The following is a 72,089-nucleotide window of genomic DNA, read 5'->3' as shown; positions in this document are numbered from 1 at the left end:
TAGGATCATGCCCAACTGAGAAGGATCTCAACTGCCACAGTAAACAACAGGGAGTCATCAAAGATTTTCAGCAGAGGAGTGACATGACTAGATCTATGCATAAAGAATATTTTGCTAGACATGTGAAAGATGGCTTGTAGAAGAAGAAGAAGAATAGTTGAAAGATTTTTCCAGTCTATTGCAATAACACGGTGGTGTTAGTGGAAATAGAGAGAAGGAAATAGATTTGAAAGATGTTACAGATATAAAGAAAAAGAATAAGGTGGCTATAAGTAAGATGATGAGTAGAAAGTAAGAATTAAAGACAATGCCATCATTTCAAAACTAAGAATTTCAGGCAAATAGTAGAATAAAAGAGGGGAAATGGGTTTGGGAAAAATGACAATCAGTTTCATTTTGGATAAGGTGAGTTTAAGATACAAGTAGAACATCCATGTGAAGAGGTCATATATGCAGATAGAGATATAGGCCTGTAAATTCATATATTGAAGCCATCGAAGTTAATGAACTTGCCAAGGAAGAGAAGATAAAGAAAGTAAATCAAGAAAAGTCAAGAAGTATTTATGAAGCACTTATCTTGTGCCAGCCATGACACCAAATATCACAATTAAAAAGAAAGGCAAAAATACCCCTGCCCTCATGGAATTCACATTCTTTTTCTTTTTCTTTTTTTTATACATTAATTACTTATTGTTAACATTCTTTTCTTTTTAAATTTGGGTTCTAAGTTCTCTCCCTCCCTCTGACTCAATGAGAAAGCAAGCAATATGATATCACTTATATGTATAATATCACATAAAACATTTTCATATTAGCCATATTTCAAAAAAAAAGCAAGAAAAATAAAGTTATCCTTCAGTTTTCACTTAGTTCATCAGTTGTCTCCCTTTCCTTTTTATCATGACTTCTTCAGATTATTTTGGACACTATATTGATCTAGCCTGGTTTTTCACAATTGATCATGCTTACAACACTGCTATTGTTACATGTAGTGATCAAGGATTTCTCATAGTAATAAGGAGACAAACATACAAACAGATATGCACACAGAAGATGTGTTCAGAATAAATTGAAGATAATCTCAGAGGGAAAACACTAGCCTTCAGAAGAGAGGTGGAGATATATACATATATATATATAACCAGAAAGACTTCTCAGAGAAGGTGATATTGGAATTATTTTTAAGGAAATAAGGGTAGTCAGGAGGAAAAATGAAGGCAGGAGACCATTCAAATTGCATCCAGTGAAATGGCACAGACAGGAAAGCAGTAACTTGTAGGACCAATAACAAATCAGAAGGCCAGTATTGCTAGCTTGAGATAAGGAGAGTAAAGAAGACTGAAAAGAGTCAAGAATAGAACTTTAAGGAATACTTGCTTATCATAAGTTTTTCAGGTGGAAAGGGCAATAGAAAAAGAACATGGCATTAAAAAGGGGGGAGTTATTTGCCCTCAAGTCACATAAATAATTATCATAGCTAGAATTTGAACCTGATGCTCTGATGCCAAACCCAGGACACTTTCCATATACACCATGTAGTCTCCTTACATTGAAAGATTGAAAGAAGGATGCAAAGTCAGCACACACTATTAAATGTTTGTTGAATATAATTTAATGCAAAATAATAAAAAGGAGGCAAAGGCAGATCCAGAAAAAATATGATGTCTCGGAAATCAAAGGAAGAGAAAAAAACACACAAAAATGTAGAAACTCAACAATCAGGAGTTACAGAGAATCAGATCTGAGAAAATGAACAATAAAAGAATGGCATTAGATCTGTGCCATCAATCTTTGATTAATTAAGCAATCAATTGCAACCTTTGAGAGAGCAAATTAGAAAAGTCTAAGGAAAAAGTAATAAGAAATTTTTTTTTTACTGTTATCATTAGTTTCCTCCCTCCCTCATGGAGTTTGACAGTAAAGGAAAGAAGAAAATAGGACAATAGAAGGGAGAAAAAATAGCGGTATACTGGTATATGTTTAACAACTGACTTTCCAAAAAAATTTCATCATCACATAGTTTTAAATTTAAGGGATGAATGAGATAAAGAAAGATGAGGAGGGAGAAAAAAAAAAAAAACATTGGCTTTAGAAATGAAAGGTGCTTATTTGACCTAGAACAAGTCACTTAATCCCTATTGGCCTCATTTCCTTATCTGGAAAATGAAGGGAATAGATCACTTGAAGTCTAGACAGATAATGGAATGCCTTTAATGACCTTCATGAAGAAGGATCTATGAAGACTTCCTTTTTAATTTTACTTTATTTTCAATCATTCAAAATTGTCCTTCCTTCCTTTCTATCAAACTCCATCCTATTTGAGAATAAAAGAAAATGCAAAATCTCTCTTACAATCATGTTTAATCTAGCAAAACAAATTTTTGCATTAAATATTCCAAAAACTATGTCTCACTCTTTACTTTGAGTTCTTCACTTCTCTATCAGAGAGACGGAAGCCTGTTTCATCATTATATTCTATGGGGAAATGGCTAGTCATCATATTGATCAGAGTTTCTAATTCTTTGAAAATTGTATTCTTCATATAATATTGTTGTCATTTGTACAAATTGTTCTGGTTCTAGTCACTTCACTTTGTATCAGTTCATAGAAGCCTTCTCAGATTTCTCTGGAAAGGCCTTCTTCATCATTTCTTATAACACAATAGTATCCCATCATACACACACACACACACACACACACACACACACACACACACACCAGTGTTCTGTAATTCCCGTTTATGGATTCTGATTCTTTGCTACCTCAAAAAGATGTTAAGTAATTTGCATATCCTTTATGTTGCTTAGGATTATTTCCTTAACTTACTCTCCCTCTAATTCCTCCTGCTCCCTTATCCTCCTGTTTTCCTTTTGAATGAAATGTTTTTCTATACCCAACTCTGTGTGTATGTGCATTCTTCCTTCCTTTGACCAGTTCCAATGAGAATGAGATTCATTACCTATTCCTCTCACCTTCTCCTCCTATGTGAGATAACTTTTTTCTGCCTTTCTTTTCCCTTTGGCCCTCCTCACTTCCTCCCTGCCCCAGTGTATTCCTCTTTCTCTCTTTCCATTTTTCCTTTAAGGTGATCAAGACATAATAGAATCACGTTCAGATGTGGCTAATTAGACTTCTTTTATGATTCTGATAATGACAGAATTCAAGGAGAACATATGTATCATGTCTCAATATTTGAATGAAAGTAGTTTTTCCCTTTCTAGTCCTTATGATTGATTGGTCATCTTTATCCTATGTGTTTTTTTTTTTTTTGACTCCTCTGTTTGAAGTTCAAAGTTCTTTTCATCAGGATTTTGGAAGATTTCTATTTCATTAGAGAGCTATTATTTCCCTGCAGGATTATATTCAGTTTTACTGGATATGTTATTCATAGGTATAAGCCTATATTTTCTGCCTTCTGGGACATCATTTCCCAAATTCTTTGCCCTGGTATAAAAGTAGCTGTTAAATCAAGGGTGACACTGACTATGGTTTTTTGGTACTTGAATTCTTTCTTTCTGTCTATTTGTGCTATTTTTTTCTTTGACCTAGAAGTTCAGAATTTTGACGGTGATATATCTATGACCTTTCATCTTAGAGTTTCTTTCAGGAAATTATTCAATTTTGACTTTTTCTTCTGGTTCTAAGAGATCTGGGCAGTTTTCTTTTAAGATTTCTTGAAATATGATGTCTAGGTTCTTTTTTTATTCTGGCACTCACATAGTCTAGTAAATCTTAAATTTTTTTATCTGTTTTCCAGATGAGTTGTTTTTTGCTGATATTTTATGTTTTCTACTATTTCTCAGTCTTCAGATTTTGTTTAATATTGCCTCTTAGAATCCCTTTCACATATGTTGTTCATTTTTATTTGGAATGAGTTTGTTGTTATGTTTTATGCCCCTTGTACCAAGCTGTTACTTTTCTTTCTTTCCACTTCTCTCATTTATTTTCCATGTTTCCTAAAGTATTCTCATTTCACTTATAAAAACATTTTAATTCTTGTTTTTAACTTTTGTTTCATTTCTTTCAAGATCTGGATAGATTTATGGATAAGCTGTATTTTTCTTTGAGATGTTTCTTAGCAATGCTTTGGAGACATTCTCTTCTTGGTTTGTATCTTAAGCATCCCTATCACAATAATAACTTTTTATATGGTGTGATTCTTTTGTAGTTGTTTATTTCATTCTTCAAGCCTAATTCCTGACTTCAGACTTGATGTTAGGATCAGACTCTACACATTTTTGGAAGGAAAGTCTAAAATGGTCTTTTTGCTGCTTTCTTATTGTATTAAGTATTATGTCATTATATTATCTTAGGGACGATTCAGCCTAGAGACTTAAAAGCATTCAGTTATCCCAAAGAAGTCTAATCTAGGGCAAAATTCATATGCTGGACCTTTCATAGGAAATTTTAAAAATTAACTTCTTGACCTGAGTTTGGATCTGAGAAAGTTTTCCTTTGCCTGTGATTTCTTCTCTCTTTGATTCCTCTTCAGGCTTTAGATTGGATTAGAAGTAGGAACTGAGACTTCACTCTGCTCCTGAGATATAGTCACCCAGCTTGTTTATGAATTTTCTCCTTCTGGCAATACCACCCAGGGCCAGCAGTTACTATTTACATGCAGTATGATCCCTCAATTTCAGTCCCTTCCTCAGTCTACTCTGATATTGTGATCTAGAACTGAGTAGAAGGTTACAAAGCTGCCAGTTGGCACCTGACCCCATTTGTGGTCTTCTTGTATAGGTCCCAGATATAATTTTGTCCTGGTGCATAGTCACATGTTCATGCATAAACACATGTATATATGCATGCACACACATATACATATAGTTAAATTCATGTTGTTCACCACTCTTTCCCCATTTGAAAGTGAACTCCTTGAGAAAAAGGCCATGTTTGCTTTTCTTAGCATCCTTAGCATTTAGCACAATGTTTGGTACATGGTAAACCCTTAATAAATCCTTATTGATTGACTGGCTAGCAGCCATCCATTCTAATATATAGAGTGTTTTAGGACCTTGTGCTTGGCTATTTTTCTCTTGTCCCTTGTTCATCATTACTTCTTTTCTATGGAATCAGAGAATGCAATTCTGATTCCTCTTCTACTTGGCTGACTAATCATTCTACTTTGTTGGGTCATCATTTGCAGTCTAGATCTTAGGTGTACTATAAGGTTCTATATCAGGTTCTTTTTTATTCTCTGTATTCTCTCAGGTCTCACATGTCCAATTTTCACCACTAAACAGATGACTTTCAAAACATATCCATCTTTCAACTTTCCCCTGGCCCAGTCCTATTTCACTATCACCACCAAGTACCTATTGGACATCTCCACCTCAATGTTTCAGTTATTCCAAATTCAACCTTACCAAAACATACCTTGTTTTCTCCTCTCCCTGTGCCCGCTAATTTATCCCACTTTTTACTTTCTTTTTTTCTATCAAGGGCGTGACCATCCTTCTAGTCACCCAACTTTATAACTCAAAATTATCCTCAACTCTTCACTTTCTTTCAAACACTCTATGCAAATAGTCCCTAAAATTCTATTTACACAATATATCTAATATCTATTCCCTTCTTTTGATTCAAACAGCTAGTAGCCTAGTTCAGACTCTCATTTGATCTCATAAACAATAAAAAATAAAACAAGCATTTATTAAAAACCCACTAGGTGCCAAGTTCTGGATATACAAAAACAAAAAAATTACACACACACACACACATACACACACACACACACACATATAGTCTCTCTTGTCAAGGAACTTACATTCTAATAGTTATACACAAGATAGATACAGAATAGACACAAAATAATCTTAGAGTGGAAGTTATTACAATTGAATGGACCATAAAAGGCCTCTACAAAAAGTGACACTTGAGTATTACTATAGTCTTCTTATCAATTTTTCTGCATCTAGGTTTTCACTCCTCTGCTTTTTCCTTTACATAACTATCTTACTTTTATTCCTAAAGCATAAACCTGAGTATGCCATTGCCACAGTCAATAATCTTCAGTGGCTCCCTTTTGTCTTTATTATAAAAAATAGTAACTCCTTTGTTTAATCATTTAAAGCTCCACTTAAGCTAGCTCCAGACAATTTTTCCAAACATATACTATTTCCTTTTTATGGGTTCTATGTTTCAAGCAAACTTGCTTATTTGTTCCCCCGACACAGTATTCTATTTCCCACTTCCATAGTCTACAAAGATTTTTTAGCACAATCTCCCTCTTATTCACCTCTTCCTCTTGACATCTTTTGTACCACAGACCATGTAACCTCCTACAAGATATTTCTTGATCCTCCCTGAATTATTGGCACTTCCCTCTCAAAAATATTTGATATTTATTTAGAATGCATGTAAATATGAAGAAACATCTATATGTGTGTATAAATCTTTCATCTATATAACAAATATTTATTTATATAAGGGCATGTTATATATTCCCAGTAGATCATATACTCAAGAAGAAGAATTGTTTTCATTTTCCCCCAATCATTCTGGATTCAGTAAAACTCTTGGATCTAAGTACTAGGTATGGAATCATACTCTTCAGTATCAAAGTCCTTGTTGTTTGTCCTTTCTCAAAGAGGACTTCAGGGAGGTGCTGCCATGACATGTAAGTGATTTGGATTTAAATGAGGAAGGGCAGTGCAAAGTCTCCTGGCTCACTTTCCCCTCCAGAGTCACCTGGGTCCAGTGGCCAGATATAAATCAAGATGATTGGAGATGGCCCTGGATACAGTGGGAGACCTTGACTTTTTTAAGCTAAGGTCTTGAACAGGTCTCAGTTTGACTGAGGCTGTAGCCATTCAGTGATTAAGGCTAGGTAGCAATTGAGGCAAAGGATCTCCTTTATTATCTAGTCCAAAAAAACCAAAATAAACAAAGGAAGGAATGAACCTGGGAGGGGAAGACATTCAGCGTTTTGGGCCAAAGCAGAAATGATTGCATTTTACATCCATTCTGAGTCAATCAGGACCCAATGACCAAATGGGGCTTCGTCTAAAACCTATAAATGGCCAATTAGAATCAGATTGATTTTGTTTTAAGGCATGATCCTTAACAAGAAAATCTAGCCACTAACCCCAAGGTATCTTGAGAAGGTTCAGAAATGCAAAATAGAACAAAAAAAAATGCTTTTAAGAGCATCTGTGAGTAAAGGTATAATACCCTATTTGGACAGAAGAAGGGAAGGAAGAAAGGAAGGAAGGGACAGAGTGAGGGAAGGAGGGAAAGAGGAACAAAGGAAGGAAAGAAGGAAGGGATGGAGAGAGATGGAGGAAGGGAGAGAAGGGAAGGAAGGAGTGAGGGAAGGGAATGAGGGCGGAGGGAGGGAGAAGAGAGGGAGGAAAGAAGGGAGGAAGGAAGGAAGGAAAGAAAAAAGGAAGGAAGGAAGGAGGGAAGGAGGGAGGGAAGGGAATGAGGGGGGAGGGAGAGAAAAGAGAGGAAGAGAGGGAAGAAGGAAGGGAGAAAGGAAGGAAGGAAAGAAGGAAGGAAGGAAGGAAGGAAAGAAGGAAGGAAGGAAGAAAAGAAGGAAGGAAGGAAAGGAGAAAGGGAGAGAGATAGGGATGGAGGGAAGGAGGGAGAAAGGAGTCTTCCAATTGACCAATTTCAGGTCAACTTTACTTACAGAGGTTCTTATTTGTCCTTTGTTCTCAAAGAGCACCATGACATCAGGGAGGTGATGCCATGACTTGCAGGTGAATTGCATTGAAGTGAGAGATAACTGTGCAAGGTCACATGCCTCAATTTTTCCTCCAGGCTCAAAGTTTTAGAGCCTTATGGAAGAGTAGGAATCCTCAGTGTTACCATTTTGCAATTAGATTGGTATTGTACTCCCCAGCAATATGGTTGGCATTCTTTTAATCATAATAATCTGTACTTCAATCTAATAAACATATTTTTGAGAGTTAATATTAGAAGTTTTCCACACAACATCAGAGTATGTGTAGGAGATTTTCACGTTGTACAACTCATTTTGCTGAAAAGTTGTAAGAAAATCAAATTTTCATGGGCTAAATAATTGGATTTTAAATTTGCCATTATTTAAAGGAATTTAGAGTAGTAGTCTCAAATTCAGATAGAAATAGATCCCCACTAGTAAAATAGTTATGTAGAAAACTACAAATTAATATTTTCTATGTTATGCTTTATTTTATTAAGCATTTCCCTAATACATTTTGATCTGGTTCAGGAGCCTCAATTTTGAGGCTCAAATTTGATATATCTGAGCTAAATAATATAATGAGATGTACATAGTGGTCATTCAACACATAATTATTGATGGAACAAATATATAGTATCAATACCTTTTACATTGAGATATTTTACATGAGATATTTAATTACAATAAGATTAGCCCAGTTTAATATACCCAGAAAATAGTCTTTATAATCCAACTAAAAATGTTATTGAATTGTGTGCAGACCGTTTTATCTTGTTAATATTATACCCTGTCTGCCTCCAAAAATCTTTTAGATAGCTCACAAAAGCATGAATAAAGCTTCCATAAGTTATTTAAAGATAAAACAAGAGACTCCATCCAAAGCATATATATATGTATGTATACATATTTTCTGCTGGTAGAGTTGTGAATTGTTTCAACCACTTTGGAAAGATACATGAATCCACAAATAGTATGTGCCAGACATTGGAGAGACAAAGATAATAATCAAACAATCCCTGCACTTAAGGAGCCGGCGCTCTACTGGATAGACAATAGATGTGGACATTAGCATTTATAAAATCCATATAGGATAACTTGAAGTGGGTATGTACTAGGAGTATGAGAAAAGACTTCATGTAAGTGGAATTGTGGAATAAAAGTTACAAACTTTTACATATCTTTTGCTCCAAAGATCCCACTATAAAATTTATACACTAATGAGATTACTAACAAGAAAAAAAGGTCTATTTCTACAAAATATTCACATCAGAACTATTTGCAACAGAAGAAAACTGAATACAAAGGATCCAACAATTGGGGAATAGTTAAAAAAAATTGTGTTGTTATTAATAATATGGAATCATAAGGAATAGCATGCATCCTTAAAAACAACTATGAAGAACTATAAATGGGAAGACATAAAAAGTGACAAAAAGCAAAGAAAGCGAAGTCAAAATAACAACAATATTACAGAGCAACAAAACAGGCAAAATACAAAGAACAATATTGGTTATTACTTTCTAAAAAATAATATAGTGCATAGTTTCTTTTAATAATGGTAATGAAGGGCTTTGGTTGCCAATGAAATGCAATCACTTTTCTTGTATTTGTTTATATGTGCTTATTTTATTTAAAGTATAATTTATGAATAAATATTTAATTAATTAAAAAAATAAAAGCAGCAGAGGAATAAGGACTTTCAGATACTTGAACCCAGCAATTTCATATACTTCAACAATAAACCTGGCTCTAGGTCTTTTAGCTAATAAAGCCAAAAGGAAAAAAAAAAGGAAATGTGCAACATTATGATATTTTAATTTTCCAAAATGGTAAAGATACAATAAATTTACATTTTAAAAAAATTTATACCTAAACTAAAGAAGAAATTTATTTCATGGGTACGTGTACAAAAGTATGTTGAGAAACATGTTGTACAATATTTTCAAGCCCAGTTTTATATAAGATACAAGAATGATGTTCAGCCAGACATTTTTATACTGACTCTCTAGCCCCTGTGTCTAAGGAAATTGTGAAGGTGTCAAATGTTCTGACTTTCCTTACAGCCGGTTTCTCATTGCCCATTCCTTTCCCAGAGCCTCCTAATTTTTACCTATTCTCCACCTGTCTACTTCTTCCACTTCCTATTTATGGATCTCCTGTGATACTCATGAGACCAATTTGTTCATAGTTCCAAAAGGCTAACAATAACAGTAAATGTACAAAGAAGGGGAAGCAACAAAGAAGCAAGTCCCTTTATAGTCTGTTCTGTCTTCCTTCCTCCTCCCATCTGGTCACTTCTAGCATTAAGTTTACTCATCTGGAATGATGAACAGAGGGTTCCAAATTTCAGAAGGAAGATAAGAATAAATACAGAGATACAAAACTATGCCTATACCCATTCTTTAAAAAGACTTCTCTCCAGGGACATTGCGAAGAATCTAAACCAGCCTTCTTTAGATGTATCTTCCCATTTGTTAAAATATTTTTTTTTAAATCAATCAGGCCTGTGCACAGATATTTTTGCCTGAAAATATAGTTAATCCAGATAGAGAAGTGATGTCATTTGATTGTGCATATGTGGACACAAGTACCCCCTGAGATAAATATTTTCTGCAATGTCTATTTTCACAATGTCAGCTTTAGGAAGCTATTGAGGACTCACAAACAGCAGGAGTATTGGTGGTGTAATCAGGCATAGACCAGAGCACCAAGTTCTCCATAATATATCAGGAAACATAGCTTGAAGAGATAGCTTGCCTATTCATACACTCACTGAGCACAAACCATTTTTAAACTTTGTCAGTCAAGGTACTCCTAAGCTCCATGCATGGCACATGGCCAAGAGCAGCAGGATTCTGAATCAGCAACAATATAGGGGGGAAAAGTAAACTTTTCTCTAATTTGGCCACTGGTGTCAAAATCTGGACAGTCCTCCAGGATAAGGCTGGTAATTTCAGTGGCATATGTCTGAGCTAATTCTGATCTCTCAAACACCAGTTAAAGTTATGGGGCAATATCTGTAGAAATCTAACCTCTCAAGGACACATGCATAGGGAAACAGATGGCTTGCAACAGACTGCTTAATCCCAAATCAAATAACAGAATCAGCACTTCAGTATGACTGCTTATCCAGACACTTTTGTCAGGTAATATAGTTCGTAGCTTAGCCTCCTACAAAATAGAACCTATAAAGTTCTTTTAAGACAGTGGTTCATAGGATCACAATTGGAAGGGCCCTCACAGGCCCGCTAGTCCAACCTCCTCATTTTCAGAGGAGAAAACTAAGACCAATGGAGGTGAATTTTATAACTCTCACCAAGGTTACATGGGGGAAAAGACAAAAGTTGTATGTGAATTCAGATCCTTTCACCCCAGAGCCTGGGCTTTTTATTCCTCTGTTTCTTAAACTTATATAACTGGGAGCAAAACAAGATGTATAAAAGAAGACAGTATCTATCCTTTCACCAATTGTATCTTCTATTTAAACCTAAGATAAAAAACATATAGCAATTTTACAACTAAAAAATTTTTGTTGTTTTTGTTTACTTTTACTAATACAAAGCAGGGCTTGTTAAACTTTTTTCATGGGACCCTTTTTGCCTGAGAATTTTTTATATGACACCAGGTATACATGAATATAAAATAGTTATACAAATTAAATATTTACTGATAATAAATCATAATTTTGCAATACCCAGATTCAGTTATATCACTCCATATAGGGTCACAAATCACAGTTTAAGAAGAGGGAATAATGACTATAGGAGGAAAAGGGATAGTTTGATAATGATGCCTGAAACATTGAGTATTTTTTCTTTAACATATAAATAGATAGAAAAACTCTTGGGAACAAATAATATTTGAAGAAAAGGATCAGATAGAGGTATAGGGATGATAACTTGACCAATGAAATTGTTCAAACTATCTATAAATCTTCCTTTATAAATATTAGTAGCAATATTTGTTAGTTATTTTTCTGTATAACTATCTCTTTTTTTTAGCTTCTGGACTATCTGAACAAATCATTTCCATTTATGAAAGAAGACTATAATATGAGAAGATGATATGTAAGCAGTGGAAAGTGATTATGTAGCCACCTGCTGTAAAGTAAGTGGATCTTTTTTTTTTTCTTTACACAGCTATTTGTAACAAGTCAGTTTCTCTTCCTGTTTAGACCTGCCCATAGATATCTGAACTTTCCAGTAGGATACTAGTTGGGTTGGAAGGAGAAAGATAAGCATTAGGGAGGCCAGAATGCAGACAAATGCTTCAGTTGGAGCAGAAATAAAATAAAAAGAGAGTGGATTGGGGTCTTGGTAGTAGGAACCAAAAGGAAGGAACTAGCTTTTGAAATATTATAAAAGAAAGAAATGGCAGGATATAGTAAGGTCCTAGATGCAAGGCAGAAAGAGAGGTAACAATCAAAGATGGACTCAAGGTTGTGACCCTAGGTGATAGGAGAATAGTCGTGCTGTTAACACTAATGGAAAGTAGAAAGCAGGGGAAAAAATTGATATTTTTTGGTCTATTATTATAGCATTATTAACTGTAGGAATACAGCAAGGGAGGTTTCAAACTGTCAAAAAAAGTTTTCAGAACCTTATCAGAATTTTTAAAGTCTTTTAAAAAATTCAAAACAATACCATTCATTCATTCATTCAAGTGCCAAGAAACTTGTAAAATGGATGAAAAGTGTGCCTACATGATATTAATAAATTCTTTCTTTTTTATCACTGTGACATAATGAAGTTTTTTCTTTAACATCATTAGCATTTTATTCTAATAATATCATGAAGATAAGAAAACTTACATGTGTATATATAAATGATAAAAATGTAAAATGCTTATATGTGTATACATAATATATAGATATATTTTTCATATGCAAAAATTGAAAACTGATCTAAAAATGGATATTGACTTATCTAGAAGGGCAAAGATAATCTTGGAAAGATCCATGAAATTTAACTCTAACAAATCAATTTGCTAGTTTAACAAATGAAAATGACAAATAAAAGTATTTACTTCAAGAGTTTCTGGAGCTTTTCGTTACCATTGAAATGCTGTTCTTATCTCAAGTACTTTTTATATATCAGAGAAGTGGCAAATTTAACAAAGCCTACACTAATGTTTTGTATTTTCATTCCAAGTGAAATGCTCTTCAGAAAGTAAACATGAGTATTCAATAATGCTGGATCTGGAAACAATGGAAGTCTCCTGTTTCAAAATATATTGATAAGTAAATCATTTTAAAAGCAGTGAATAATACAGTTGAACACTGAAAGGCTGAATCAGTCAAAGCACAGAATAGCACCAATATGTTTTAGTGTTCTTCTTTTTTTTCCCCTTTGCCTATTGTGTGTGACAATACAAAACAAAATGTCAGCTTGCCACATTTTGTAAGCCAGGACATAGTTGAGTAGGTAATTTAAGAATATTCAAATGTGAGCTGTGATGAAGCACAAACCAAAGTCATTACTGCTTAGAGAACTTTGAACAATATTTAACGCAATGATTTTTTTCTTAGATTACAGATTATTCTTGTTATTGCGATTATTATTAGTAATTAGCATTTATATAGCACCTATTATGTGCTGGGCACTGTGGCAGGAATTTACAAAAATTATCTCAATTTATTTATAAAGTATATTCATTCAGAATTCAGCAAATGTATTAAGAGCCTACTATGTACAATATATCTTAATAAATACTAGGGAAAATTTTAGCAATGAGATCTAGACTCTGTCCTCAAAGATATAATAAACTAATTTGTTATTATTGTATTATTTTGGTTGTGTCTAATTCTGCATGATCCTATTTCAGATTTTCTTAACAAAATACTGAAGTGATTTGCCATTTCCTTCTCTACTCATTTTATAGATGAGGAAACTAAGTCAAACCAGGTTGAGTAACTTACCCAGACTCACAGCTTATAAATGTCTTTTGAACTCACAAAGATGAGTCTTCCTGACTTCAAGCCCAGCACTCTATCTTCTGTATCACCTACTTGCCTGCAACCTAATATAACATGTTTATACAGTCTGAAAATGCACAATAACATATATGCTATCCTCTGGGAACACAGAGCAACCTGCTACCAAAATTATTAAAATTCATGTCACCTACTTGTTCTAAATTCATAAATTTACTAGGTTTTTAATGGCAAATATCATAATATGATTTTGTGGCTTATTTTAATTAAAAATATATGCTAAATTCACTTTTTATAGTTCTTTTGTAAGGTACTGAATTAAAATCAATATATCTCTTTGTAAGGCCAAATATCATTCAAAAAATGAAAAACACCTGGATGGAACATATACCTGGTCAAAAGAAGTTAGCAATTATTGGACATACTGGACATATTTTTGATTTATATGAATAAAAAGATAGATGAGTAATCATAAATTTACAAAGTTTTAGATTTCTTGTTACTTCAGACAATAGCTGTTATTACTGATGTTAAATCTGGAAAGACAAATAAAAAGAAAAATCTAACAGAGAGGAAAAAGGCACCTCAATGGGGAAATCATGAAGTAAAATAAAGGAAAAGGACAAACTGGGAAAGGAGAAAATTGGTGAACTTAGTCAAAGCTAAAAATAAATGATGGGGGCAACTTTGCCCCCCATCAAATCACCTAATCCTACATTGTATTTAACTTTAAAACCAATGAGAAGACATAGCCAAAAATGTACTCATTCAACAAATATTTACTGATTGTCTACCACATTGTACTGGGTACTTTGGGAGGTACAAGTGTGTACAAAGCTCTGACCCTTCTCTCAAGGAGCTTACAATGAATCCGCATTTGACCTTTTCCCTTTGAGTCATAATACATGATTAATAGTTAACCCATGAGTATCTTCCTTAAACTTTAAACCACAGTCTATGACACACAGTGAAAGTGAAAAAGATTTTTTTTTTGGTTTTTGCTTTTACTCCATGTAAAATAAAATACTCAAAGAAATGAGGGATATCTTCTAAATGAGCATTACTCATATGGGGGTGTATGTGTGTGCATGTAGAATTTGATTCATGCCTTCTCATTTAGTGAAATGCTTGTCAATGATTTCTGATAAGTTTACAACAGGAGATTAACTTGGTCTTCTAGGGACCTTCCTCAAGTTCTTTCAGCATCCTCATGGACATGTAGGATTTCTCACTCTTTCAATCTAACCAGCACTTCATTTCAACATTTCAAGCATACCTTCCCAACATATGTGCACACACACACACACACACACACACACACACACACCCATACCAAGTCACACTGTAACTTGAATTTAAAAACTGTCCATGATGTCTAATATATAAGCCACAAAATTGGAGTTCAGGCAGAACCAGATTAAAATGTAATTAGAAAACATTCAAAAATAAATTAAAATATAATGCAATATAGATAATATTAATAATTTGTTTTCTAAGTAAATATGTGGCTGCAAAGACTCTTATTTACAGTTTAATGGCCCTTTCTTTGACATCCCTAGTGTAGAGAACTCTTGGCATGGTGACTCTCTGTATCAAGTCAAATCATCACCTAGTTTGCTATTTATAATCTGAGACAGTCCTGGATACGGAGAAGTTAAGTGCTTTACCGTGGGTCACAAAGTCTGTGGATGTCTATGGTGGGACTTGAAATCAGAAGCTCTGGACTCTAAAGACAACTCTGTGTGCATATGTGTGTGTTTTTTGTGTGTGTGGTGTCTCCCTCCCTTTCTTCCTTTCTCCTTTCTCTACCTCCCACCCAAATCCCAGCAGCCTTTACACACATTTCTATAATATAAGGAGAGAATGTGATGAATGTTTTCTTTATTCGTTGCATTTACAGGTCACAAATGGTGTGTGGCTGTTCAGAAAAAAAGCCTTTAATTGTACTATAGCCCACAAGAAACTCAACCCAATCCTATCTTTTACTTCTAAAATCCTGTAAACCTCTATATTTAATTCAATCTAAACAAAATATATTTAGTACTGATTACATTACAGGACATTGAGGTAAGGGCTGTGAACACAGTAGAAAGATGAAGGAGTACCTAGTTCTTAAGTAGCAAGTAGCTTACATTCTTACAGAGAGTGAAGCATACATACAAGTAACTATATAATACAAATTATAAAGTGATTAAGTGCAAATAAGTCAAAGAAAATAACTTGACACATTGGAAAAGGAAAGGTTCACTTTGACCAGGAATGAGAAGAAAAAGCAGAGAGATCAAAGACAGTTTCATAAAAGAGGTATTATCTGAGGGGGAAACTCAAGGGAGAGACATTGGATTATAAGAGTGGGATTTCAATTGAGATGGGAGAGAGGTGTTCTAAATACAGTGGTAGCAAAAGCATTGAAGTAGGAAATAACTGGATGAAACCAGAAAAAGAACTAATAGTACAATTTGTCTAGAGTGCAGAGTGTAAATAAAAGAGTGGGGAGTAAAGAAAGGAGAGAGTAGTCTAAATTAAAGCTGAAGAAATTAGAGCCTTGAATATCAGATTAGGAATTTGTATTTGATTTGATTTTTAATGGGGAGTCACTGAAGGGGAGTGAATAGGAGAATACAGTGATTAGACTTGGGCATTAGGAAGACTACTTTGTCAGGACTGTGTCAGGATTATAGAAGAGAGAGATTGGAGTAAGGGAGACAAATTATATGACTATTAAACCAGTCCAGATGAGCAGTAATAAGTGGAGTAGCATCAGCGGGAGTGAAAAGAAAGGGATAGATGCAAGGGATATTTCAGAATTTCTAGGATTTAGTGATTAATTGGATAGGAAAAGGAGGGGGTAAAAGTCCAGGATAACTCAAGTTTTCAGACTGGCAGAATGGCAGTGACTTTAAAAGAAATTATAACATGGGAAAGAGAGAAAGGATTGAAAGGGAAATTTTGTTCAGTTTTTTAGCATAATGAGTTTGATATATCTGTAGGACAACTGGGTATGTGGATGGATATGTGTAACAAACAGGGACGGTTGTGGAATCACTCATATATAGGTAACATTTGAAACCATGGGAATGGATGAGGTCACAAAAGCACATAGTTCTAAGAAAAAATACATCTTTGGAGGCAAAAATAATGCTGGATAGGATAAAGAAGAGAAACTAACAAGAGACCAAGAAGGTACTGTTGAAAAGATATGAAGAAAACCAGTAGAGAGAGCATTGTCATGCAAGCCATGGGAGAAGGGCTGGACGTCAAAAGGATTCAAAAAATTAGGAGAAGAAACTATTACATCTGACAATTAGAATGCATTGTTCTCTTGGAAAAAGCAGTTTCAATGTCCTGTTAGGACATTGACTTATCACGTATAGCAATAGAGCAGCAAATAGTTCAGAAATGAATGCGCAGAGAAGAATTGAAGGTAAAGTTAAATTATTTTTTTAAAAAATAATTTACTAGATTAATATTAAATTAAACTAAGCTACTTAAATAATTTAGAATACTTATTAGTTCTATTGACAATTTAGCAGTGAAAGGGAGGACAGAAATCTTAACAGCCTGGTATTATTAAAAGAAGGTTTTTATCTATTTGATTTTTCATGAGAGGGGAAACTTGAACATGTTTGTTGGCACAGGGGAAGAAAGGAGTAGAGAAGAAGAGATTGATGATCAGAAAGGAGGGATGATCAACATCCTAGGAAACAGAAGGGAATAGGGATCAAGGGCAAAGGTGAAAGGATTAATTTTGTCAGAGAAGAAGGTAAACACATCCTTTGAGAGTAGATGAAAGGAGAAAAAGGTAGGGGGAAAATAGAGGTTTAAGGTGAGGAAGAGAGGGAGTTCATGACTAATGATCTCAAACTTCTCAGCAAAGTAGGAACTGAGGTCACCTGTTCAGGGAAGGATGGTTTGGGAGGGTGGAGTTTAAAGCTTAAGGAAACTTAGAGGAAAAAAAAAAAAAAACTTCAGAGATAATGTAGTTCAGGGGTTCTTTCTTGACCCCCTTTGCAATCTGTTGAAGGTTTTAAATATCACTCTGAAAAAAAGTTCTTAAATGTTTAAATGAAATATATAGAATAATCAAGGAAACAATTATATTGAAATATATTTATCAAAATATTTTAATCAAGTGTATCAACCTAAGAATCCCTTATATATTCCAACCACCTGATTTTTAAGATATAAAAACTAATTATAAAATGAAGAGATTTGTCCAAGGTACAGCTAATGTAGTTGACAGAATTTGGAATCCTAATTTCCAGTTCACTGCTCTTTCCATTAAGCACCAGTGAACGCAATCACATGTAGATTGTAAGATATCCGCTACTCAACAGTAGGCAACCAACATTACAGAACCACTTAGGATTGGAATCACCGAAGACCAATGCAACAATTTACTAAAATAGATAATTCAGTTAAGCAAATAACATCATTTGGAATTGTTATATTTTGATTCTTTTTAAAAAGAAAACATGGCTTCTGAATGTCTAGAATCTCCATTATATTCAATTCAAAAAATTTCACATGTTTCAGTTCCCTTTAAATATTCATTTGACTCAGAATAATTCACTCAATCGGTTGTGATTATTAGTAGCATTTCTTGAAAGAATCTGAATTCTCAGAGCATTCTCATACCATATCTCTTACTAAATCTTTGACATTCCCCACGGCAGCATTTCTCCTGAAGATAATGCAACAGATTTCAGAATTAAAATTCAGAATTATTTCAATAGGCTGGAACAATATTCCAATAAGAGAAGCTTTAAAAAAGAATTTAATGTGAAGTCACAGGTTTACGTGGTTAAATGGTAATTATTTAAGTATAAAATGGGAAAATCACAGTTCAAGTGAAAAATATGGGAAGATTTTATTTGACCATAAGTTTGATGTAAGTCAGCTATGTAATATGGCTCCTTAAAGTTCTAATGCAATATATTAAAGGAAATAAAATACCTAGGCCAAAGGAAGTCCTATTGTACTCTGCACAGATGATATGTGGAACATTTTCTCCAATTTTGGGCACCATGTTTTAAGCAGAATGTTGACATTCAGTATAATGTAACATTTTCTAACAATTATAACATTTTAGTAATGAAATAGATTACTTTTTTCTGGAAATTAAAGGGAGAACAAAGGAAGAAGATAAGAGGTACATGGAACAGTATACAAAATTTGTTTACAGAATGTTTTTGCATACATTATCTTATTTAATCTTCTCAATTGTGAAAAAATTGCTATTATTTTTTACAGGTGAGGAACTTGAGAGAGTTTAAGTGACTTGCCCAGAAAAATATAGTTAATAAGTATCAAAAACAAAATTTGAAGCCAAGATTTTCTGAATTCATGTCTAGCATTTCATCCTCCATTAGGCTTTCTTCATATGCTGGGTTATAACTGTAGACACATACATATACGCAAGTTTTGCAAAGTGTTTTATATACATGATGTTGCATAAATATTATAATAATCCTGTGAGGTATAAATTGTTGTTCAATCATGTCCAATTCCTCATTATCTCATAGACCATAGGATATCAGGCCCATCCAAGCTGAGGGGCTTATCTTCCAATATTATGTTTTTGGTTTGGGTTTTTGGTGAGGTTTTTTTGGGGGGAAACCATCCATGGGGTTTCCTTTGCAAAGAAACTGGAATTATTTCCCATTTCCGTCTTCAATTTTATGCAGGTAAGGGTTAAGTTACTTGCCCAGGATCACACAGCTTGTATGTATCTGAGGTCAAATTTGAATTCTGGTCCTGCTTATTCTAAGCCCAGTGCTTGAATCATGTACTGCCTAGCTTTATTTTACAGATAAAGAAAGTAAAACTCAGCAATGTTATGTGTTTTATACAGAATTATATAACTAATAGGTGTCATAAGTTGTATTTGAACCCAGATCTTTGTGATTCAAAGTGAAGGGCTCTTTGCACTGTTATTATTATCTCATTCTTCTTCACTGAAGTTTTTATACTAGTAGCAAGAAGACTTTTTTTCTTCCAGTAATAATAGTATTTTTTTTCTTTTTGCTGAGGCAATTGGGATTGACTTGCCCAAGGTCACACAGCTGGGAAGTATTAAGTGTTTGAGACTAGATTTGAATTCAGGTCCTCCTGACTTCAGGGCTGGCGCTCTATCCATTGTACCACCTAGCTGTCCCAAGATTATCTTTCAAAAATGTTGCAGAAATTATTATTTCAATAAGTAGGTGGTTGAATTAATAAATTAATAAATCAACTTTCTGCTTTAAGATTCTCTACTTTAATAAGAAAAAATCAGATGATTCTATGAAAATCAACAATTTTCAAATTAGTTCTGACTAGTCACTACTCTAAAAATGGAGTCCAATTTTATTCATGATCAGAAGTACCCATATCACTATTATTATATGTTCAACTAGATTTGCTAACTTGACAAGCTCTTATTGTTGTATAAAAGTGTAAATGAAATAAATAAAAACAAATGACTGAGAATGCTCACAACTGACTCTATTCCAGAGCATTCCCATTTAAATGTAAATATAAACATTTGTGGGGATATGTCACTTTATATACAACCTTACAAAGTATACATATATCTATATCTATATTTATATATGTGTATATATATATATATATGTTCTGTATAAAAGGAGATCCACTTGTGTTAGAAGCTTCCTCTTGACCAACTAATTGGTACAAAGAATTATGCAATATATAGATTCATGAAGCTGCTTTATTCTTACCCACTGACATTCCTGAATGAATAAACTCTAAAAGGAATTAATTATGGCTGAGCCACTAGAGCCAGAGATCTTGCTCACATATAAATGATGATACTTCTCCTTACAGATGCCAATGGAAGGAACCAAATCAATCCACTGTCAACTTCGTAGACAATTAGTGGGTATGTCCACAGAAGTCTTCCTAATCCATCTCTTCTGTAGTTCACATCATATTCTAGAATGTTGTATAGCACTGTAGAGGAAGACAGTGGGTAGAGGTACATTATAGAGAAGATCTAGCTGTAAATAATAGTCTAATGACTAATATGAGAATCTTATGTCATAGAAAGAAGGGAAAGGAACAAGAATTTATAGAATGCTTACTGTGTGTCAAGCATTGTGCTAAGTACTTTTACAAATATGATCTCATTTGATCCTTACAACCACCCTGAGACACAGGTGCTATTATTATGATCTCATTTTGATTGAAAAAACTGAGGCAAAACTACATCATTTGCCCAACATCACACAGTTAGTAAATTACTGAGCCCAAATATGAAGTTAGGTCTCCCTGATTTCTCACTTTTTCCTGTGCCACCAGAGACTTCCTAAAGACTGAGAACAGCACTCAATGCAATATATTTTACATTGTCCATTTCCTGCAAAAGTAAATTAAATTTCAGGTTTCTCTGCATTACCAGGTAATGATCATATGTATCATTACTTAATACCTTTATTCAAAGATAGGACAAAACAGGAAAATTGTTTAACTATGATTCCAAATATGGAACGTGCATTTCGATTGGATGCTGGGTTAGATTCTTATGATTTATAATTTCAGGATATTTAACTATATCCTCTAATGTTCCAGAATATAACAATTATAACTGTGATTTTCATTAGGTTTTTGTTTTTTGCTTTTTGATGAGGCAATAATTGTGATTTTTCTAAGGGAAAAAGGGCTTCTTGATAATCATTCTATATTGGCAATATTTAAATCACACAATTAGATCAGAAACTTTTGGCAGAGAAGAAGTGTCTAGACATTGTCAACCCTCAACCCATCTTGAAATAATGGTCTTTTTAAAATGAGTTTTCCTCACATTGTAAGAATATAACTTCATTTTAAATTGTTTTAAAAAAATTTTTAAAAAAGAGCATTGACCAATGAGAAATGCCCTGACTCTTGAATCATAAGATCTAGATTCAAATTCTGCTTTTAAGGCTTATAACCTGTGTCTTCCTAGGTAAATTACTTTACCAATGGGTTTCAATTTCCTCAGCTATAAAACTGCCTCTCAGGTCTCAGGTACCTCTGTGATTTCTATTTAGGTTCAGATGAGAGCCAATGCGTGCAAAGAAAGGTAGCCTTCTCCCCTTCTCCTTTTCTTAAAGCTCTTACAGTCACATTTCTGAAGCAGAGATTCAGGCACCACAGTTCAGCTTATTCTTCCATACATCTGTCCCTTGTTATTCTACTAGACCACATCAGTACTAGCCCTGATACTTTCCTCTACTTTAGGATAAACATGTTCAATAGAAATCAGGCAGGGAAATCTTTTTTTTAATCCACATAGCTGTTTTCATGCATAATTTTTTCAAGCACCTGAAGACCTAACCACACTCATTCTCATCAATATTGTTCCTGGAATTTAGAAGTGAAGGAAAAAAAAATGAAAATCTAGTCACTATATATGGATCATCTGACATTAAAGAAATTACAGTATTATTTTGAGTTCGAAAAAAATTCTATGGGCTAAATTTTGCCCTCAAAAGTTCATGCACCTCCCACCTATGTCATAGTAAGACCCTCTCAATGCCCGCCCCCACACACTAATTAAGAAAAACATTTGCTACAAAGGTGGAAATTAACATTCTGATCAATGATAGGGTGATGGCTCACTTTATTCTATGAAAAGAACCCTCAGTTTGTGTATGTATCAAGTAATGTGGAGGAGGGCAATGGGAAAAAAAATTAAGAGTATCTGCAAAGCTTTGAAAATAACCTTGCTGACTTGTCGGATTCTATTTTTCAAAGAAAAAAACAACTCATTTATCTGTAGTGTAGCAAACTTATGTGAGTTCCCTGGGTTTCTATGATTCCAGAAGGTGTTTTTCTAGAACTGTTTTTCCCTCCGTTATTTTAACCAAAACACTGATCTTTTCCAAGAAAGTGTCTTAAAAAGCCAACTATTGAGCAGAAATAAAACTTACCACATAGGTGCTACATTTCTCAATAGTTGTCTGTCTCATTCAACAAATAAACACTACACTGTCCTGATGTTTTGGGAGAAGGGACTGGTGGAAGGTAAGGAATAGTGAGGTGGGGGAAGTGGGAGAGATTAATTGTAGATTTATTTAAGTGTAGAGCTATCGGTCCCTTTTCCTCATTCACTACAAGGTGGGGGAAGGATGGGCTGCTAATACCGGCATATACCTATAGCTCTGCTCTTGTTGTTGTTGTTGTTGTTGTTGAGTCAAGTCTCAGTCTTCATCACCCATTTGGGATTTTATGGTTCAAGATCACATTTCTAAATGTCTGAGGTGGATTTGAACTCAGGGAGATTAGTCTTCCTGACTTCAGGCCCAGCACTCTATCCACTGTGCACCTATGTGTCCCCAGTTCCTCTTGAAGGGATTGAAAGTTTTTCAGGTTCTTCCCAGAACCCTACTATTGTCTATCTCCCACCATTCTTCAGTGCTTCCTTTCAGCTAGGGAAAATTGCACTTTCCATCCGCCCCCTGGTTAAATGAGTTCCACTAAATCACTAACATTTGTGGACCAACAGGAAAACCCACCATCACTTCATTTGCTTTGGAACGTCACTCACTTTATCATGGCTAATGGCAACATCATTCTTGATTATCACTGTCAACATCTGCTTGACTAAGAATCACAATGGTTTTGATGAGGTCTAGTTTTTAGGGTTCTGGGAACCCCCTTTTGGTGGCACAGAAGTTCTTTGTAAAGGAATTTATGAACCCAAAAAACTAGACTGATAAAAAGAAGTTTATTATTGGCATTTGGGAAGTCAGCCTTTGCTATTCATGAATAGAAAGACTGAATTCCTTAGTGTCAAGGTCCCAGAAGAGAAATAAAGTTTCTAGTAGAGAAATCCTGACAGAGAGGTATAAAGTCTTAGATGAGAGAGTTAAGAGAGGGTAATGCTGAAAGAGAATATCATTTCAGCGGGCAGAGGTTTGCTGCTATGCTGGCATGGCATGTTAGGTCCTCTGCAAGAATTGAGCCCCAAGTTGCCGTTTTTATAAGGAAATCTGAGACAGATTTCAATTGAATGAGATTCCCTCAGTGCTGTCACTGCCCCCAGGCCTAGATGAGACCACTTAATGGGAGTGGTTTTGAACCAACAATAGGGGTCAATAGAAATCTAGATCTCCAGCTAAATGAGATTACTTCAACTAGTCCCACCAAGATAAACCACTTTACTTGATTCCTTGGGGCAGGTCTTTCACAGAGTCAGGGTTCAAGGAGAATCACTCCTTCATGGAGCTTCAAGTGCTTTACCTCATGGCTCCCCAAAATCAGAGAGAGAGAAAGAGAAAGAGTTTTGGAGCTCCCTCGTTAGTTTCACAGTGAGTTCTTAAGGAGGTAATAACAAAGAAAGAAGTTTTGCCTTCTATTGGGAATTTTTTTAAAGTAATTCTGTTTCCTCTATTCTGTGACACACTGCTGAATAGGTGAGACCTAACCTTTCACCTACCACTACTGATGAGGTGCAAATGATGAGGTTAATAATCGGGAATTGGGAAGGGGAATCCCCTCTGGTTGGCACAGGTCCAATGTGAAAGAATTCAAAAACTGGAAGTCTATTTGTGGCAAAAGAGAGTAATTGTTAGCGTTGAGAAGTCAGATTTGCTAGGAGGACAGACTTCTTAGTGGCAAGAGGTCCTGTTAGGGAAATAACAAAGGTTAAATAACAAAGGTTAACACTGAAAAGAGAATATCTTCACAGTGGACAAGAATCCTGAAGAGAATTTCCTTGGCAAAGCATAATCCTGTTTCAGACTTCTGCAAAGATTTGGAGCTCAGAGTTGTCTTTTATTATCAGTCTGAGGCTTGAGGCTGGGAACTGTCTGGGCTAATCAATAGAAGATCATCAGGCAGAGATCTCCAATTGAATAAAATCATTTAATTGGGAGTTTGAAGGCTTTTTCCCAGAGTCTGGGAATTCCCTGAAAGGGATCTGGGGCATCTTCAAAAGATCTCAGTTTCAAGGGAGGGTGATTTGACCAAGATCTCTGACTGAATGAAGCCAGTTAACTTGGGAAGGGCTTGTCTGGGATAGGTATGTTTTTTTTCCTGGAGGAGAGCCTGAGACCCCAAATCTCCCTCCTGTTAGAGATTAAAGGGGACACAGTTTCAGGGTTCACTCACTCCCATTACTAACACCATACACATACACACACGCACACACACAGATATCTTTTGGTTCTACTCAATAATATATTAAACTTTAGAGAAGATCCACATGATCTTCTAAAGTCATAAGTTCAGTAGCAACAACTGGGGACACTACTATGAATAGACTCTAAAAGGAGACTATTAAACCTAAATATTCAATTTTTGTATGTTTTATTTTATTGTGTTCATTTTTTCAATGTATCAAGGAAGGAACCACAGTTTTATTTCTAGTTTATAGAAAATGTTAAATCAATGGTGCTAGCAAGATTGCTTCAGGAAGAAAGAATCTGATTCAACCCAATTCAAATCAATTCAATTCAATAAACATTTGTTAAGCTCTTGGTACATGTAAGGATTGCACTCGATGTTAGGGAATAGAAAAACAAATGGAAACTGTTCTTGTTCTCAAGTACATACTACTTGAGGGTAGAAAAAAAGAATAGATCCAATATAATTTGAGTTAGGGATTTTAAGATGAAGAAATAAGGAGGGAATTTAAAATATACACAGGCAGGGCTTTTGCAAATGTATAAAGGAGGAAAAAAGGAATGAATAACTAGCAAAACTTCTTGGGTGGAATATAAATTGTGTGAAAAAAAAAGTTACATACAGGCTGGAAAGGTGATTTGGTGCTGCTAAAAAAAAAAAAAAAGAAAGAAAGAAAAAAGAAAGCTTTAAGTACCATGCTGAGAGTTTTTAGTTCTGGTTTGTTTTGGTTTTTGTTTTCTAGATACAATAGGCAATTGTTGAAAGTTGTTGTTTTTTTTTTTTTGGCAAGAAAATGACATAATTAGATGTATATATTTAAGAAGACTATTTCAGAAATTGTGTGAAATATAAAAGACAGAAAGGAAAGCCTGGAAGAAGAGGGCTTAATTAGAAGAGTATAACATTATTAGAAGTGAAATTCTGAAGCAGAATAATGGCCATTTGAATGAAGAAAGGGAATAAATATTAAAGATATCAGAAGTAATATCAATAAAACTTGTAAACTTTAAATGTGTGAGAGAAAAAAGTTAGATATGACTCCAAAACAGCAGAACTGTATGTCAGAGAGGATGGTATTACCCTTAACAGAAATGGAGAAATTTGAAGAAGAGATAAGTCTTTTATAATTTCACTTTACTTACATTGTGCTTTAAATTCTTATGAAGTAACTTCTACAACAGAAATTCTTAGCATAGGAACAACAGATACCTTCTTGGACTCCATGAACTTGAATGGGAAGAAAATTACATCTTTATTTTTACATCTTTATTTTCACTATTCTCTAACTGAAATTCAGCATGTCCTTCAATTATTTAAAAACATTATTTTGATAATGAGTCAATAGACTTTAAAAGATTGCCAAGAAGTCCATGATACAAAAAGCTTAAGAGAGAGAAAGAGAGAATAAGGAGAAGGGTAAACCTGAAAAGAAAGCTAAGAAGGAATCAAATAAGTCAGACAAAGAATTAGAAAAGAGTAATTTCCTGGAAGTTCTCTTACAGACACTGTATGTGAGTGTGTGTGAGAAACTTTTCCCTATATGGAAGGAATTTTTTTGTAGTTACCCTTTTTAAAAAAAAAATATGTCATCTTACTGAATATATTTGCTTACTAAACACATTCACTGAGAGGGTTGTGCCTACAGTTTGACTATTATGGTAAAGCTCACCAAGCTAATGAGTTAGGATTTTATGAGTGAAAGGTAGGACCCTTTATATAGTCTCCAAGATACATGATGCTCATAACAGTACAGAGCAAAGCTAGAACCAGATAAAATAAATATTTAACAAAATACATAAAATTACAATAGAACAAAGATATGTTAATATAGAGCAGTATCCTCTTTCTACTTAGTCTGACATAATTATTCTAAAAATATTTTATCTAATTTTCTATAATGCCACCTATACTTTAAATTTATTTATTCTGATAACAGTGTCCTAATTAAGAAGATAACACACACACACACACACACACACACACACACGCGCGCGCGCGCGCTCATGCAAAAAAAAATAACACAAAAAAACTAGAGGTATTTACTCAGTACAAGAAAAAGAACTTACATTTCTTTATATTCAGCTTTCTATTCTGACTTTGGATAGGGAAAAATAGGTGACAGGGAATGGACAACTGAACAGCTTATCTAAATAAAGTTTTATAATGAGATATAAGCAGTGACAGAAAGAGATAGAGTCTATTAATGGTTTTTATAAGAATGGATGAGCTTACATATTCAATGAAAAGCCTTCTGTGGAATAAGGAAAGAAGACATAGTCCTAATACAACAGAGACTCTATAGTCTCAAGATTAAAAAAATTAATGGCAGTCTATCTGCCAAGACAAACCTAGGAATAATATGAACATAATTGCAAAATATTTTTTCACACAAATTCAGTTAAATCTAAACAGTTGGGAAAATATTAATTGCTCATAAGTAGACTAGTGCTAGATAAACCTAAAGATACAAGATTTCGGGACAAAAACTCATTATTTGCTGGAAATGCTGGAAATAGCATGGCAAAAATTAGATATAGACCAATATCTCACACACCCTCTACCAAGATAAGAACTCAATGGGCACATTATTTACATATATAGGATTATAACATGGGCAAATTAGTAGAATATGAAATGGTTTACCTATCAAATCTGTGGATAAGGGAATAATTTAAGACCAAACAAGTATAAAGAACATTACTAAATGTAAAATCAATCATTTTGATTATATAAAATTAAAAGGTTTTGCATAAATAAAACCAATGCAATCAAAAAAAAATTAGGGGAAAATTTTTATAGCACATATCTCAAATTAAAACCTCATTTCTCAAATATATAGATAATTGGGTCTAATTTATAAGAATAGTAGCCATTCCCTAATTGATAAATGCTCAAAGGATATGAACAGGCAGTTTTCAGAAAAAAAATCAAAGCTGTCTATAGTCTATGAAAAAAGTCTCTAAATCATTATTTATTAGAGAAATGCAAATTAAAACAAATTTAGGATATTACCTCACAGGTATCAGATTCGATAATATGCCCCAAAAAGGAGGAAATAATAAAGGTGGGGAGAGATGTGGGAAAATTGGGGCACTAATGAATTGTGGATGGAGTTTAAACTGATCCAACCATTCTGAAGAGCAAATGGAATTGTACCCAAAGAGTTATAAAACTGTGCATAACTTTTGATCCATCAATACCACTATTAGGTCTGAACCCCAAAGAGATCCAAAAAAGGAAAAAAAGATCTATGCCCAATAATATTTATTTATAGCTGTTCTTCTGGTAGTAGCTAAGAATCGGAAGTTAAGAGGATGCCCAGCAATTAGGCAATGGTTGAACAAGCCATGGTATAAGATTGCAATGAAATATTTTCGTGCTATAAGAAATTACAACTAGGATGATTTCAGAAAAAAACTAGAAAGACATGAATGAAGTGGTACAAAGTGAAGTGAGCATAATTAGGAGAACATTGCATTCAATAACAACAATATTGAATAATGAAGAACTATGAATGACTTGGCTATTCTCAGCAATACAATGATCCGATTCAGTTCAAATGATGAAAAATGTTGTCCACCTCCTGCGAAAGAATTGATATTATCCAAATACAGGAAGAAACATAATATTTTTTCATGTCTTTCCTTCCTTCATTTCCTTCTTTCTTTTTTGTTAGAATCTTCTTGCACACAATGACTGCTATGTAAATGTTTTATATGATTGCTTTTGTATAACCTATATCAGATTACTTACTATTTCGGGGGAGGGGGAAGGATAGAATTTGAAACTCAAAACTTAAAAAAAAATGTTAAAATTATTTTTGCATGTTATTATGGAGGGCAATAAATATTATTTTAAAGATAAACAAGGGTAAGAGGATAAGTATAACCCTAACTTTTTTTATTTTGAGAGAAGGAACACAAGGCTGAAAGGAAACCAGATTTCAATAAATAATAAAAGAATCATTCAATTCATTGAACATTTATTAAGTACTTACTATGTGTAAAACATGGGAGCAGCAAGGAATATATAAAAACAAAAATGAGCATGATGTATCTACCCTCAAAAAGTCTATGGTCTAGGGTTTAAAGAACTTTTATTGAGTTCAGATTTTTGTGTTTTTAATTATTGTATCTAATATTATTCCTTTTGGGGGGGTTAAGTAGACATTTCATTTATTTTGATGATATGAGTTTCCTTTTCCTTTTTTATCTTTTTTTCCTCATTTATACTTGGGGTCTTTACTGAACAGATAAGGCACTCTAACCAAAATCATCTGAATTAGAGGCTGTATTAGAATAAAATAAATACCATTGGGAGGTGAGCCTTCATGTGATCTAAGAGTACCATCGAATTCAAACAGTTAATCCCCAAGCTAAGGCTACCTCATATTTAAGGTATTCTGTGATCTGATATATTCAAAATTGTAGCTTGTAACTTCTACCAATGTATTTAAATTTAGACGTTAACCAGAGATACAACTAATTCAAAGCAAAGATTATATATAATGAAATAGCATAGCAAGAAATATAATAATTTGTGATATTTGCCTTATAAAAATCTGGAACACATTTTGTCACAAATATAACTGCCATGTTTGAGTAGAGTATATATACATAGAGGAAATGCATAGAGGAAACATACCTAGGGGAAATGCAGGGTTAGGAGGTATATAATAGGTACCAACTCTTTGATACTGAAGGGTTGATGATGTCTTTTGGTGATTTCATGAAATTGCTCCTACTGGACCTACTTAAATCTGGTCTCAATTTAGGTGCAGTCCAGTACAGTCTTGAGCATGTGTCATTCCTGCTGAGCATTGTCACCTGCTTGTATCATTTGGCTTCTGCTTAACTATGCTTGACTGTTTCTGCAGTCACTCTGCTCATTGCAAGGTGTGGCTCTATTGAACACAAAATTGAAGAAAGTTTCTCTTCTAGCTTGTGGCTTCATATGGAGTCCTCAGTGAGGGTATTATCTCTTCATCACTGGAGGAACTCATTTATTTTATCTGCCATCTCTCGAATTGCTAAAAGTCTAGCAGCTTTCAGCTAAGGCTCTTCTATTGTAATGGGGATTGGTATGTGTCAGGCCAGTACCAGTTACCTCCATCAACTACCATCATGTCATAATTCAAGACTTCAAAGGTCCTTGATTCATCAGCATGAGTGTTCCCTCCCTCCCTTGACACCTTCATGAATTAATAGACGCAAAAATATTTTATCACAAGGTGATCAAATTTCTGAACAAACATCACAAGCCTTCAAGTATCTTTCTAAATGACAGAATTTAATCTGTATAGGTTACTTTAACTTCTAAAAGAAAAGGAAGAGCCGAATTCATGTGTGAATATGTTTTGAGCATCATAAACACCATATCAGCATTGCTCAAATATAAAAAAATTAAAACCATTCAGTTATAAAATAACTACTTCAAATTAAGATAAATAGAATAATTCCCTTTAAAAACACAAATACTTTCACTATCTTTTCCTCTTTTAATTCATCAAAATTAAGACTCCAAAACTTATTATCTCCATCTTCCAGAAAGTTTCATTTTGCTATTGTACCAGTAACTTCATATTTTCAAAGTCTTTATTGATGTTCTAAGTAGTTTTAAAAGGTCTTTACTGTTTATATATTTTACCTAAAAATGGATGGAATGGAAAGTGATTTTCTGTTTATTAGCTAATATTTAGGAGAATAGATTCAGAGATAAAAGATACCTTAGAAATATCTAGTAAAAATTCCTTATTATATAGAGTAGGAAACTAAATTCCAAGAAACTGAGGATTCCCCAAATAAATACAGTATATATTGATTTGTACATATATATTTATATGTTATATTAAAAGACCCACTTTAAAAGTTATATTCATTATCAAATAAATAGTTATAAAGAAAATAAATTAGTGTTGCCCAAAAAGTAAGAAAAATCTATTTTGTTTATTTGTGTCTATTTACAAGAAAAGACCTAACCACATTACAAATTATTCTTCACTCTTTTCTTGTCAATACTTCACAAAGTAAAGATAAATGTGTTATTTTTACCCATGAGTTTTTAAAATTATGTTTGTTTTTGCAAAAAGCTTTTTCATATGTATTATATAATTACATTAATTTGACTGCTTTTATCTGATTTTTTAATAAAGTTTTTTTTTTATTTTCAAAACATATGCACTGATTTGACAACACTGACCCTTGCATAGCCTTGTGTTTCAGATTTTCTCCTCCTTTTCCCCACTGCCTCCCCTAGAAGGTAAGCAATTTAATATATGTTAAACATGTTAAAAAATATGTTAAATCCAATATGTATTAATATATTTATACAATTGCTGCACAAGAGAAATCAGATCAAAAAAGAAAGTAAATGTGTAAAGAAATCACAATGCAAGTGAACAATAATACAAAGAGTAAGAATGTTATGTTGTGATCCACATTCAGTTCCTATAGTCTTTCTGGGGGCAGATGGCTCTCTTCATCACAAGATCATTAGAACTGGCATCAATCATCTCATTGTTGGAAAGAGTCACATTCATCAGAATTGATCATCATGTAATATTGATGTTGTCCTGTACAATGATCTCCTGGTTCTGCTCATTTCACTTAGCATCAATTCATGTAAGTCTCTCCAAGCCGCTCTGAAAATATCTTGTTCATCGATTCTTACAGAACAATAATATTCATGAAAGGAATTTGATAGAACTCCTTCTTTCCCTATTTTTTCAAATAGTTTATATATTATTGGAATTAATTGTTCTTTGAAAGTTTGGTAGAATTCACATGTAAATCCATCTGGTCCTGAAGTTTTTTTTCTTATGGAGTTGATTAATAGCTTGTTCTATTTCCTAATATTGAACCAACCCTGCATTTCTGGTATAAATCCCACTTGGTCATAGTGTATTATCCTAGAGATGACTTTCTGTAATCTCATTGCTAATATTTTATTTAATATTTTTGCATCAGTTCAAATCTGGTCTCAGACTCTTAAAATCTGTGTGACCCTGGGGAAGTCACTTAACCTCAGTTGCCTCAGGGGGAAAAAAGAGCTAATGGAGGAAAGGAAATTTAGCCATCTAGTTCTGGAAAAGCAGGTATTAAGAGACACCCATTACCAGTCTACGTCAATGGGAAGCAAGATGGAATAAACATTCATATAGTGCCGACTATGTATCACACATTGTGTTAAGGACTTTGCAAATATTTTTTTATTTGACCCTCACAACAAGCTGGGAAGGTTGATGATATTATTATTCTTATATTGAGGAGGAAATATGAGGAAAACAAAGCAAAAAAAAGATTATTTCAAGACAGATTTGAATTGAGGCCTTCTTGACTTTAGACCCTGTTCTTTAAGAACTGCACCACTTAGCTGCCCCTATATTAAGCTCTTACAATTCACCAAACACTATACTAATTGTTAATGGATACAAAGACAGTCTCACCTCTCAAAGAACTTGTTTTCTAATTGTGGAAGAAATATGTAAAAGAAGGGTGAAAAATTGTAAAGCTTGGGGGTGTAGAGGGCCAGAACTCTGGAGAAATATACTTGAAACAAGGATACTTACAACAAAGTGTTAACTCAATGGAATTGATAAGATGATGGTTCTTTAATTTATATATACTTAGTACTTAGCAGGGTGATGTAATGATTCTCTAGTCCATACACATTCAGTATACTGTAATGATGTAATTGTAATAGGGTATTTAAGAGCTGAGAGGACTGGAAATGAGACATTCCATTTTTTACCATCCTCCTGGTGGCTCTCGTGCCTTCATTACTTTTCCACCTAAAGACCAAGACCCATCCAAAGGACCTCCAGAAAGCTAGTCTGAACATCACAGGGAGATGGGAGTGAATTCTTATGCAGGATCAAGTTAGCCTCCATGTATAGTATGAGTCAGAAGGAAAGTGATTATATTTATCTATGAAATGAAGAGGTGGTACTTGATCTATAACATCTCTTCAAGCTCCAATATTCTGTTTTCCTATGTCTACTATTTTTTTATTATTTTTTTAAGACCAGACCTGTAATTTTATCAATTTTGAAAATTCCAGTTGGGAACTTCCTCCTGTAATGCAGATCAGCAGAATTTCTGCAATGTATATAATCTTTGAAATTAGGACAAAGAGAAATTTAATGAAGTAGATATCCTGGGGTAATGGAAAGTCTACTGGCTATAAAGACAAAGGGCATGAGTACAAATACCACTTCTAATATGTACTCCCTACAATGTTATGACTAGCCCATAGTCACACAAGTCCCATGCATTTGTTAAAGACAGTATTGGAATATTGGTCTTGCTGGTTGTGAGGCTATCTCTCTATTAATCTACCATGTTTTTCCTCAGTAAGTATAATATGAACATTAAAAAGTTGAGGATAATAAAACTGATAAAGGTTATATCATAATTATTAACTACAAAATGGCCACATATCATCTGATATTTCTATCTCTTTCAGAAAACCAATTTTTCACAGAGTATTATATTAACACTATATTAATTAATATATTAACACTACTAAGATCCATGGTTTCATCTTACATTTTCTCTGATGCAGATAGTCACTATTGCAGATCTTGATATAAAATCATTCATCTAAAATTGGAAGGGACCTCAGAGATAATCTAATCCAACCCCCTTATTTTCTAGATGAGGGATTGAGGTTCAAAAAGGTCAAATGACTTATAGGGCTACAGTCATATATGCCAAAGGCAAGTTTTGAATCCAGGGCTTCTGAGTCCAAAGTCAGTGTTCTTTCTACTATAATATGCTGCCTCCAATTTAATTAGTTATTATTAGAAAAATAATTCATTGCCCTCATTATAAATTCTTAGAGAAACGGATCTTCAAATAGTAGACACATATTATATCCCTGAACTGAATTCAGAGCCTTTCCAGCTTGGTAGAATTAGCCAAAACTTGATCTTCATTGTAAGGGCCTCTGAGAATCCAAGGTCACTCCCACATCATGAAGATGCCTTTGAGTAGTGTTTCGGTGGGAGAAGTGACATATATCTATGTAAAGTAGATTAAATGGTATTAAATGCTATTTTGAGAAAGGGAGAAAAAAAAAGCATATTCCTCTCCTCAGAGACCACAGGACACCTCATTATAAGTATAATAGACAAATTCCTAAGTGTGTGTGGTCTGTTTTCATAGCCTTGACTTATACATTTTTACCTCAGAGATTTTCCACTCATGTTGACATAGATTTGCTGTACATGAAGAAATGATAAAAATCAATGGAAAGTACATGGGTGATTTTCTACCTTTCAGAGAGACTGTTTTTGTTTCTCATTGTTGTAAGTTAAGCCCACAAAACTGTTTTCTATCAACGTGTGTGTGTGTGTGTGTGTGTGTGTGTGTGTGTGTGTTGTGTGTGTGTGGAAGGGTGGGGGATTGGGCGAAGGTAGGATATATATATAAGTCATATATATATATATGTATTTTATTCTGCCATATGTTAGAAGTTGCCCTCAAATATAGTGAATGGTACTTTTCTAAAAGTTGTGCTCAATAAATAAGTGAATATAAATCTCTCTCCAAGCAATCTGAACAGCTCCACCCAGCCCCCACCACCATCCATTCCAGCAGCTCTCCAGGAAAAAAACAACTACCAGTGAGTAAATCCTAGATAAACAATATAGTTTGATCCATTAATATCTTTGTTCTTACATTTTCCTCTTTCCTTAAGATAAAATGCTTTTTCAAAAAACCATGGGATTCTCTGGTTTTCCTCTTTTCCTCTTCACAAAGTTTACAATAAATATTCCTCTATAAGATCTAATCAAATTGGTTCTAATTTTTCTTTGTAATACTCAAAACCTAATCCAGCTATTGTAAAAACATATGCCTTTTTTCTTTTCACCATAAAATGAAATGACTAGGTGATGAAAATAAACAGCATGTGTTACTGGCTAAAGCACAAGGACTGAGTCAGCAAGACTTGAATTCAAGTGTTTCATATTCTTATTATATAACACTGGGCAAAGCTCTCTCAGCCTCAATTTTCTCATTTGTAAAATAAAGATGATAAGAGCAACTTATGTCACAAGATTATTGTGAACACAAAATACAAAGATATGTTCATCTTGCAAACATTAAAATGCTATATAAATATTACTATTATTATTTAAGTATCAATTTCATTATTTTCTCACTATTTGAGTCCTTTGTGATCACAAGGGAGTCTAATGATCTAAACTTTGGACATATCAAAACTCAATCCATATAGTTTGCTTAAATTGTCCATTTAGCCAGCTAAATAAAGATCAGATACATATAATAGAAAATATTTTAACTTTCTCAAATTCACCAGATTCATATTTCTAAATAAATATAATTCTCTAATTCCAAAACATTGACTATACTTAGATTCAAAGTTGAATTCTTTACCAACTTTTGAACAAATTATCAATCATACATGATAATGATCATGTAAATATAAAATGCAATTAAGGCCTGTTACTATGAATATTGAATCAAGTTTGTTTTTCTAAACACTAGAAATTTCCCCAGGGACATAGTATTGTAATGTATCCCAAGGACCTCTCTCAATGTCTTGGCCACATCTCAGACTCAGTATGTTCAGAAGTTCATTTTCTTTTCCTCCCAATTTTCCCACTTATTTTTATGTTACCAAACACATTTACTTCAAATATCAATGATTTTCATCTCTCCTCTGTCCCTTAATTCCACATCCAATCAATTGCTCAATATTACCACTAAGAAAATTTTGATACATGTCCTGCTTTTCTATTTCCACTAGATCTGATCCTTACAAACTTCTTATCTGAACTATTTTTAGCAGCCATCTTCACCATTCCCCAATCCATCATTTACACAGCTGCTTTTGTAATATATTGCTATGATCTTCTCATTTCTTTATCCACAAAACTCATTTCTCCCCATTGCTCACTAGAGGAAAAAAAAAACTTTTTATTTAATTATTTTTTTTAAATTAAAAAAAAAAAAAAAACTTCAGCTCAGGGCACTCAAAGCTATTCACAGTCTTTCCAACCTATTTTTTCAGTTTTATCTCATTCTATTTTTCTTCAAGTACTTTAAACTCTAGCAAAGATTACTAATCATCTTTCATGAATTCTTTCTCTTATCTCTGAATTTTCCCTATGCCAGATGGGCTTGATGTCTAGACTGGACTTTGCTTCCTGATTTTTATAGAATAAAATACCTAATCCTTCCTTTGTTTAAAAAAAATCTCTTGATTGTCTTGATCTTTTAAAAAGACAAAAAAAAAATCGCTCTTGTTGCCCTTATTCAGCCTACCTTTGTGTGAGACCATATAGACTTTCTCATTTCTAGTATACAGGGAGAAATAAAAGTGTGTGAATGGGGGAAGAAAGAAGAAAAAAAAAAATCTGCTGATCACTTCTCTATCTGCCAGAAAAAGATGTAAAAGTTTGTACACTTTTGTCCACTAAGAAGGAGAGAAAGGAAAGTAGCGGCAAAAAAAGCTAACCTCTCCTAGCCAATAATTAAAACATTGAAAGAGAGATAAAAGATCCAATGAGTCATGTATGCCTTGAACCTCTGTCTACTGTTTTTAATAAAAATAGCTTACATATGAGGATCTAGACTCATTTAACTTTTAAAAATTAGAAGTATGGCACCAGACCTTCTGCATTCCAAGTTCAGTCAAATCAGAAATCAAAGTCAGTAGAGATATTCTATCTCTTCTAGGAGAACAGTTCATTTTGAATGAAGGGATTTAACTAGATAGAAAACTGCCTCCTCTTTTCAATCAACATGACTATGGCCTGTCTATCATTGAAGGAATCAGAATGTGTCTTTATCTTTCCCTCCATGAAGTCCTCTTTGACAATCTGACTTCCTCAATTCTTTTCTTAATAAAGATTAATCTTATAAAATATGGTTTCTATTCCTCCTCTTCAATGATTATGACCTGTCTCATCACATTGCCTGGCATGAACATGCTTCTATGCTTGATTTTGCTAACAAGGCATGACTTCTTTACCCAGCAAATATTGGGAAGGGAAATTTTAAAATACTAGATCGTGAGTTAACACAACATATCTAAATCACTGAATTCCAATAGCTACATATAGTTTGTCAATTCCTCCAAAATACAGCCAATCTGTGTAGTGAGAGGTATTCCATTTTTCTAGGATAAATAATAAAAGGGATCTGAGGATGATTGTGGATTAAAAACAAAGTGAATTTGTACTGCAACTTGATAATGGAGAAGGTCATTATTATTCTGGGCTGCATATGCAGAAATGTCATGAAGCAGAGGTAAAGAATTCCCTTCTTCATGATTCAGGAGAGACTTCATCAGGAATATGCATTCAGTTTGGGGATCTCATTATGAGAAAGAGAGAGACAAACTAGAGGATTTTCAGAAGAAATCAACAGGAATAATTAAGGAACCAGAGGTATTTACTCATGAGAAAATATTAAAAGAATAAATAACACAGATGTAGACTAACTAAGGAGAAACAGGAGAATTGTCTACAAATATCTAATGTAAACACTGAGTCTGAAAAGTAGACAAAAGTCAAGAGGAAGAAGGTATAATTAAGAATCCAGCACAATTTAAGAAAATTCTAGTCAAATATAATGGCATATTTAATGTTTTTATTATGAAATTATTTTCTACTAGCAAAAATGTGTACCCTAAGGTATTTAAAAACAGAACAGACAAAGAACTATTTGTACAAATAATTTCTTAATGGAATCAAGATAGTAGCTCTGCTGCTTGGTAGAAAAATGACCCAAACTGAGGCCTTTGATTTCCCTAAGCCTCAATTTCCTCATCTGCAAAATGGAGATAATAATACTTTAGAATCAACTAGACGAGGCTGTTGTGAGGCTCAAATGACATAATGTTTCTAAAATGTTTTGCAAACCTGAAAGCAATATGTCAATATCAATTATAATTCATAATTGTATAACATAATAATTTTTAATATTAGCTTTTCATTAAAGGAAAATTATCCATTATTTTAAAGAATTTTGTTTCTGCCAAGCATTATTTATTCACTCAACCAATTGGACTCTTAGTATGTGTTGTCTTAGGAAAATTCAAAAATGAAATTGCTTTGCTTTTGGGAAGTTTATAATATAATTGAGAATATAAGACATGTAAACAAATAACTATGTTTTGTTTTTTAAAGTAGAATGTAATCATGCAATCAGAAATACAACATGTTTTTACAGTTCAGAGGAGGGAGATATCACTTCTACCTGGTTAACATAAGAGGTACATGATGGTCACTAAAGTTTTTACAAATAATTCCTTGAAACTTTGGGAAAGTCATAATGTTCAAGCACATAATAATGGCAAAATAATATACTTTATTCATATTAGTAATTATTATGTTCTATCTCTTAATTACAGATTTGACTTTAAAAAATAGACTAAAGAAGATTTGAGAAATACTGAGGTTTTCCTTGACTTGATTCTCCCTCACTTTCTATGTGAAGACAATTACCAAATCCTATTGATTTCACAACAGCAAGTGTTCCTCATTGATTTTATTGGTGTCTATTTTCACCACAGTCAGTCAACAAGAATGTATAAAGTGTCTAATGTATGGCAGGCCTTAAACTCTGTAAATAAAAAGAAAGGCAAAAAATATCACTCTTGGCCTTGAGAAGCTTACATGCTAATAAAGGAAACAAACATGCAAAGAATGATGAAATATGTGCAGTGTAAACGAGAGATAATCTCAGACACAAGGCACTTGTTGGGGAAAGGAGCATGCTAGGAAAGTCTTTCTGCAGAAAGGTGAGATTTGACCTGAGTTTTGATGGAATCTAGGAAAGTTGAGGGAAGGGGGAGTAAGGAAAGAGAGATTTCTAGGCATGGAGGAGAGTGAAATGACATAGAATCAGGAAATGTGTCAGATTTCAAAAATAGTAGGGCCAATGCCATTGCATTGTAGAAAATGAACAGAAATATAGTATAAGAAGATTGGAAAGATAGTATAGGCAGATCCTCATTACTACCAGCCTAAACTTTTATAATGATTTCTTATGATTTTCTACTTCCTTTCATTGCCACCTTTTCTCTGAAATCTATCATTCTCATGCATAAATCCAATTTTGTCGTTGCTCAAAAACATTCATTGGAAGCTTATTGGCTATCAAATAAAGTTCAAACCGATTTCTCCATTATGCCTCCTGCACAATCCTCTTCTGCCCTATCTATCTTACCAAGATCATCTCAAATTATTCCCCACATACACTAAGCATCAACACAACTGGATTCCTCTCAGCTTCATGAGTTTCCCCTGTATTTTCCCAATTCTATACTTTTTTCTGTTTTCTATGTTCAGAATATCATCCCTTTCCTCTATACTATTTAAATTCTTCTCATTCTTTAAAGTCAAATAAAAGTCTTCCCTATGTTAGATATTCTCCCCCTCCCCAATATTATTAATGATCTTCCCTCTTGGACCTCCCATGGCACTTTATTTGGCAAGTGTAAAAAATACTTATTATATAATATTATATATTGTATTTTCAGTGCCTGATTGTTTCTTCTCTTTTAGACTCAAAGCTCCCTAAGGACTGTATTTTATATAGTAAAATGCTATTTAGAAAACAAGTAATTAGTAAATGTATACTAAGTGAATGGATACATGGATGGATGAGTGTACAGATGGATAAATGAACAAATGAATCTCAGGCTATTATATAGATTGAACTGTAAAATCAATGATCACTATATAGCTCTGGTACTAACCAAATAGGAATAAATTTAACTAATGAAATACTTAAACAATAAATAATTAGATTTTTATTACTTAGGCTTTGAGGACAATATAAATTCTTTTCCATTTGCATTTTAGAGCAGTGGTGATATCAGGTGTCTAGTTAAGTTGATTACAGATCTATAGTCTATGAATCTGAAGGCATATGGTGTGCCTTGGAACTGGATATCAAATGTTCTCATAGTCTAGCACAGTTCACAAAGTGAAGTATAAAATAGGACACAAGTGACTTGGGTACAGTCATTTAGCATCTGTTCCAGTTATGTTAATTCAGGTTGGACACTGTATGGTGGCAGGAATATAACATGATACAGAAACTGTTAAAAAAAAAAACATAACTGCCAGCTTAATGGCTTGGCAAGAAGCAAACGTTTTGCCTTTGCACAGAGGACCCAGGGTTTTACTTTAATTGTAGGATCCTCCTTCACCTTAGAATTGAGGGCTAACAAATTTTTCAAATTGTAATAATAGAATATTACACGTGGAAGGTATACGGAGAGCTAGTTAAACATCTTCATTTTACAGATAAACTGTGGCCTTAAAAATACAATGTTTTCCCATGAGTACAGAGATATTTTTTGCCAAAGCTTGAACTGGTATTTTAAGGGAAACAAAGATCATCATTATCTCATAATGTCTTCAAGAGTCATTCAAGTGTCTCTATTATAATAAGACTGGATTGCTACCTGTTCTCAGAATGCAAGACTCTATGTCATTCCTCTGGGCCTTTGAAGAGGGGATCCTCTGTGATGGAAATGTGCTTCCTCTCTCCTCACATACACTTCTAAAATCCCTTGATCCCTTCAAACATAGCTAAACAGTCACCTCCTATGCAAATCTCTCTTGATTTCTTTAGCTTTTAGTATTCCTTCCTTCCTGAAATAATGGGATTTCATGAGGGAAGTAAGATTGTCAGGGGCCCTTGAAAGAATAAATATGACTGAGTAAATATAGAGGATTAAGCCAGCAAGAGGGGGTCAAGTGAAAAAGGGACACCATTAGCCAAAGATATACCACAATCCAGCAAAAATAAAATCTTAGGAATTCCACATTTGTATAGTATACCCATCTGGTTTCCTTAATTCACAAGAGCTATTCCTCAGTGTCACCAACAAGTAGAGTATATGAGTACTTTTGCCAATTTTGAGAGCATTAACCATAATTAGGTAATTTGTCTCATGGGATGTTTGGATTTAGAATTGAAATATATATCACAGAATCATAGATTGAGAGAATTAAATCTAGAAAAGACCTTTTTGACCATCCCATTCTTTTACAGATGAGGAAACTGAGTCTCAGAGAGAATCCTTTGGAGTCTAACTTGATTATTTTACAGATATAAAGTGAAGACCCAGAGAGTTAAAGTGAATTGCTTATGGTCATCCAAAGTAGTAAGCAGCAGAAAAGAGATTCAAATATGAATTCTTTAAATGCACTATCTGTGCTTTTGTCTCTCTTTATTAGATGATGTCAGGAGAACTTTTCGCATTCAGACTTTCTCTTTGGGAAGCTCAGACCTGGCTCTTTACTCTGTAGTAGATTGCCTGAGAAGTCAATGATATCTTTTTGATATGTGGCTATCTTCAAGAAGATCTTTATCAATATCATGACATTATACAAAGAACAAAGAACTGGAAAAAGGAAATTAATTCTAGGCTTTGAAACAACAAGTCACTTATTCTTATTAAACCTCAGATTCCTCATCTATAAAACAGAGGGACAATTACTTACATTATCCATATCTACAAGGTAGTTGTAAGGAAATAAAAGAATTATTTTATAAATATGGATTTTCTTCTTATCAATAAACTATATAATTTTAAAATAAGCTTTATTAATGCTTTCTATTATATCATCATATTTATTCCAAGAAACCCTTCCCTTATCCCTCATAGAGTCATCTCATGTAACAAATACCATTTTTACAGAAAAATATCAATATAACTGACTGATATATTGAAAAAGTACAAAAATGAGTACAATGTATAACACCTGTGGAGCTCCTGACTCTATGAAAGGGTGGGTTAGGAGGAACTTATATCTCTTCATTAGAGTCCTGCTGAATTTTTATAATTTTGTTGAATTTACTTTTAATGTTTTGATGTGTAATTGTTCTTTCCACTTACATTTTTGTAGCTTCTGTATCATTTCTTGTCTCTGCTTACTTCATCCTATATCAGAGTATATATATATATATATATATATATTCTGTAGATATATGTATATATACACATATATGTACATATATGTTTCATATTTATATATATATATAGTATATATATTTATATGCATTTCCATGCTTCTCTGTATTTATCAAATACATCATTTCTTATAGCAAAGGAGAATAATATTATAACCATACACAACACTTTATTTAGACATTCTCCATTTGATATACATTTATCTAATTTGTTTCCAATTCTTAATTAAACCCAAAATTGATACTATAAATATTATATTTAGTACATGGGGACTTTCTTCTTATGGATGCCTTCCTTGGAATTTCTAGCTCACAGGATATGGACATTTTAGCCACTTTACAAAGTTCCAAATTATTTTCCAACATGGTTATACTATTTTACAGATCCACAAACAACACATAAGTATCAGCTTTATGTTATTAATACATAAGTTTATGTCAAATGCTAACCAGAAAGCTTTGACATGATTACTATACAGAGAAACATTCAAATTTAAACTTAAGTATACTCACTCTGTACACTGGTTAATTTTAATAATTTTGCTTTCTTACTGTTTTAAGTTCTCTGAGGGTAATAAACTCACAATGGTATAGATTCAACCTAGAATATGAAAGCTATATGACTCAGCTAATAATTTTCCTGTGAGAACCTTTCTATCCTTGTCCCCAAACTTTCTTCAGGATAATCATACTGAGAATGTTAATTAGTGGATACTGGCTATCATTCATTCTATTAAACTATTCAAAACAAGTATATGAGAAATACTTTCTGATCTTTTTGTCTTCTATCACAATTACATTTATGAAGCTCTTAATTCAGGAATCTCTACTTCGTCTACATTTAGTTCTAAAGGGTTAAGTGGTTAACTAGTTCAGAGTGAACAATTCTGGAGATGGTTTTCTCACAATTCAGATGCTGACTAAGTAACTTAGAAACAAATAACTAACAAGAAGATATAGATATAAATATATGTGTGTATGTATGTATGTACTTGTGGAGGCATCTCCATCATTTCAGGACTAAAATCCTGGTCAAATCCTGTCAAACTGATCTCAGAGACTCCAGGAAGAAAGCTGTGGGGAATCATTATATCCTGTTCAAGTCTACCAAAAAACTTTTTGGATTCCCCAAATTAAATTGATCCATCTACTAATATACTTCTCAAACTGCTTTTCTTTGGTGACTATCTAACTGCTTAAGAGAGGCCAATCAGGCATTATGTCCTTATGCTCTAGTCTGAATTCTATTTAATGTAAATTTCAGAGAATGGGTGAGGAACAATACCTTCTTCCTGGCTGCTAAATGCCCAAATAGATTTTTTTCTAAAATTCATCTGTTTGGGAATTTCTTCTAAATACTGGTTTCCTAGTTGTCACCTACTTTTCTTTATATCAATTCATATAAATCTTCCCATGCATCCCTGTATTTATATCATTTCTCATAGCATAATATTCCAAGATATTCATTAACCACATTATATTCAGCTCTTTCCTGATCTGTGGGCTTCTATCCTGAGAAATATACTTGTAATGTTTTACAAACCACATATTCAAGTTTGAAGTTCAGAAAATATTGTCATTGAATACTTTAATAGTGAATGTCAACGCATACTACATTATCTTTATTCAATTTGGCACTGTGCTGGACACATGTCGTATTGTATTTCTATACTATGTGAAAATGGAATGGTTTTTGATTTTATTAATCACCCTGATTTGCTCCAGTTCTTTACTATCCAGAAGAAGCCAGATTGACCTGGAAATCAGAACCAGATAGCATTCTACTTTAGCAGAGCAAGAACTAAAACTGAGCATTCTTTAAGCTGGGTTCCTTGAATATTCATACATTGGAAGTTCCTTGTGGTATAATACAGAATCCAGAACTTCTCCTGCTATGCTAGACAACCAACTCAAACTGATTCATATCAACTACTAGTTCTGAAAAAAAAAAAGCCAGTCCAGAGATAACATGATAAGACCACTACTCAATTACATCATCACCCCTAAGATTTTTGTCTATAACCCCTGCTATCTAGGTCCATCCTGAGCTCAATTGTAACCATGGATATATTCATGTCTCCTTCTTAGGATGAATAAAGCTAGAGATACAACATAATTATTTTGTCTTAAAGCTTAAACCAAACTCTAGGGGGAAAAAATGACAGCTTTCTAGTCTAAACTGTGAATAAACAAATAATGGAGTCATTGCTTCTTTGTAGTTATTGCTTCTTAACTGTAGCTAGAACATGGATCTGGAATCAAGAAGACTTCAGTTAAAATCCAGACTCCACACCATCGTTTAACCTCAATTTGCTTCATTTTCCTCATCATAAAGTGAGTACAATAATAACAATACCTACATCTCAGGGTTATTGTGAGAATAAATGAGAAAATATTTACAAAGAACTTTGCAAACCTTTAAACACTATATAAATGCTAATCTGTTTTATTATTTTTCCTTTCTACCCGATTTTATGATCCTACCAAGAGAGCCTTTGCTAGAGTTTGCTGGTTCTAGTACTTAAAGGATACCATCTCTAACATGTCTGAACTTTCCTTCAAGTCCCTTATTCCCTACTGGCTCTCAAAGAAATGATTTTCACATAATGGACTTTAATCAAAGCACTTACCTCTAAAGCTGTTAGTTCCTGTGACTAAGAAACACAACTATTCCTTATAAGGGAAGGAATTAAACAGATTCACAGTATCCTCAACAACATTTAGAAGTAAACGTTGTTTATTTGTTTGTTTGCTTTTTTTCCACACAGTGTCCTGAGACACTGCAGGAAATGTGTCTCTCTTGATCCTATGCTATATTAACCTGTACAGTAGTGTTCTCTTTCTCTGATTTGGGTTCAGTAAATGAGACTGAATCCCTATGTTCCTGTCTTTGATCTAGAAACACCTGGCTTCTTTCCATGCTTCCATTTCCCTTAGCTCTTGATCTCCATGTTTCTTTCCCCCAGCCTGACACCCTGACTCTCAATGCTCCTTTTGACAATTAGACTTGTATCCATGCCCTGTATCAGACTTTGATAAATTACCTCAGTGCCCATTAGGAAAGTTCTGAGCTCCATCATCTGCTAGTGGCTGGGCACACTTTACATCTGTCACACATAGTGCCACATGAAAATTTTAGGATGGAGAATGAGAAAAATGGAGAGATAATCTAGTAAAGTTGACTGGCAACTCAAGAGGAAAGAAAATACATTTAAAAGGTCTTATATTGGAAAGAAGTTTTGGTTTTCTTGTAGTTTTTCCATGAGGTTTTCTATTCTTTGACCTAAACCTAAACCTGCAAAAATGATGGATTTACAGATTCCTATGTTCCATCTGACCTTATGACCTAATCAAAAGAGCTTTTTCTACTACCTGCACTTGATTCTAACTGTTAAAGAACCCAACTTAAAAGAAGATTACATTGACTTGAAGTTTCTTGATGGAAGGTCTTTCAGGATCATCTGACCGTGCTGAGTCTATGTCCAATATCCCTATTTTATTTTGTCAAGATGATGGAGCTAAGTAGCACAGTGAATAGAGCTTCAGTTTGGAAGACCTGAGTTAAAATCTGGCCTCAGACATTTATTAGCTGTGTGATCTGGACAAATCATTTACTTCTATTTATCTTAATTTCTTCATTTGTAAAATGAGTTGGACAAGGAAATGACAAATCACTCTGGTGTCTTTGCCAGAACAACACAGATGGGGTCATGATAGACACACAAATGAATGACAAAAGAAGGTAGACTTTCTCTTCTTACAGCCATGGGGTGATAATTGTAGAGAATGAGAGGACAGGAAATTTGATATATAAAATATAAGTACATCATACTTATATATAAATAAATATATTTATATTTATAATAAATATAACCATAAATAAAACCAAATAATCCAAGATTCTATTCATCATAAAGTCAATCCTGGAAAGCTTGCTGGATTCCAGAGACTTTGTTTAGATTATAACAAAAATATGTTTTCAATTGAAAGACTGAAAACTTGTTTAAGATATCTAAGCAAAAAAAATTTGAGTGCAAGCCATTAGTGAGTTATACAAATAATACCAGCATTATTAAAATGTAATTTTAATAGGTAATTGTTGATAAACGTATCATTGTCATTACATAAGAAATGAGAAGGCTATGTTGTTGGTATTTTATGTAGCACTTAAAAGACTTTTGAAATTATTATGGGCCCATCTTTTGTATATAAGTATGATGCTGACAATAAGGTTGATCTATACTAGGCTATTTCATATAGTCCAATTAGATCCTTGTTTTGAAAATATCATACATATGTGAGATAACCGACTGGACAGCCAATTCTGATAGAGAACAGGGTTGTTCTTTGTATGGAGCCTATTTGGAAATGAAGCTTTCAGTCCCAACCTCTTTCAAAATATGGTATATACAAAATATTAAGGAATGTTATTTATACTGGCCCAAATTGCCTCAGGCTTTTATTGACTGGTCAACAGAAGCCTCTCCAGCTCAGGTCTTAAAAGACTCATTGTTTAGGTTTTGAAGGTTTAAAACGAGTTTAAATAGCAATTGTTTTCTACCAAATGTCTGGAGTATCTTCCTCTCCCAAACTGATATTTTTGTGGCAGTGAATCCTAAGGCCATCTCCCTTTGTCTTAATTCTTACATACCTCTTAATGACTGAATAAATGTGGCTATAGACAACACAGTGAGATCTGGAAAATGCCTGTGATTTAGAAATAAAGTTTTGGCTTTTTTTCCTTTGGTGAGTTTTATTTAAAAAGTGGGATTTTGTCTTCCCATTTTGGGAAATTTTTTGGGGGGCATTTTTTCTTTTCAGAAGAAGTAGACTTTTTTTCAGAATTTTAAAATTTTCTTTTTCATTATATCCTGAATTTTTTAAATGTAATTTTATTTCTTTTATTTGTTTTTAGAAGTGCAAAAATCTTATCCTAGCTTAACTACATCTTACTATTACTTAATTACTGCATAATCAATAAATATGATGCATTCTTTAAAAGTATAAATGCTTCTGGATGTATAATTGCTTGTTATGTGCTGATACACAAAAGTGTCTTTGGTACTTTTTTCATGATTTGAACTCATGTCTTTTGCTGTACTTTTGTATTATTGAATATTAACCTATTGAATATATTAACCTATTAGTCCATTATTACAAAATACTGTACATTTATTCATTGAATTAATATTTACATTTAATGTGAGCATACATGAAGCAATCTCTAGAAAAGATGAAAGCCAAGATATGTGAAGAGTACTCCATTGCTTTCTCAGTTGAAAAAGCATAGACATCTCCTAATATTAGGAAAAGATCTGGACTTTAAGATGGCAGAAAATTAGGAGTACTGAAAGAATATATAATTAAAGCCAGTGATGTTAAAGCAAGTGAGGTTACTTAGAAAGCTTTTATAATCTTGCCTAAGAATGTTGACTATGGATGTATCCCTGAGGAATTGTAAGTAGGAAATTATTCTTGGGAATTTCAGACTTGTCCATCATCTGAGGATGAGAAATTCCTGAAAGATGTAGGAGCCCTTCTTACTAAAGAAGGCATATCTACAGTGTAAGTGAATTATACCCAATTATTGCCAAGAACTCTGATCCATGTATGGCAAGGTTAAGACATATCTACTGTGGTATGATTACCATAGGCCCCAAATTGTCATTTTCTCTGGAGAAGAAACACATCTCAGAAGAACAGTCTTGGGAGACTTGAATTGGACAGTAAGATTGTGCTTGGGGTAGTGGAATCCCCACTTGGGATTGTGGAATAGACAAAGTGACTAAAAGGTCAAATAGCCTAAGGGGTATAACTGTATAAGAAGTAGATATCTTAACAAGGCAAATGTGACCTAGCAAGAATTTATTTCAACTTTGCTCAGATGTTTAAAGGATTCAGATCAGAAGACCCCTGTGCTCAGTTTGTCGCTAATACTCTGCAGCCCAAAGAAAAAGAAAAACTGTTTGTCTTTCTTTAGCAAAATAATGGGTGCAGATTGATACAGATAGAATTTTTTAATCCTGAGGATGTAGAAGAAATTATATTTTAGACTGTTCTGGGGCTTGGTACATGATGCCTGTGGAGCTGATGTCATCAAATCTTTGCGAAGGCAGAAATGATTGCCAACAATGTCTGAGATGAGACAGGTACTCTTGGGCTTCAAGGATTAATATACTTCACAAGGCTCAGCCTCAGGAGGTCCTGTGTGGGGTATGGACCACAGGACTAAGGCAAAACAACAAGCTCTTCCAGGGCTGAATTTCAGTCACAGAACCTGAGATATTTAGGTGAGAGATGAAGAAATACCAAATTCTATTATATTTGGAGAGGCATAAGATAAAAGGAACAGATGACATAGAAGGCTGACATAAGAGTACCTCCATTAGGATACTGCAAGTAACAAGCTGCGACCCAATATCTGACTATATATAATAATGTTATTTGACTCTGCAAACTCTGCAGAGATCAGAGGAACCAGAGAACACCACTGGAGCTTCAAATGTTCAACCTCTGTACTGGATCCTGAAGTATTTGACTTAGGGGACTCCCCAGTACCACAAGAGTAGAAGGATAGTTTGAGGCTGCCCTTCAGCAAGAGGACAAGAATGTTCTTGTTGCATGAATGACATGTGGAACATGGGATGTACTCAAGGATAACCTACAGGGCACAACTCACTGATTTAAGAACATTCAGAAAAATATCTAGAAGAATTCTTGTCTATGATGGAGGGCTTCAGAAACCATCTCAAAAAAAATCTGGTTAATGACATTTTCATAGACTATAGCAGCTTATATGCATTATCCATAGTGATGACAGCTAAGAAAATGGAAATATATAAATATTTTTGATTGCCAAACTTTAAATAAAGTCCACCAGTACATTATATTTTGGGGACAATTTGTCCTGAATTATCTACTAGGCAGAGAAGGGTTTTCAGTCTTGGACTTGTATCATGGATATTACCAGATTCCTATGTTTAAGATAGACAAGGTTAAGACTGTTTTCATCATTCACAAGACTCACAAGATACCTGACTGATAGAAGGTTTACCCAGACAAAATAATTGAGAGACAAATCAAACTGCCTGCTTACAAAATAGCCCCAAACAATTGAGAGGAGCTATCTGGCCTATTTACTGCAACCAGCTATTGCCTAGAGCAGAATTAGTTGGACTTTCTAAAGAATAGGTGGAAGAGAACTAATAAACACTTACTTAGGAAAAGGCTGGAAAAAAGTCCACCAACTATACAAAGACTTTCTGACCTAAATATGGACTCTGAAAGTGATTCACCCAGTAAAAAAAAAAAAAAAAAAAAAAACTCTGAAGGACTTATGATGAAAAATGCTGTTCATTCCCAGAAAAAAAAAACTGATGGTGTTTGAATACAAATTGAAGCATACTTTTCTTAAACTTTTTTTTTTTCTTGAGGGTTTGGTATTTTTTGTTTTGGTTTTCACTTTTGATCTACATTTTTTTCACATCATGGTTATTAGGGGAATGTTTTGTATAACTACATACATAACCTATAGTGAATTGCTGTCCTCCCTGAAGGGGAGGGGAGAGAGAGAAAGAGAGAGAGAGAGAGAGAGAGAGAGAGAGAGAGAGAGACAGAGAGAGACAGAGAGAGACAGAGAGAGAGACAGAGAGAGACAGAGAGAGACACAGAGAGAGACAGAGACATAGAGAGAGAGAGAGACGACAGACAGACAGACACAGAGACAGAGACACAGAGAGAGAGAGACATAGAGAGAGAGACAGAGACAGAGACAGAGAGATGACAGACAGACAGACACAGAGACAGAGACACAGAGAGAGAGAGAGACATAGAGAGAGAGACAGAGACAGAGACAGAGACACAGAGAGAGACAGAGACAGAGAAAAAGAGAGCGAGAGGGTGAGGAGAAAGAGAAATTGGAACTCAAAGTTTTAAAAATGAATTTTTAAAATTGTTTTTACATGAAACTGAAGAAAAATAAAATACTAAATAGAAAATTTAAAAGAAACTTTGTATGTTATTACAGGACAAAAGAATTGAATCTAGAGGCAGCTTCTTTCATGCATAAAAGTGCTATAGAGGCTCATAAAGGGCCAGACAGTCTACAGAGCTAGATAATACTGATAGCCAACCTAGACAGGCTACCAGTCCAGGTTATAGACACACAAGTCTATAATGATCCTGATAGTCATCCCATACTATCTATTAGCTTTGATATAACATCTGAGAGATTAGCCAATGGCAAGAAAACTAAGCCTATTAGACCAGCCATTAGGCTAAATTATACCACAAATAAACCTGTTATTCTAAGCAACAATACTAGAAGAATAATCATGTGAAAAACACGCATGCCTTGAATGTTTACTACAAGTATTAGAGTTGTTTACTACAAAGTATGTTTAAGAATGCATGTTCCATATGTTGCTGTAATATTCATCTGACAATGTTTTATCTATGATCATACCATAACAATGTTAGCTAATTGTTCGGTGTATACACTACTGATTTATTATTAAGTTGTATTTTACATATGGGACTATTTATAGCTAGCTAGCTCTGCTTTGTTAATCATTCTTACTGTTATTTGCTATGTTCTATAGATAAGCATGTACTTCTGAAATGTGCATGTGTTTTATATATATTGCTTGATGTAGAGCATGTTGTCATTATAATATCCAATGCTCTGAGTAGAATCATGTCTACTGCTATCCTTACAGGTGATGCTCTCTATAGAGTCATATCTACTGATTGTATTTTTAATATATATTTATTTTTTATTTCAAAAATACTGAAAGTTGTCTGTGACATCAAGAAAATCATCGTTTTGAAGAGTTGTTTTTTGTATATTTTTACTGTACTTTTGTTAGTTTCTTTTGTTGCACATCTGTATTTTTACTGTATTTTTACAAATTTTGGATTTGCCCCAACTGATCTTTGCAAAGGATTACAAAATTTTGGACCAGGGAATGTAATCCATTACAAAGCCTATTGGTATAGACTGTCTCCTTATTGGTAGGAATGAAGATTCTGCCCTGTATTAGGGAAAGAGAAGAGTTGTGAATTGACAAAAGAGCTCAAAATTTCACCAGATTCTTTGGGCGAACTCTTCATTTGAGTGCATCATCTCAGAAGAGAAGATGGACAAAAGCAACTTCAGGTTGTTGAAGGAAAACTCTGGGAAGACATGAGAGGATAGCCAATATTCTCAGTTTGCTATTCTAGAGATTTTGGGGAATTTTCTCTTCACTGAGATTTAAGATCCTCTCTCTTAGGTGAGTAGAGATAATTCACTCCCAATGGGACAGCTCCTTCATTCTGAATTGTCTGGTATATATCCTTCTCAGAATTCTGTTTTGATACAGATTTGGACAAATGGATTTCGTAACTATTTAATAAGTGTGCTCATTGTGGAACTTGCATTAAATAGGGAAGAGGTTAAGTCTTGAACATATAAATTCCTTCCTTTGGGTCTCTATCCCCCCCACTCCACAAAAAATTAGCAAAACTTGAACCTGATCATATTCCCTAGATGAAAAATACTTAAGGGACTATATGTATCTCAGTAGAGCAAATTGATCCTTCTCCCTCTCCCTCCCTCTCTCTTTCTCTCTCTCCTTCCTTCTCTACCTCCTTCTCTCTCTCTCTCTCTCTCTCTCTCTCTCTCTCTCTCTCTCTCTCTCTCTCTCTCTCTTTCTCTCTCTCTCTCTGTCTGTCTCTCTCTGTCTCTCTGTCTCTGTCTCTCCAGTTTTCTTCTTTTCTTCTCTAATTTATTTTCCCTCCTTTTTTCTCTTTATCAACAGTACATCTTCTAATAATATTTTGAGTTTACTATAAGGATAATATTGTGCATCAAAAGAAACTAACAAAGTAGAAAAGACAAGAGAAAATTCTATCCTGGATTTAATTCTGATTAACAAATAGAAAGTTATTGCTTAAATGAAAAGGGAGAAGTTGTTACACTAACTCCAAGAATTTGCAAAAGAGGAGGAAAACTGTAAAAGAGAGGAAAACTGAAAATTGTCTGGAACTTGCTATAGTTTTGGGAAGAACAGGTTTTAAAAGGTTAAGAAGTTTTATAGGTAGCATGCATGAAACAAAATTAAGGCAAATCAATCCAAAAGGGATGGAAAACTTTAAAAATAAAATTCTGAAGACACACAAAAAAATAATCCAGTGGAAAGGAAAAATAGAATTGTCTGAAGAAATCAATGTGGACATACAAGGAAAGTTGTTAAGCAACTTAGATATTAAAAAGATAACATATAAAAAAGAAGCAAGGGAAGTGAATAGTGCTTGAATTAAAAAAATAAATCATATAGGGGTTGAATTCAAAAGTAAGTCATAGCACTATAATAATAACATCAAGAGTTAAAACTCAGAATGAACTAAGGCTGGTAAGAAGAGGTAAGAATAAAAAAAGGTGAAGTTTATTTATCCTGGAGTAAAAAAAGGAATCAAAGAAGAAATAGGGTCTTTGCTTGTGGTGATTGGAATAACTGCAACTGATAAAAGAAAAAAGAAAAATAAAGCAGTGCTGCTCCAGTTCGGTTTTGCTTCTGTTTTCCTAGAAAAGGGAAATGAAGATTTTATTACAAAGAATAGGATAAATATGAATAATGAATAGTTGATAACCAATATAAATAAGAAAATAATAATAAAGCACCTTTTAAATTCAATCTCTCTTCATGAGAGTTGTAAGATAATGGAGAAAGGAAGAAGTTCAAAAAAATAAAAGAAAATATTATCCTGACTTTCCCAAAAGGCAAGAGAATAGTCTTCCAACTACAGGCCAATGAGCCTGGCTATAATTCCTGTTTTAAAACATGCTAAAACATATTACCAGTGATTGCTGGTCAACATGCAAAAAAGAGGAGGAGGAAGAGGAAGAGAAGTAAGAGGAAGAAGAGGAGGAGGAGAAATGAAGAAAGGAGGAAAGAAAGGAAAAAAGAAAGAAAGGCAGAAAGAAAGAAAAAGAAAGAAAGAAAGAAAGAAAGAAAGAAAGAAAGAAAGAAAGAAAGAAAGAAAGAAAGAAAGAAAAAAGAAAGAAAAGGATACTACTGCTTCAGTATATTTCCTTTTTTAAAAATAATTGTAATTATAATTGTATGTATTTAATTGCAATTAATTGTAAGTTTATAATTGTAAATATAATTGCTAAAGTGGTAGAAGGGAAATGCTATAGATACAGAATATATAGATTTTATCAGAATATCTGACAAAGTTTACATTTTTTCTTTCCTTATGAATAAAATGGAGCGGTATAGGTTAAATAATAGTATAATTAGATAAATTCTGATTTGTTTGAATGACCAGGCTCAAATAGTAGACAATAATGGTTTGATGCTATATAGAAGACAGTTCCCATTGGTATGACCCAGTATTCTCTGCTTGATCCTATGTCATTTAACATTACTGCTAATGTACTTGGATAAAAGTAACATTAGTCATGCTTACTAAATTTGCAGAAGACACAAACCTGGGAGGAATAGTTAATAACTTTGGAGTTAATACTTAAGAGATTCAGGATCCAAGAACATTTTTACAAATTAGATCACCAAGTTAAATCAGATAGGACTGAATTTAATAATTAGAGTGATCTAAACTCTTACCTTAAATTCAAATAATCAATTTTATAAGTTGGAGAAACAGGACAACAACAGTTTGTGTGACACAGATATATGGGACAGGGGGTGGGGGCTTTAGTGTATTGTAAGCTCAAAATAAACTGATGTGTAATATAGCAGTCCACTCCAAAAATATGCTAATTCTGTACTAAGCTGAAATTAAAAATGTTAGCTGTCCAAAATAAAGGAGGTAAAGTAGTGAGGCCACATTGGAAATTATGTTCTTTTTTATTTTGTTATTATAACTTTTTATTTACAAGATATATGCATGGATAATTTTTCAACACTGACCCTTGCAAAACCTTCTGTTCCAAATTTTCCCCTCCTTCCCCCACCTCCTCCCCTAGATGGCAGATAGTCCAATACATGTTAAAATATATATTAAATCCAATATGTGTATACATATCCATACAGTTATCTTGATGCAGAACAAAAGTCGGATCTAGAAAGAAAAAAAAAACCTGAGAAGAAAAACAAAACTGTAAGCAAACAACAAAAAAGAGTAAAAATGCTATGTTGTGGTCCACATTCAGTTCCCACAGTCCTCTCCCTGGGTGTAGATGCTCTCTTCATTGCTGAACAATTGGAACTGGTCTAAATCAATTCGTTGTTGAAGAGATCCACATCCATCAGAACTGATCATCATATAGTTTTGTTGTTGCTGTGTATGATGATCTCCTGGTTCTGCTCATTTCACTTAGCTTCAGTTCATGTAAGTCTCTCCATGCTTTTCTGAAATCCTCCTGCAGGTCATTTCTTACACAACAATAATGTTACATAACATTTATATGCCATAATTTATTCAACCATTCTCCAACTGATGGGCATCCATTAAATTTCCAGTTTCTAGTCACTACAAAGAGAGCTGCCACAAACATTTGTGCACAGATGGGCCCCTTTCTCTCCTTTAAGATCTCTTTGGGATATAAGCCCAGTAGTAACATTGCTGAATTAAAGGGTATGCACAGTTTGATAACTTTTTGAGCATAGTTCCAAATTGCTCTCCAGAATGGCTGGATTCATTCATAACTCCACCAACAATGCACCAATGTCCAGTTTTCCCACATCCCCTCCAACATTGATCATTATTTTTTCCTGTCATCTTAGCCAATCTGAGAGGTATGTAGTGGTATCTCAAGAGTTGTCTTAATTGGCATTTCTCTAATTAATAGTGATTTGGAACACTGTCATATGACTAGAAATAGTTTCAATTTCTTCATCTGAAATTGTCTGTTCATATCCTTTGACCATTTATTAATTAGAGAATGGCTTGATTTCTTATAAATTTGAGTCAATTCTCTATATATTTTGGAAATGAGGCCTATATCAGAACCTTTGAATGTAAAAATGTTTTCCCAGTTTGTTGAGGAGATTGTTCTTAATTCTTGATTTTAAGAAATTGAAAAATAATATATTCAAAAAATTAACGCTCACTTGAGCTATGACCCTCAGTTTTCTCATATATAAAATAAGCAAAATGACATTGTCATTTTTTCTAACTTGTGTAGTTCCAATGAGATAATTTGATGGAGATTATCATTGTCATCAACCCAGAAAAGTAATTGATAATTCCTTAAAAAGTACAAAGTAGAAATCCTAAAAATCAAGTGAAGAGAAGCAAAATTCAAAGTAAAAGACTACTGATATGACAAGTTAAATTAAGAATTGCTATAAGGAGAGAACAACAAAATACACAAATAATTAGCTAATTCTAACCCCCATCTTTCGCAAAGAGAGGAGAGAGGGGAATTATTCCAAAAATGACAAGGACAAATTAAAAAAAAATTTAGGGGAAAAGAGAAAGTATCACAAAGTATTATATCCAACCACATGCAATCAAAACTGAAATTTTAAATGAAAGGGAATACTATTTACAAAAATACAAAATGCCCAGAGTATGACAGAAAAATAAAATGAGCAAAACATAAAGAATCTCTAAAGGAAAAAAAATATATATATCCTATGTATTTACAAGTGAATAATACCAAATATTAAAGAATAATTGATTTTTAATGCAGTTGGTTTTGATTTTTTTTGTCACAAAGGAAGGTTCAAAATTCAGTGGAGATATATATATGATGAAGAGGCCATGTTATTTCAAAAAATATCAATCAAAAGATGATTTTAAAAAAAATTGGAAACAATTCAAAGCTGGGAAGGAAAACAGTGGACTTGAATTAAGAATTAAGAAAAACCTTACTACTAGCATTTTTTAGCCTATGTTATCATGAACAAGTCACTTAATTTTCCTGAGCTCAGTTTTCTCATGTGTAAAATGGAAACAATAAAACCTGAATATTTAAGTCCCAGAAGTTTTAATGCAATAATGTGTTTATGATAGGTTGTAAACTTTAAAATACTTTATACATGTCAATTACTATTACATAAGTTCCATTATAATTCTAGCCAGAAGAATAACACACAAAAGAGGAAGAAATGGAAAGAGTTAAGGAAACAGTGAATCGTCTCTTTTGCCAGGAACATTGAGTACATAAAGGAGGAGAATGTGAGATAATGTTGGAAAGGTGAGTTTTGAATCAAAACTGAAGAAATTATAATAAGTTCACATTTACAAGGTAATGAAAAATAAGAAAAAATAACAAAAATGGCAGTAGGAAAAGAGCACTTAGGAAGATCCTTAGAAAATAGATCTGATTAATAGATGTGAGAAATACAAAAGAATTTATGTGAAATTCCACACAGTAGACGAAAAAGAAATGGCATGTGATTTCCTATGTTGCCTTAATTATTTTTTCTCTCCCAGCAATTCTAAAATAGCTGACCCATGTGAGTGTTTCAGGAAGTGAAGGTCCAAGAGACCCGAATGATTTGGTTGTTTATTACTGGTAGAGAGATCATCCCCCTCTTTCACACAGTGAAATGTTTGGGGAAAGAAAACTTTTTAAATGATTCATTATTTCAGCTGCCTGTCTCCAGCTGGGCTATTGTTTCTTCTTCCTAATATTTCTAAGCTTTTCTTGGATCTAATAGTGAAGTGGTGAGTTATTTTCATAAATGTAAAAATTAATATTTCAATTAGGTTGGGTCCCAAAGGGACTTCAGGATTTCAACGAAGGGCGGAATGGTTTGTTCATTATTCTTTCTCATGTAGACTGCAGCATTTGAAAAATACAAAGAAATTGTATATTGTTGCTATCGTTAGAGAACGTCCTCTGTCAAAAGGTGCCTCTTCCCCCTCCAACGGTTGTTTTCAGCATTCTCTGTCACTCGATTATCCTTTGTTTGCTAAAGTAGCTTACTGCCTGTAATAAAGGAAACCAAAATGTCAGCTTGAGACTGCCGTGAAAACCAACATCCACATAAAACATTTTTCCCACTTTTGTTAAGCTTCTTATCACAAAAAAAGAACTCTCTTTCCTTCTCTCTCTTGCTCTCTCTGTGCCTCTGTCTCCCTCTGTCCTTTTTAGGCCATCGCTCTAATTTTATTGAGACTCTTCTGCGAAGGGATGGGACTATAGTTCACTCACTATAGGCAAGTGAACCCCAAAGAGCCAGCTTGAGACTATGACAAACCCTTTTCCCTTCTTATGTTCACATTTCATCTCAAAGGACTCTTTTCTCTCTCTGTCAGTTGCAAGGTATTTCTTTGTCTCTATTGTGCTTACTGTGCTAAGGTGCCTCATTGACTGGAGTGAAGTGAACTCAGAAATGCCAACTTAAGGCGGGCACACATTTTTTAATTTTGTTGAAGTTGACGCCCCAAGGGACTCTTACTGTTCTATCCAGTGGCTCATTCTCTTACATCCCTTCTCTGTGGATATGGCTCTTAGCGTGACTAGATACACAAACTACTTTTTTCTCTCCTAAAAAAATTGACAGGATTTCCTTCACAATAACCCCAACTTTCAATCATGGAAATTCTTGTTCCCTACTTCTCTAAATTTTCTTGATGTTTAAAGCCAACTTGGCCCCCAAAACTCAATAGAAACTACCTTAGTATCTGGAAATTTTCTTGGCCTCGTTAAAAATGCAAGCACTGATAGCTGGGAAGTGATTTGTCAATGTTGAAAACAAACAAAAACTCCCTTCCCAAAATCCATTTTTCAACAGAAATCTTTTGAGTACAAAGGAGAAATCTTTTAAGTACAAAGGAGGGAAAGATCTTTTTTAGAAGAAACAGGACCAAAAATTCACGAATCTCATTTTAAATAATATAATTACTATAGTTGACATATATAATATACATATAATATGTGTATATGTGGTATATATGGAAGGGAAGAGGAAGGCTGACAGAGATTTCCAACACAATGAAGCAATGGAAAAGGAAATGGTCAAGGTCCCATCTTCTAATGCTGGCCAATTTCAGCTTCTTCCCAATGTCTAACTCATTTGGTCATAAAATGACCTAAGGCTAAGTTTTTCTCCTTGTTTTTTTTTTTGGGGGGGTTATAAATACTAAATCATTTACTTTCTTTCTAAAGCTTGAGCTCTCAGCCAAAGATAGTTTTTCTTTGGCAAATATAGATGTATATCTATCTCGTTATGTTCATGTATGTTCCCTTTTGAAATATTTCCCTAAACAATATTTGGGCAAAAACATAAACAGAACAACAATGTAATGACAAACAGAGGGAGGGAGGGGAGAGAGAGAGAGAGAGGGAGAAAGGGAGAGAAAGGAGAGAGAGAAGGAGAGAAGGGGAGAACAGAAAGACAAACTCTTAAAAAGAAAGACTCAAGGAATATACTATCCTGAGATGAGGATTACGAGAGAGAAAAAAAGAATAAGAAAACTTTCAGGAGTCTCTAACTGGATCTACAAATCATCAGAGATATTTTTTAAACAACTTGGCTTCATTCTATTATTTTCTTTGCACGGGAGAACCATATACTATAGACATACAGAACTGGTTCAAGACACTAATCAATACTTGATTTATTGTTCTTATTGTTTAGACTTAAGAAAGGATGAATAATTCAAGTTAAACTTTAAAATGTGTCTTCAGTTTATTTCTTTTTTGGAGAGCTGGTTGTTAAAACACTTACCACACACTTCTATCTCTTCTTCAATCCACCTGAGTCAATTACTACAATCCAATGTTAAGGATGCCATTGATGGTGCTGCCTCCTTAGGATCTTCCTCAATCTGAGTACCTGGTGCTATTTTCAGAAATGGAAATCAAAGCCAAATTTTAAAGCTACAACAACACAGCAACTCCCCAGGGTGAGAGAAGGAAATTTGGGGTGATTTCTTTCCTAACTAATTGACATCTCCAATATCTACTTATCCTTAGCAACACCAAGGGACACTCACTCTCTGGTTATAAAATGTTTTCACACATAAACAAAAAAGAAGGGAAAAATAAAAGGAGCATAATTGAAGCGTTTTTAAATGTCCAGGAAAAAAGCTAAAAGATATTCAGAAGGAAACACAAATAGGAGAGCTTGAAAGTAACATGTAGAACTTATAATATGTTTTTTTAAAGCAAGTTATAATTAATAGATGTGCATTTCCATCTATAATTGTCTTTCTATTCTAATTAGCATATGGAAATGTTCTTTTTGATGTTTATTAAATCCAGAATAAAAATATATTATTTTTTTTAAAACCTTATCCTCCAGATGATTAAATGAATGGAAAAATATAACATAACCATGTCAACAATGAAAGATTGAGACTGAAAAAAGAGAGCAAAAAGACAGACAACAGAGAAAGGAGAAAAGGAGGGGGAGAAGAGAAGGAAAGAGAGGGCGGAGGGAGAGAGGAAGAGAAACCAGAACAAGAAATGATCCAAAATTCCAAGAAGAAACTGGAGACAATTTATTTTGCCCACCCAGAGTGCCATTAAAAAAAGAGAGAGAAAAGCCTTCAAGTATTAGGGAAGGCGGTCCAGCTACTCATTTAATATCTCAGTGTTGGCTTCTTGCTTTGTAAAATTAAAATAATGGCACTAATCATATCTCCTTCATGGGTAATAAATGAGATAAAGTATGTTTAGCATTTTGAAAACTTTAAATTTCTATATACATGTCAGCTTTTATTGTATATCTACTCAGAGGACCTAGGCTAGCTGCACTTGGGAATTGATTGCTCTGCTAAGAGGAAATATATAAATATTATCTAGACTAACAAGGTTTTCTTGTTCCTGGCATCCATATCCACTGCCCAGCTTTCTTCTCTAGATTTTGACTTCACTGTTGCCCAGAAGTCTTGCCTAAGTTTTGCTAGCCCATCTCTCCATAATATACTTGTTAATTCCTTGATGGCAGAGATTATATCATATTATCTTTCTATCTCATCCACAATCTAGTTTAGGACACAGCATGTAGTAAATGCATAATAACTGTTATTTGAATTTGTATTGGATTGGATTGCTGAAGCTTCCTCTTTGCTTTTCAAAATCTTGTCTTTCCCTACATTTCACTTTTTTTCTAAGCAGACTTGTGTCCATCTGCCTTGCCTTATCCTTCAGTATCTGTTTTCATGGTTTTTAACTGTTTGCCCGATTTTTTCATGCCATCTTCCTTTGGTATGTAAGCTTGGTTTCTAATCTCTTCGTTCCATGCTGAGCAAATTTCTTGGTTTCAACTTCTTTAACCTATGCCTTACACTTCATCCCCAGCCTTGCCCTTTATTATTCTGGTACAAATTTCTTATCATTTATACCAGCAGTTCCCATTTATCCCCTGCACAACCAGCCTTATAAAAGCAGAGGGGAAAATAAGCAAGTGAATGATTTTAAGAGTACAAAATTGTATATATTGTTTCTGAGGGGTTGCAAAATAAGGAAGCCAGTCATGGAAGGCTCCCTGGAAGAGATTACCTTTATGGGGTGGAGAAGAGAAAAGCATTTGAAGAAAGTCATATACTGACAAAGAGGCCAGTTCAGTAAGGAGGAATAAAATGTGCAAAACTATGAGGCTAAGAATCAAATAAGTCCAATTCATGGGATAGTTAATTATTGATAATATTCCTTTTTAGTAGGATACAGTTAAAGTAATGTTTTAAATTTTACACACACACACACACACACACACACACACACACACACACACATTCTCCAGAAATACACAGTATCTGAAAACACTTTCTATAAATGCATTTTTAAATTCTCAGTGAGCATAAGGCTATTTTCCATTTTTTATGTTCCTAGCACTTCTCTCTCACATTATTTTACCATGTAATGATCCCATTTCCCAGATATTAATAAATTGAGTTCTTTCTCTTAACAGTCTCCTTCCCTAATAAGCAAATAGTATATCCAGGAACTGAGGCTTCAACCACAAGTAGATTTTACTTAGCCTTTCATCCTTCAGAGGTAGATAAAGTGAGTACAATACTCTCTTGGGATCTTGCAAATGAGATTCAGCAATTGAGGCTCTATTAACTCTAGAAAGACATTAAATGTCCTGTGGCACTGTTTTATGAGAACAGAAATTCTCCCAGTAGCCAAATCTCTTTTTTTCACAGGAGTGGTACAATTTGGAGACAGTCAGCTGCCTAGCTGGCTCCTCTTTGCCCAGAAAAGTGGCCAAGGTTTGGGGTCAAATGAGGCTGTTTACATGTAAATTGTTCTTGCTGTTGTATTTTTAAAGAAATATTATGCTCTACATCGACCAAGCCCCAGAAAATGGGTGAGGTAAAGTATTTTAGGTAGAAATAAAATGAAAAGCTAAAAGGTTCTGTGTGGCCACAAAACTGCTTCTTTTCACTGAAACCATAGCAAATATTTTCCTTGAAATGGCCAAACATTGCCCTATGGCAAGTTCAGGAATAGTCTTGAATTTTCCCAGGAGGGAAGGTTTCCATGTTTACAGCAAAAACTGCTACCTATTCTTGGAAATGGCAAAATTATCTCTTAAATAGACTCTTGGCATCTTTCTTGATACGTAATGAAATTAGCACAGTGCCTGGTACACAATAGATGCTTAATAAATGTCTGATAACTGATTGATTGATCAGCAAATATTCATGGAATGGGACCTAAACCACCAAATCTTTAACAAGCTGATAGACACACATGCCAAGGACTCAGAATTAGGGAGAGTTTTCTTCATTTTCTTTCATACAAAGCACAATTCTATCTTCAATGATGTAACTGGATTATTCTGTATTTGGAAAAACCTTATTCAGTCCAAAAGACTTCACCTGAAGTCTGTATCCACCACTTAGTAAACATATCATTCACTTTTGCTGCCTCAGTTTCCCTGATAAGAATAATAATAATAACTGAATTATATAGCATTCACTATATGCCAGGCACTGTACCAATGCTTTACAAATAATATCCCCATTGATCCACAGAGCAACTCTGAAAAGTAGTTGCTACTATTGTCCACAAGGTACAGAAGAGAAAACTGAACCTTTACTCAGTGTCTGAGGGTCAGTTCTTTCCTACTCCAGGCTAAGCAGTCTGTACACTACACCAACACCTAGCCCCAGAAGGGAGAACTACAATAGATAATCTGGGTTCCTGACACCCCTAGAATTCCAGATTCTATGAAACATTCATCATAATCAAGGTTGTGAAGAGTATGGTGTCTCAAATAACACAGAATCTAAGATATAACACAGTATAGTGTTCAGGCCAAAGGCAGTTCAGTGCTAGTCTTAAAGTGAGAAGATGTGAGCCCAAAGCCCTACCTTTGACATATGAAAGCTGCATAACAGAGGACAGGTCATTCAATTTCCCACTTCCCGCAGGGCAACTATCTAAGTCTATAAGTTATATAACAAAAGCTGATCTGTAGTCTAAGATAGTTTCCACATTAGAATTCTCTTAAACTTGATGAAATAACAGATTAGATCTACAAACCCCCCAAAAATATGAATAGTAAATGTTCTTAAGACACTTTCTATTTTCCAAACAATTTCATAAGTCTTTCCTTATCTAAACCTCAGAGCAACCCTGAATGGTAGGAAGGACAAGGCATTATACTGTGGTAGAGGAAATGGTTTCCAAAAGAAAAAGTAACTTACTCATGGTCACACAGTTATAAGGCAGGAACTAAGAGGAAAATCTTTTGGACTCCTAGAATCACAGGGTCCCAAAGGCCCCTAATATAATATTTGCATTTTACAGTAAGATAAGAAAACTAGACTTGATAAAGATGATGCAAATTGCCCAAGAGTACTTATGGAACTGGGATGTGAATCCAAGCAACACAAATTCAAAATCTCTCTTAGTAGAATGTTCTTTCCTCAGATGTGGGTAGAAGGCATGGAGTCTTGTGACCAAAAAAAAAAAAAAAATATGCTAAGGAAATGAATTAAAGCAATTTCCAGGAATCTTTATGGTATAAATATAGAAAGGGTCCTGACCCCAAATACCATTCACATCAATGAAACTTCAGTGCCAATTCAGCTTTCTCACCAGTAAATTGGACAAATTTCAAGTGCCAAATGGCTTCACAAACATTTAAAAGAGGGATAGGTTCTGTTTTTAGCCCTCTTATCTTACATTTTCTTTCTTGGCTGTCTCTTCTGCTCTTGAAACTTCCATTGTTATTTCAATGAAGATCTTTCTTCTAAATCTTTATAGTGCTCAACTCTCCCATCCCCAGTTGTCTTCTGACATCATGATTTGTATGACATATTGGTCTCTCAAATTTAACACATCCATAATTGATAGTTACCTTTCCTTCTGAAACACTATGCTTCTCCCAATTCTTATTTGTATTGATACAAATTTCCATTCACCCAGACATGAAAATATGGAGTCCCTTTTCTCTATTCCTCATATCAGATCAGTTGCCATATCTTATTGACCTTACTTTAAAACATTTTTCACATTCATCCTTTTTTCTTTTATCTCATTACTACTACCTTATCAAAAGTACCCAATTCTTCTTACATGCAATAGTCTCATAATTAGTTTTCTGGCCTCAGTTTATTTCCTTGAATCCATCATCTACTGACTAAGTACTCTTTCTAATACTCTGCTATAATTATGTAATTCCTTGATTCAAAAACATTCAGTAAACTTCCTACTTGCCTACGGAATAATACAAACTTTTAGCTTTAGATTTATTCCCAACCTGCTAATACACCGTGGGCCTCTGTTTCCTGGTCTACACAACAGGGGATTAGATTGAATTACATCTGAGATGTCTTTTTACTATAAATATTCCTTTCTAGGCTACTTCACTACCTGTTTTTGCTACTTCACTACCTGTTTTTGCAATGTTCTTTATCATGTCTCATATGTCACATCTATCCCTACATGATTCAATTGGAAGCTCCTTCAAAGTAAAATCTTTGTAATTCATTGTTAGTGGAACTGAAAATTGGTATGATCTTTCTGAATACAAAATTTCAGGTATGCAAATGAAGCTATTAAAATACACATAGTCTTTGACCAAAAGATTCCACTGCTAGCACACACAGTAAAAAGATTTCATGGACAGCAATATTTCTGATAGCACTTTTTTCTTTTAGTCAAAAAGAGACCAACGTAGATCCTATTGATTAGCTAATGGCTAAGTAAACTGTGATATCGTGAATATAACAGACTGCTACTGTGAATCAAGACAACATAAATATGATGAATTCAGAGTTTTCAAACTCTTCTATGAACTAATGCAGTATGAAGTAAGTAGAGCCAGGACAGCAAAATACAAAATGCCTACAGCAATGTTAATAAAAAAAAGAATTGCAAAATAATGAAAAATAAATGTTACAAAATTATAAAGCATAAATGTAACACTAAAAAAAATATCAAAACACATCTCCTCACTCCTGTGCAGAACTAGTAGATATTTCAATATGGATTTTGCATGTAAAGTGAGATTGTTTTTCAAAATGTGGCTCAGCTTTGCTAAAATATTTTGTTTTCCTCAAGAATATTTTTTATTATAAAGAAATGAAATCTGGCAGGTAGGAGGGAGGAGATAGAGTTGGTGTCAGGACAAAATTATCAATTAAATCTAGTTTTAAAAAGAAAATACATAGATGAGTATTTGTTAAAAATCAAAGCACCATTAAAGAGGTTTACAAAAATCAGCCCATTTGATCCTTGTAACAATCTTGTGAGATTGGTACTCTTATTATTTTCATTTTACAGATAAACTGAGACAGACATTTTTCTGACTGGTACAGGGTAACACTACCAGTAAGTCTCTGAAGTCAGATTTGAACACAAGTTTTTTCTGACTTCAAATCCAGTACTCTATCTACTGCATAATCTAGTTGCCTTTCCATACCATAGTCTTTGTTTTTGTTTTTTGTCTCTGTTTCCTTGGTACCTTGCAAAAATTAATGTTTGACAAAGCAAAATAGTTCATTTAAAACATGAGCTTTTTTAAAGATACAAAAAGGATTCTTAAAATTGATTTCAGATATACTCATTCTAAGCTAAAACTCAGTTACTTTCTTTTCTAATTTTTTATTTAATTTTTAATTTGTGGAAAAGCAAGAACTTCCATAACATAATAAAAAAAAAAAGATGATTGTACATGAAACTGCAAATCTTTATGTGTCATTTGCTATTCCTTTTAAATATATCATAAAGTTATAAAAATAAAGTTATAGTTTTCCTTCCCATCTTCCTCCCCGCTCATGACAGAGATGACTACCACACAAGTATGTTTCTATATATAAAATCATTCTATACATACTTCTATTTATCAGTATTTTTTATCTATTTTATCTATTTTTCTCTGGATGCAAATAGAATCTTCCTTCACTTGTACTTTGTAGTTAATTTTGATATTTATAATAGTCGAAATGATTTACTCTTTCAAAGTCTTTCTTAAAAATATGTAATTTCAGAATTTTATTTAAAGTTCAACATTTTCCCCCACATTCCAAAGTTTTTACAAAAAATATATATATTACTAATTATTTTTTTACTAATTACTAATTATTGTAATTACTAATTACTAATTACTTGTATTTACTAATTTATTGTAATTACTAATTACAATATTGTTATATTGTACTAATTACTAATATATTGTAAATATATGTATATTATGAAATAACTGTAACTGGTTCCTTTCAGGCATTTTTTTTTTTGAGATTTTTTTTCAAAGAAATTAAGAAACATGACGTGAGTATTTTATCAGACCTCAGAAGTCCTGATGGTTATTTTGTAAACACCAGCACTCTGGCATTAACCCCAAAGTCACACCAGATGTCATTCTTACATTCCTGATACCCTAGCCTACACTAAAATGGAAGGGGACAGCAACTATGTATGAAAATGTCCCCCTGTTTCATTTTTTCTCCACATGAAGATTTATTTCAAGTCAGAGATTTTTGTGCCTTTGTTTTCTTCATTTTATATATAGCAAGACACTAATTATCATGGAAAGCGATGCCAAGGTGTTTTGATATCTTCTATGCTGCTCCCTGGAAATTCCATTTCACCAGACGTTAGTTCCAGTCATAGCATTTCAGGGGACACCAGAAAGAGATATAACCTCTGAAGTAGTTAGTAGCAACTTTCTCAGAGACTGAAAATGTATTCATTTTGAAAATATTGAGTCACTAAGCCTTCAGACTGCATTCCAAAAGTTTACCAGAGACATTTCAATCAAGAGTGTGCGAATGTGACAGCCAAGCCATTTGGGCTAAAAAGCTCTGTGCAGAATTATGTTGGAGAATCTAGTGCCCTCTAAATGACCTCATATATGGCCATGGTATTAAGTCATAGAGAAACAGGGATGTAAAATGAATATTTTCCCCTAAAAAAGAGAGAAAAGAAAACAAAAACTCCTGGGTTCCCAATAAGAATGTTAAATTACTCCTTCTCCCAATGGAATGGTTCACTTTCATTTCCAAGTAGCAGAAAAGCCTATTGACCCCCATGGTGTTATCCTTTGCACTGCTCATGCAGTACTTTCTTTAATCTCTCGGATCAAAGATTGGTCAATAAAAATCATCTCTGCTTTTGTGGGGAGCAAACAAACTGCTCTCGGTCCTATGATAATTGTAAGTTTTCGTTAAAATCTTCCAGAAGGAAAACCCCAAGTGTTCATATTAACTTGGCAAGTGAAAAACTACATCTCTGTTTCGGTTTGTCTCTCGAAAGGTATTGGGGTGTTGGGGTTATAGGGGTTCTAGCCATGGTGGGTATTTTTTCAGTTAGATACTGTTATTGTGTGAGGAATTTTCCTGGGATTTGGGGTTTTTCTTTTTTTCTTTTTCTTTTTTTTTTTTTGGTTCTTTCTAAAATCTTTAATGAATTTTGAATCGGTGAAAGATCCCCTACCAATGACCCTGAACGCTGAAGTCCAATTTTTCTCCTGGAAAAAAAATTATATGGTGGTGTCATTTTAAAAAAATAACATCAATATAAATGACAGCCTCAATATGAACTGCCCTTTGCAATCAAGGCATTGTGTCTCAATCCTCAGGAAAAAAAAAAAAAAAAGGCACTTCTTGGGTGAAAGAGAAATCCGGTTGTTGGTTTAATACTTTTTTTTTTCTATTAAAGTTTTATCTACTTTGCTAAATCTTTAAAAGAAAGGGAGAGGTATTTTAAATAGGTTTTAAATAGGTGTGTAATCAGCTCATTGAAACTGTACCAACTTGATGTTATTTTAATGTTAGACTTGTAGTCAAAGGACTTGGAGATGAATCTAACCTCTGCTATTTATAATACAAATTATAATAATTTATAATATAAGTTTCTTGGCCTCAGTTTTTTCATCTGTAAAATAAAGAAATTGGACTCACTGACCTCTAAGGTCCCTTCCATCTCTAAATCGGTGATCCTATGAACTTATTCATATACTACATTGAGAAGCAAGTTAGTGTAAGAGAAAAACCATCAATTCCTACAGTCAGAAAGCACAAATTCAAATTGTGACTTTACCTTTTGTAAACTAAATAACCTTTGGAAAGTAAATATAATATTCTAAGTGTATTATGTAATCTGTGAATTAACTCTGATAATATTTGTACCACTCACCTTACATGTTTGTCATGAGGATCGAATGAGATATCAATAACACATCTTTAAATTTTTGAATATTATATAAATATTAATATAAATTAATTTATATATAAATTAAATTAACATAAATATTAAATATTATTATTATTCCTTATTACTAAACTACAATCCAGTAACAGGAATGTCAAGCAATATTAAATTTCACCTCTGAAACATAAAACCTATATGACCAGGGCTAGATACTTCAACTTTCTAACCTTTATTTTCTTTTTCCTTTGTAAAATAAGATGGTTAAAAATTAGATTCTCCTTAGAATAACTTCCAGCTCTAAATCTTATAATCTGAAATTTTATCTTTGAGAATATGCCATTTCAATGCTCCACAGCTTTTTGTTGTCGTTAAAGTAAACTTTTCATTTCAAGTTTATAATTATAGACCTGAAGAAATACTTGTCTTCTGAACTATGTTTACCCCTTTTAAAACAAGAGATTTGAACTTAGTGCTCTATTGAGGGCCCTCTGTGGTCTCCTCCAATAATACAACCTTTGCCTTCAAGAGGAAATAACACTCTATTTCAATAGCAGGGTGTGAAGTACCACTTCTGGGAGATAATTCTTCTAGATACTAGTAGATATTAGGAGTAATAGTTTCACTGAAATTGTAAAATCCTGGAAGGAATCTTAACCAGCAAGGATCATGACTGATCACTAGAGAAGGAAAATAAAGAATAGCAATAATCATCACCACTACTACCTAACATGCCTAATTTCCATCTCATTTAAAATATTTTGATATTATTCTTACAACTGACTGCCTGGTGTTCTTAAGAAATTCTGTTTCTACATTGTACACAGTAACAGCAACATTGTGCGATGATACTGTGATAGACTCAGTTCTTCTCAGCAATACAGGAATTAAAGACAATTCCAAAAGATTTTTGATGCGAAATGCCCTCCACAATCACATGGTGATTGAATACAGACTGAAGCATACTATTTTCACTTTTTAAATTTTGGGGTTTTTTTTCCTTTCTTGTAGTTTTTATCTTTTGTTCTGATTCTTCGTTCACAACATAATCAATATAGAAATATGTTGCTCAAAAAGCTATCCAACTGTGCATACCTGTTTGACCCAGCAATATTACTACTAGGCTTATATCCCAAAGAGATTTTAAAAAAGGGAAAGGGACCTGTATGTGCAAGAATGTTTGCGGCAGCCCTCTTTGTAGTGACCAGAAACTGGAAACTTAGTGGGTACCTATCAATTGGAAAATGGCTGAGTAAATTGTGGTATATGAATGTTATGGAATATTATTGTTCTATAAGAAAGGACCAACAGGATGATTTCAGAAAGGCCTGGAGAGACTTACGTGAACTGATGCTGAGTGAAATGAGCAGGACCAGAAGACCATTATATACTTCAACAACAATACCATATGAGGATCAATTCTGATGGACGTGGCCCTCTTCAACAATGAACAAATCAGTTCCAATAGAGCAGTAATGAACTGAACCAGCTACATCCAGTGAAAATACTCTGGGAGATGACTATGAACCACTACATAGAATTCCCAATTCCTCTATTTTTGTCCACCTAAATTTTTGATTTCCCTCACAGGCTAATTGTACACTATTTCAAAATCCGACTCTTTTTGTACAGCAAAACAACTGTTTGGACATGTATACATATATTGTATTTAACTTATACTTTAACATATTTAACATGTATTGGTCAACTTGCCATCTGGGGTAAGGTGTGGGGGGAAGGAAGGAAAAAGTTGGAACAAAAGTATTTGCAACTGTCAATGCTGAAAAATTTCCTAGGCATATATCTTGTAAATAAAAGGCTGTAATAAAAAAGTAAAAATATGGAAATATATTTAACATGATTGTACATGTGTAGCCTATATAGGGTTGCTTGCTGTCTTGAGAAAGGGAGGAGGAAAGAGAGAAAAGGAGAAAAAAATTGGAACTCAAAATCTTACAGCAATATATGTTGAAAATTATCTTTACATATAATTAGGGGAAAATACTAAAGTAAAAAAATAAAAACAAATTCTTTTTTAATTATATCAGAAAGAATAATAGCTATTCATTTCATGCCTTATAATCATGGCAAAAGAAAGATTGAAGTGAAATACTTCAAAATTTTCAGAAGAAAGAGCTATATTTCCAGGAATTATTTTTATTATTATAATACTTGATAAAATAATTTCAATAAAGTTTTTTTAAAACCTTTAAAAGTACACATATACACACATTTTAGGTTTCATATAACTGTGTTCTATGTTGTTGTTAATTGACTGTCATTTTTCAATGCAGTTACCAAACCAGTACCCATGGCAGGGACAGGATTTGGGAATCATATTTTAATATGAACTACTTTCTGTTTTCCATTGCAGTCAAAAACCTTACAGAAACAGTGCTATGCTAAAATCTCAGTGACAATATTGTGTTCTTAAAGTCAATGCAAATTAAGAATATGTTCTGTCAAACTCTACCAAGATGAAAAGTCTTCAAAAACAGGGCCAGTTTCATCTATGATCCAAAGAGGAGACTATGTATATTTGCATAATTTTATCAGCAAGTTGATCAGAGTCATGGAATTTTTGACAAAAATAAACACCAGCTTACAAATTATAGAGGGATTTCAATTTGTCGATACTTATACCAAAGAAATCATATTAAAGAAGCATCAGGAGATAGTAACAATGAGCATTAGCAATCAGAGGGTTAAATTCAAAACCAAGTTCCATATCTATGACATCTAAGACAGGTTTTTTTATTTAGCCTTTTTGATCCTTGGTTTGCTACCCTATAAAATGGAATCAATATCTTTTAACTATTTATCCCATAGGATGATGTGGAGTTTAAATAAAGTAGCATATGTGATATGTTAATAACCATGAAATATAACCTATGATTTATAAACACTGAATTTGTGGCTCAAATATGGCATTAGGAAATATAGGAGAAATGAGCCAGGAAGACCACAAAATTCCATTATTTGATAGAGAATTCACTCATTTTAATTTATACTGGTGTCAGATTTCATTACTATAGCACTGTATGATTCCTGTTGATAATATAATTTAGAATTTTTATAGTATATTGCTATACTATATGATACTAGGTATAGTATATTAGGTATCAATGAAACATTTGATAAACATTTCTTAAATATATACTCTATGGCAAATAAAAATCCTAGAGACAAAAAGAAAAGTAAAAAACAGAGTTCTCAAAGAGCTCACAGTCTAACATGTGAGACAATATGCGAAGAACTATGAACAGATGAAACCTATATATTGTGGCTTCCTAACACTATAGCCTGGCATTGTATATGAGCATATATATGTATATGATATAATTTCTCAATTATTATTTCTGCAGATACTACCAACCACTCAGGAATCCTCTAGACATATCAGAATTTGACTTGTCTCAACCAAAAAGGGATCTCAGCTTCCCTGAAGGTGCCAGAACAGTATTTTATTTTTACTGCTATGTGCTAGAACAAACTTTGAAATCAACACCTAGTTAGTATTCTGAAAAGTGTCTTCATGTTGCCAAGTCCAAGATCATAGGACTTAATTTTTTAGTAGGTGAACTGACCAATCTTTTATAGACAAAAATAAAAAAAAATGAGTCAAATAAGAAGCTTGAAGTTCTTGTTTTATTGTTTTGAGTTTTTGTTGTTATTGTTAATTTGGAGTTTTGCTCACAATATGCATCAGACGCTGAAGAAAGGGAAAAACATTATACAAATTACATATTCAATTTAATGTTAGAATCTAAATTATATGCATGGGGGGAGAGTTCACCTTACCATCTGGAATGGTTTGGTCAATTTCTTTGTAGTGATTATGGAACTCTTTGAAGAGATTGTGTGTGGTAGATGAAATACACGTAATATCATCTACAAACAAGCATCTTTCAAAAGTCTACTTTCATGCAAGATGTCCTCCATGACACAGCCATCTTGGGTAAGTGTGTCTATCCATATGATACTTTCCTTAAGGTTAGTAGCAAGGAGATTATAGCACAAAATTATCTCTGTGGTTACAACTGGCAGACTCTGGTATGATAACATGTGCACGGGAAACTCTTTGAATAGAATCTTTAAATTTGTATTTTGCTTTACTGAGTTAGATTATTTTGAAGAAGTTCAGTAATAGAGAAATAGACATAGTGATTTCTTGTTGCCTACATTGTCAGCTGAATGATTGTGAGGATATGGGCTGTTTTAAAAAAAGTATCTGTGAAGGCCTGCTTCATCTTTTCTAATGTTTGTATCATGGATAGTATCTCCAAGAGATAATTTTCATAAAGATGTTCTAAAAAGTGGAGTAGGTATTTGGGTTAGTTGTTGATAATGCCTTCTCACTTACCCAGTTTCTTTTCTCAAAGAAGTTTTATTCTCTTTTAGAATCAGTATCCCTTTGATATTTTGAAAATTAATTCCTGAGTATCTTTAAAATTGTGTTTCTTTCATAAAAGATTTTCATTCAGTATGCATTTGTTATGAGCCAATGGCCCTTCATGACTTTCCCTTCTAAAGTACCATTTCCATTTCCCTATATTGTAAATGACTTACTGAAGTAGTAAATGGTTTCATTAATAGATTTAATAGATTGTTATGAAGAATAAGTGCAATTCCTCATCCACTTATTGTTTTTTGTCTCATCAACAACTTATCTTGGGATGATCTGGCTTCCATGAGTCTTGTACAAAAATCTTCTGCAGTTTTATTTTGGCACATTTTTTTAACATTTTGAGTAGCAATACTGTTCATAAACCTTAGGCTTCCTCTTTTATAATGTTCTGCAAATAATCTTTTACTCTAAACATGGCTAACCTGCCACATCACAAGGCAAAAAGAAAGATCAAATATTTGCTAGCTGATGCAGTTTCTGTGCTTTCTTAATGG

The 72,089-nt window shown here is 33.6% G+C and overlaps 1 long non-coding RNA gene across 2 annotated transcripts; it reads left to right on the top strand.

Moving 5' to 3' along the window:
* Window positions 1-16,736: 16,736 nt before the first annotated feature.
* LOC127554605 (uncharacterized) lies at window positions 16,737-70,795 on the top strand. 2 transcript variants are annotated; one of them, XR_007952020.1, is made up of 3 exons: window positions 16,737-17,025; window positions 55,705-55,823; window positions 70,553-70,795. It is a non-coding gene; the product is annotated as an uncharacterized LOC127554605 (long non-coding RNA). The 2 variants fall into 2 exon arrangements; XR_007952021.1 differs by lacking the exon at window positions 70,553-70,795 and adding an exon at window positions 58,882-59,172.
* Window positions 70,796-72,089: the final 1,294 nt, after the last annotated feature.

Source organism: Antechinus flavipes, chromosome 3 (genome assembly GCF_016432865.1).
Source record: "Antechinus flavipes isolate AdamAnt ecotype Samford, QLD, Australia chromosome 3, AdamAnt_v2, whole genome shotgun sequence".
Classification (NCBI taxonomy): domain Eukaryota; kingdom Metazoa; phylum Chordata; class Mammalia; order Dasyuromorphia; family Dasyuridae; genus Antechinus; species Antechinus flavipes.
This window is presented reverse-complemented; position numbering and strand designations above follow the sequence as displayed.